This window comes from Lacerta agilis, chromosome 3, assembly GCF_009819535.1.
Source record: "Lacerta agilis isolate rLacAgi1 chromosome 3, rLacAgi1.pri, whole genome shotgun sequence".
NCBI classification, from domain to species: Eukaryota; Metazoa; Chordata; class Lepidosauria; order Squamata; family Lacertidae; genus Lacerta; species Lacerta agilis.
Window position 1 is genome coordinate 8443977 of NC_046314.1, and position 60948 is coordinate 8504924.

The following is a 60948-nucleotide window of genomic DNA, read 5'->3' on the forward strand; positions in this document are numbered from 1 at the left end:
ACCTCATTCCTCATGTTTTTCCAAAGCCCTGGCTGAAGACTTAAAGGGTGAGCCACGTCATAGTTGCGTGAGCCGAGTATAAATAAAATATGTGTGCATTGAGTCCGGAAAGAATCTACACATGCAAGTGAACTGGTCAAAAAATGAATTGGTACTCTTCCAAGGCTGGTTGAACATTATTGCCACAGACTGAAAAAAGCTATACTCTTATTGTTTTGGCACAACATACCCTAGTATACTTAATACATGATACTCTGGGCAACATTTACTGCCCTGGGAACCTCTAGCTAGAATAACGAGTTGTAAATACAATAGATAATAATTAGAATAATTTGTAACAGAAGCTCCACCTGGCTTCTTCAAAGATTTACAGCTACTAACAAGGTATCCACTCAGCTTGCTGATTCGCAATTGCCTTTCTTCTCTCTCACCTCCATATTTTATTTTTTGGGTCTGCAGGTTTGTTAATTGGTTCTGGCTGTGCTCTTTATCCTCTGGGCTGGGACAGTGAAGAAGTCCGGCAGACCTGTGGTTACCTTTCCAACCAGTTTGAGCTGGGTAAGTAAGTGGCTGCCAATGGAGCAGGTTTAAATAAAGTTAACGGTTTTGGCTGAGTCTGCTAAAGCACTTTCCACGGTCTGCTTAAGCCTGTATTCCCTGAGCACTGAAATTCCGCTGCCACCAAAGTTAGGACACTTGCCACCAGCCCTCCTGTTACAGAGTAAAAGGTCTGCTTGCTGCCTATTCGCTCGACCACCTGCCCACTCAACACAGCCACAGCCAATTGCATGCACGCCTCCCCACTGACATAAATCAGCCGCCCAGTTGTCAGCAGGCCTGGCCACAGCAACCAATCGCCACTGACAATCTCCTGCTGGCTACTGCCACCAATCCCCCGGCCTCCCTCTGCTTTCCTTTTATAAGACGACACACAATTTTTTGCCTATTATTTCTAAGGAATGCCGCATTTTTCGCTCCATAGGGCGCACCGGACCATAGGGCGCACCGGACCATAGGGCGCACCTCGTTTTTAGAGGAGGAAACAAGAAAAAAAAATATTTTTCTGGTTTTCCTCCTCTAAAAGCCCTGTTTTTTTGAGAATCAGCTAAAAGTTTTGCAGCTTTTTTTGCAAAGGGGGAAAAGCAAAGAGGAAAAGCCCCATTTTTATGGGGTTCAACTCACATTTCTGCAGCTTCTAAAGGAAAGGGATCCTTTTCTAGTTTCCAGACAGATAATCTAATCAGCCAGTCACATGTCGCTGGGGAAACAAACAAGCTCCCTCTGCAGCACATTCAACAAAGGAGGGCGTGGTAAGAGGGCGCGGCTGAAAGGGAGCCGGGGACTCTTATCTCTCTCCCAATCTCTTGCTGATCAGCTGCTGAGCGGGGTCCTTTCAGCACCCCTTTTTCTCTTTGTAAAATAAAAAGCATGATCCTCTTTTGGCCCCTGGGCAATTCAGCTCCAGGGACCACCATTCACTCCATAAGACGCACAGATATTTCCCCTTACTTTTTAGGAGGAAAAAAGTGCGTCTTATGGAGCGAAAAATACGGTACATATCGTCTTATCCCTAAAACTAGCATTCAGCATCTGGCGATTCGAGCTTTTGGGTCACCCCTAGTGCCAGGACTCCAACTTGTACACAATGGGGACATTGCAGCCCAAGTGAGTCCCCCAAGTCCCCCACATTGAAATGGGAAGTTGTGCATAATTCTCCGTCTTGACGTTATTGGGATAGAAAAGTCCCGTTTTAATATTCGCGCACCCAGAATAATTACATGCCTCGTAAAAAAAAATGCACCTCTTTGTTCTTTGCAGTGTTTCCTTGGATTGATTTCAGTTTGCATTTTTAAATTAAAAGAAAAATAATAATAATGGTGAAACCCATCCAATATTGTCCTTTGTGTTTTGTTTACCTGTAGGCACCTGTGAAATTGGCTGGGCTTACTATTGTACTGGAGGAGGAGCTGCCGCTGCGATGTTGATCTGCACTTGGCTGGCCTGCTTCTCTGGCAAGAAGCAGAAACAGTACCCTTACTGAGGCTAGAAAGACCCAGCACAACGATTTGGAGTGTGGGGGGTGGGGAGAGAGAAAGGAAAATAAATGTGCATGTAAGCCTTTCTTGGAAAGGTGCATCTCTTCTTCACTGTAGCCAGATCAATACAAACGAGTCAGTGACCAATGACGTTTGACACTGAACGAACAGGGGGGTTCTCTGCAATTTAGGGGTATAAGCCAGGAATTTCATGGAGCTTATGCTCTTAACCACTTTATTCCTAGCCTATTGTGGTGTGGTAGAAAATGCAGGAAGTATTCACTTTCTTGTGTGTAGGGAGAAGGAAATTAAGGGTTTTAAAGCAGTGCTTCAGTTGAAAGGGTTAAAAAAAACCCAACATGCTGGAAGACAAGGATGTAGCCTTATAAAATATTATTTAACACGACAGGGGATTGGACATAAAGGGGGCATTTCTTCACGGTTTTGTTACTCTCACGGTGTGAGTAACCAGATTTCTCTGACGTGATCAGCTGCGTCGGCTCACAGCTACAGCACCTGCCTTTGTGTGTATGTGTGTGTGGATGGCATCTATTTTGAGGCCTTAAAAGTACTAGCCAATCTGATGCGGAGTTTAATTTTGTGAACTTAACTATGTTCTTGTTACGTGACTCCTGTAAAGCACATCTGCCTACTTTTGCACAGACACTTTTTCCTTCACACGGCACCTAGCTGCAGATTATGTGGAGTCTTTTTTTTTTTTTTTTACAATGTACCAGGCTCCAACCAATTGGACTCGTTTGCCTGTCTGCGTACCATTAAGCAATTTGTAGTACTGTAGTAGCTCACTGTGGAAGGCTCTGATACTCAGGCAAAGCAGCCAAGGGGTTTTTCATCGTTATATAAAAGCACAGAGATCCACATCAAATCATTTCTCTCCTTTCACAAATGCACATGCTAACTCGCTCCTTGACTTTCACATAACCTGCAGAAATATGGCCAAAGTACACATTGCATACGTTTTTACAGCTATCTGTGTTATGAGAATCTTTTTTGGGTGGGGAGAACTGAGCATAGTTCCATCCCACCATCACAATTCCACGATGCAGAAGAAGGGCGTTACTCTTGTTATTGCAGACATTTTATAAAGTGTACATTTGGCGTGCGCTTTCTTCACACACAGTATCACACCTATGCAACATAGGTTTCTCTTCATTCACAGATGGAAATGCTCACAGATTGCCTGTTCAGATCCCCCCCTTCCTCCATTTTAATTCATGCACACATACCTCAAAGCACAGCACATAAACATCCGCAGACCCCATTTATATACGCTTCCTCTCCAGGCATGCTTTTTTACGCTCTCGTCCTCTTGATTCATTACTTTCACTCCATAGAGAAGCGACGAAGACCGGTATGTCCGCTCCTGCTTCTTGTTTCCTTCTTCCGCTGCGTGGCTTCAGATGTTCACCAAAAGTAGCAACAAAGGAAATGCAAGCGACTTGCTTCCGCTCTAGTAGTTTTCATGTGAAAGGGAGATGCGGGCATTGCCTGCTGCAAGGTCTGCATTCTCCTTGGCACAGAGTGCGCAGCTCGATGTCGCACAAGACCAAGAAATAGCAACAGAGGACAAGTCCTTCTTTGTTTACTTAAGATAGTTTTTATTTGTTTCGAGACCACTACTTTCATTACCGCTTCGGGCGGTGAGCCGCTCACACAAAATCACTGTGGAGCAGAGCAATTGCGATTAATACTCCTTGCACTTCTGTTTTGTTTTGCTCTGCTCTAGATCGTATGAATTTCAGTATTATACCATGTTTTAAACTAAAACAAAAACCCTAATGGACTAAAGGGCCATTTTTTCAGTATTTTATATAATCTGTGTACACGTGTTCTCATGTTTTATTAATGGCCTTTTCAGACCTATATACATTTTATTAACCTCAATGTTTTTCAAGTTTCTTACCAAAATGCAATATTTTACTCAGCGTATGTAGCCTTTTAGATAGGGACGTTCTATGAAGGGCAGGAAGGAGACAGTTCTGTCCAATGAGAATTGTGGGTGTGGCACAGTAGAAGAATATTATGACTTATGCAAGAGCAATGACAAACATCTTCCAACTTTTGTTACTAATAGCTAGGTACTTATTGATGTATTGTGCTGTATTGTTTATTTTAATATTCATCTTTGTAATATAATATAAAATGTACGATATCGTTTGTATTTTAGAATCTGTAAATAAATGTCTTCTCTATGATACTTCAGCCGTCTGGTTGTTTCCCTCCCTCCTTTATTTTTTATTATTACTTACTTACTAAATTTATATACAGTACTCCTCTTAATCTATCTTTCATAGCTGTGGCTTTACAGGATGAATGTAAATGTCAGTCTGTACCTTCAAAGTAGGATATCCATTTGCAAAGGCTGCCAGACCAAACGGGGTAGGACTGACATGGACCAACATTCTTTTTACTGGAAAAGTGGTGTGCTCAAAGAACTCCCACAAGGCTCCATATATAAGAGGTTTGCCATGTTCATTCTGATCTGTGGCTGCCTGAAACCCTGGCAGCAAAGGAGAGGATGCATTCTGCTCAAGGACTTGTATTCCTGTCGGTGGTGAAGTCGACCAGGAGCCGGGGGCTCTCTCCATCAATGAGGAATGCTGCATCTTTCACACAGATAAAATGACCTGACTCCAGCTTTCTCTCCTTCCACTGTTCCTAGGACATAGTTGTTCCGAGTTTCTGCCCTCGTCCCAGACACTTCGGGGAAAAGAAGTGGCATGTAAGCAGGACCTCAAGCACATTCTATCTATCGCAACAGGACTTGTCCAGTCATTAAAACAAGAGTTCCTGTTTGTCTCCTTCAAACCAGGTGCACGTGGCCAGCAGGTTTCCAGAGCCACTATCAGTCACTGGGTATGGGAATGTGCAGTCAAGAGCTTATAGAGGCAAGGCTAGAGTTCCCCTAAGGAGTATCACTGCCCACTCCATCAAGGAGGCAGCCACCATACTGCGGTCCACAGAAGTGCATCCCTAGAGAAGGATTCCCTTCCACGTTGACACTCAAGATGAGCAAATATGCCTTTGCCAATGCAGCCTTTGGATGGAGTAGCCTAAGTCCGTACCCACTTGGGATGAACGGGGTAGTGTAGCAAGCAGCTCCACCCGGATCAGACCTGAGGCTCCTTGGGTCTCGTTCCTCCGATGAGTCTAGAACAGGAACTCCCAGAAACCTCCCTCACTCTCCTGATTACATTAAGGACCTCAATGTCTGGGGCCAGTCCAGTCCTACTGTAAAGGAACAGTTCTCAGTATTGTTATTACTGGGTGTTGGATTGGTTGCAAGAAAGTTCTTTCCCCTTCCTGCTGCTCAGCATCACCCAATAATGTCAATCAGTGCTAACTCCTCCTTCCACCAGGAGGAGTTAACTTTTTCCTGTATGCTCCACTCTCCGCTGACCAGAAGAACACTTCGCGGTAAGTCCAACTTGCTCTGTTAAATGTAGGATCTCAAAGGTGGGGCAACATTACCCAATAGGGTTGAGGGCAGTCCACAGTCTCAGGCAACCTATGCAGAGGTTAAACTGAAATTCCATGTACAGTGGTGCCCCGCTAGACGAAAATAATTCGTTCTGCGAAAATTTTCGTCTAGCGAAGCGGCAATGACAGCCGCGCTTCCGCTAGATGGGGAAAAAAAAGACGAAAAATTTTTGTCTTGCGAGGCAGCCCCATAGACTTTCGTCTAGCGTGGCAGCCTCCCGCTAGACGAATGCCTTCGTCTAGCGAGTTTTTCGTCTAGCGAGGCACCACTGTACACACTTGCTACCAAGCCCACTTTTTCTGCCATATAATTGAAGTGGGCCTAAGGCAGCAAAGGGTGTGTGTGTGAGGAAACAAGGTGGTGCGGTCAAATCTCTGTCTCCAGTTGATACATGCATTCACATAACCCTTTGAGGAATAGCCTTTAGGTGGACACCAAAGGCTTTGAATAGAGGGTGAAGCAGCCTTAAAACAGAGGGGCCTCTTCAAATGTTTACAGCACCAGTCTGAACTGGGTGCTTTACTAATAAAAAACAATTCCAGGAAAATGGAAGAAAGGTATTTTTAGATTCTGCAAATTTCGTAAGTAATAATAATAATAATAATAATTTTTTATTTATACCCCACCCTCCCCAGCCAAAACCAGGCTCACACAACAAAGCATACAAGCAAAACTGGGAATGTAAATAATAACCCAAACAATAAGAGTAGTTGCAACATGAAAGTTTGCTTTAGGAGTAAACAAACTTGAATTTCTTGGTCATTCACAAAGGTTCAGAAGTCTCAAGAGAGTTTTAAAAGATACCACTCTGGTGGAAAGCTAATTGAGGCTCCCTAGAGAAGAGCATTGCTAAAAGACCTTGCATTTTCAAACTTGGAGGAGACATTTCCAGAGATAAGCATAGCCAAGACTGTTTTGCAGCACAGTCGTCATGTAGGATCTTCCCATACAGACCAGACCAGCCTCTCTTCCTCCATTCACAGGAAAGAAGCAATCAGGCTCCTTAGCTGAGATGCTACAAATAAATGGAAAATTCTGACTCCATGAAGAAGTAATTTCCCTCTATCACGGAATGACTCATGTAAGCTGCATTAAACTAGTATTTCTAGCAGTTTGTGTGGTGGTAAATTTGTATGATTGAAAATTAGCAATGCTGGTGACACTGACTTAAAAAACAAAACAAACAAACAAGTCTATACAAAACAGCTAACACAAAAATTGCCACCACTTAAAATCCCTGAGATAGGCACAGAAAGTGAAACAAATGTGCACTTCAAATGAACAAAGTTAATCCAAAAGTTCTTGTGTTACACAGCCAACAGCAATCCAACAGAGGAAATATTCTGGAAGTCCCTAGTGCCGTGTGAAAGATGCTGTCAGTATAAAGGCACATACTTCTGTACTTGCTGGGCTCCAATTTCTGCTACATAAATTGCTCCAGTTTTCTTGCTGACATCCACAAGATGGGGCTTAACTTCGTTTGCAAGCTGAATTGTGTCCATCACAACACAGTCCTCAATTGATCCTACTGGTGGGGCAGCCAAGATTGACACCCTGTCAATATTTATATGTGCGACGATCATATACCTTTGATCTGGAGTTAATCTACAGGAGGAAGGGGGGAGAAGGAGAGGGGGGAGAGAGAGACTATTTAAAGAGAATCCTTCAAATCCTATTTAAAATCCTGCAGTATGAACATAATGCACTTTTGGTCACATTTTTTTTGGGGGGGGGGTTACCTTCTGTTTTCACATCCCTCATGCCACCTGAAAAGTTGATCTGGGGTCCCCTGATAATCCCAAATTCATCCTACTGGTGTCATCTGGAGGATTTTGTGACCCTTCTGAGCCAGTTTTTGGCCAGGGAAGCAGGGTTCAGACAGAATGGGAAACTGTAGTTTGGGAAGTGCATCAGCATATTTTATTCAGCAGATAACTTACTTCTTCTGCTTATCTATTTCCTTATTCTTGAAAACCTATTAAGACTTATCTAAAAAAAGGGGGGGGGGGAATGTCATAATCCCACCCTCCATGAATGGCAGCCCCTTCCACTCACCAGGTTCTTTGGCACTAAACTCAAATCTCAACATTCTTAGTTAACCACAAAAAATGTTTTTGCACAACCTGCAGGATAAGACTTTTACACGAGAGACTAGATGGGCACAATCCACCATTAATCGGAATTCATTAGACCCGCAGTCATTTCTATGAACACATATCCCAATGAATGAAAAGAAAAGACCACACTTATGTGAGAGCCTCGTTCCTATATTTCCAAAGCAGCATGGAAATACCCCATGGGGAAGCAGCTTCCACACAGCTGCGAGTGCAAGTGAACAGAACCAATATTATGCTTGTGTGGGGTAAAATTTGAACAGCTGCAGACCGTTCAAATATGGTGGAAATGCCCAATGAACAGGATCTAAAGGTGCCCTTCTTTTCACAGAAGGAGTCCTTCAGTTTGCAGAAAGGCCTTTGAGCAAGTGGAGACACTTGCAAACAGAACTGTGGGGGTGAGGAGGCCATTCCTCTTCTCATAAGCCTTAATCACTCTATGGCCTTTTAAACTGGGGGGGGGGGGCATTGTTTTCATTCGTCACTATGGTATGTATTTTTGTGGTTTTTATATTGTAAACTGCCCAGTGATCCTTGGGTGAAGGGTGGTACAGAAATTTAATAACTGGTAATAATAATTTTTCACGTATTCCTCATCTTGTACGTAGCTACCCCCCTGCACAAATGCCAGCACCCACTCCTCTGCAGAGTAATTTCCAGGGGGCACTGTGAAAATCAATTTTCCTCTTCAATTTGCAGATGCCGGGAGCTTCTTTTTCTTGAGCAGAATTCCACTTACAGAATTGCTGGATCCGATCCAAATAGAAGTCAGGCACCCATTAGAAAGCCTAATTTACGGCTTTGGCAGCCGAATCAAGCTTTTGCATGCCATAACCCTTCCAATAATAAAAGGGCCGCAAAAAAAGGCAACATCTACCATCTGTCTGGCATCTGATATTCGTACAAAGTTATGGAAATACAACATGCAAAATTATTTGGATGGATGCACTAATGAGCCACCTCTTCTCTTTCGAGCCAGATGGATACATTAAGGAAAGCCAGTGTAAAACTTATATGGCACCACCAAACACACTGGCATTTTCACCTCACTGTTAGGCAGAGATACATCTCCAGTGAACACAGTAGCTCAAACACTGGTACGCCCACAGTGCCACATAAAATGTAAAATGGCTCTAACACTGGCACTGGAGTCACCTTACAAACAAAGGAGTTATCCATAATCAACATGAGCCCTGCTCAGTTGAAAAGTCTCCCCTTCCACCCACCGCACAGATTTGCATGCAAGCTACAGATACTATACCTGACAGAAGAAGGGCCATCTTGTGTAAAGCAGCTATTCCAACAGCCCAACCATTCCCCGGTGGTTTTCTGAAAAGCCTGGATTCTCCAGTTGGCTCTGTCAGCAACCCATACCTACTGAAAATACAAAATCTGTTCATAGCCATTTTTAAACACCACCTCAGTGATCCTGCATGCGCTCCATGATGTATAATAATATCACATGAAATGGGGATCTACATGTTGCAATTCTGAGCAGGCTGGTATAGGATCTCGCCAACATCACTGAACTCTCTTTAGGGAAGAATCCATACCTGCAGCACAGCACATGATCTTTAATCCTAGCTTCCTGCTAAACATACCTATATGACACGAGTGTTAAGGCAAGAAGAGCGGCTTCTAATCGTGGTTGGAAGAAGAGCAGAAACCACCAACGTGGGTCTGCAGGTAATATTAAGCCAAGCCTCCTGGTCTGTTTCTCCTAGAGGCAGGCAGAGCTTGTTCATAGTAAGCCAACGTTTGTTTCAGATTATTATTTGTTTTATATGCCTGTTGTCTTTGTCCATGGAGTTTTCTTGGCAGGGATACTGGAGTGGCTTGCCAGTTCCTACTCCAGGTGGATCACGTCCCATCACCTCCTGGCAAATAGAAGGGGAAGAAATGGAGGCAGTGAGAGATTTCACTTTCTTGGGTTCCATGATCACTGCAGATGGTGACAGCAGTCACGAAATTAGAAGACGCCTGCTTCTTGGGAGAAAAGCAATGACAAACCTAGACAGCATCTTAAAAAGCAAAGACATCACCTTGCCGACAAAGGTCCGTATAGTTAAAGCTATGGTTTTCCCAGTAGTAATGTATGGAAGTGAGAGCTGGACCATCAAGAAGGCTGATCGCCAAAGAATTGATGCTTTTGAATTATGGTGCTGGAGGAGACTCTTGAGAGTCCCATGGACTGCAAGAAGATCAAACCTATCCATTCTCAAAGAAATCAGCCCTGAGTGCTCACTAGAAGGACAGATCCTGAAGTTGAGGCTCCAGTACTTTGGCCACCTCATGAGAAGAGAAGACTCCCTAGAAAAGACCCTGATGTTGGGAAAGATGGAGGGCACAAGGAGAAGGGGACGACAGAGGATGAGATGGTTGGACAGTGTTCTCAAAGCTACTAACATGAGTTTGGCCAAACTACGAGAGGCAGTGAAGGATAGGCGTGCCTGGCGTGCTCTGGTCCATGGGGTCACGAAGAGTCGGACACGACTGAACGACTGAACAACAACAATTATTTGTTTTTAAGTTTAGAAAACAAAGGAAAATCATAGATGCGTTTTCCTTCTATATGAAAAATGCAAGTTTTTCAGATAAAACGTTGGTCCAGTACATCTCTACAACACTAATATGGAATCACTCGTTTCTTGGTTTAATTAAAACTCTTTGATGAAAAATAGCATGGGATGTTTCATTCACAGGCAAGGAAGGGGCAGGGGAGAGAAACGTGCCATAAAAGATTGGAGAAAGCCCAAAAACCTTAAAGCACCAGTCCTCAACGCTTCCTTGAAAGCTGCAAGTAAATTACTGGAAGTTTAAATTCAAGCGAGAAAATCTCAAGCCCTGGTTATGATGACAATTTATAAAACTATATTACAGCGATCACAGCTACTTTACCCGTCCGAAAGCATCCACCGTTACACTGTGTGGGATCTTGAACTGTGCAGTGCCAGAACCATTTTCTCCATGCAGCCACAGAGTCTTAAAGTCTGCAGGTAGAAAGGAAGCAGCATATATTGCTGTGCATTTTATAATAAAACATCTGCATTACATCTAAATAAATAAATAAATAATACCCTGCCCTTCCCGGTTTAAAAACCAGGCTCAAGGCGGCTAAAAGCAAATATAAAACATTGATTAAAATGCAACTTAAAAACAGCATAAAACAGCATAGAATACAACATAAAATGCAGCATCCATATCAATAAAATTCAAAAATGCAGGGGTCATTTTTTTGGGGTGGGGGGTGGGGGAAACCCCGGTCAAGTAAACATTGAATGATTACCAGGGCTAACTGGTCAAGTTGGTCCTACTAGAGCCAGCAAGGAGGTGTGTGAATCAGAATTTAAATGTGGAGTCCCAGAAAGGGTTTCTTCATAGAAGAGGAAATTCAAATTGAAGGCCAGGTGGAATAGCTCTGTCTTACAGGCCCAGCGGAAGGAGATCAAGTCCTGCAGGGCCCTAGTCTCATGGGACTGAGCATTCCACCAGGTCAGAGCCGTCACTGAAAAAGCCCTGGCCCTGGTGGAGGAAAGTCTGGCTTCCTTAGGGCCCGGGACCTTTAAGCTATTATTATTCATGGACCTTGGGGTCCTCTACGGGACATACCAGGAGAGGCGGTCCCATAAGTACGAGGGTCCTAGGACTTTAAAGGCCAGCTGAAAGCTTTCTAATTCTTTAGTGATTTCAAAAACAGGGTAACTTTCTGTCCTCTTCCTAAAAACAGAGTGGGGGAACATATTCTAAATATTGTAAAACTGAAAACTATCCAGTAAGGATTTGGGCATTCCCCTACATTTAAACAACAACAACACACATTTCCTTCTATCATAGTCTGACTGTTGAAGTTCTACGGAAGTTTCAAATGCTGCAATTAACAGAGCCCTTAAAGTGTAAACCCATATGGGAGAGACAAAAGACCTTAAGAAATACAGAAATGATAGTCAATTAAGTTAGGAGAACACAGCAAAAACAGAAACAAACCACTAGTGCAGGCATTGGGGAATTCCCCACCCCCTGGAGGCTATTTTGACATGTGGGTGGAGACACCTACTTGTCTAGTATGTCATTATGATACCAGCTCACAATTTCAAACAGGCTGCCCAGCTGACTGGCATTGATGGCAGGCCTTGCTTGGCCCATCTGCAGGCACTGTACCTGCAGGTATTTCCCCTCTGCATACTAGCTTTGTAGGCCCACAGAGGAAAATATGTCAATTTGCAGGTGTGGTTTGGATCCAAACCACACCTGCAAAGGGACTTCAAAGGAACTTGCTATTCAGAAGCCCCACTTGCCAAGGAACAATTGGGAGAGCATTTTAAACTCCCAATTGTTCCTTGGCACCTGTGTCTTTTATGTGCCGCACACCTGACATCACATGTGATGGCAGGTGGGGAGAGCTTGTGGAAAACGGGCTTGGGGGGCCAAACAAGCTGGGGTTGATTAGGCCTGGTGGCTGGAGGTTCCCGATTGCTGTACTAGTGCATCAAAGCAATTCTGAATGTTGCACGTATAGACCATTCACGTTCATTCACTTACCTGGCGTCAATTTGACCAAGCGATTGTTCAATCCTCCATCACCATCTACAATGTAGATGTCCCCGCTTTCTTCCACAAAAATCTCTGCTGGCTGGTCAAACTGCAAGGGATTTGTACCAGAACCTGATCTACCTGCAGTACCTATGACTTGAAGAAGTTTGCCTGAAGGACTATACTGTTTAATTGTGTGTCCATATTTGCCTATATGAAGAAGGAAATAGACATTTTTCAGTAAGATCACACCATTTTCTCTGTGAACACCATAATTTTAAAAGGAGTGAGGTTGTGAAGAACTGGGCAAAAACTGGAGGGGTCATTAATTGGATTTACTGTTCTCAAGTGTGAAACCTCTGTGCTGTGTGCACTGCCCTTGGTCTTCCACCATGAACCTGTTCTTGTTCCTCAGCCTACTGAACGCCCAGGAAGAAATATCTTCCTCCCATTTTTAATCAGCTGAACTTGTACAAACTGCAAGATTTGCACAGATGCAGAGCTGTATCTTTTAGGATGATGCCCTGGTGGTACTGGGTGCTTTGTGTGGGCTGTACTGTAGTTAAATTGAACACTCAGTTGGATATCAGGTCCAAGAACATACAAGAGCAAGCAGCTGAAGGAAGGAACTGCAAGGAAAAGCACATGAATGGTTTGGTTATTTCAATCTGTCTTGCTTCACCTTTGTGTCTTAGAATGGACTGTTGTGTTATTTTTTTCATGTTTTATACCATGAGGCAGCATGGAGACAAGTTCTTTCGTGCAAAGGCAGCCTCTAAAATTAACGTCTAACTTAAAACATCACACTGTTTTCCCCCACTCTGGTGTTATTTAGTAATAATCATTCCACATACCAGTTCCAACATCTGTGATCCACACTGAAGTTCCATTGAGTGTGTTCAGCACAAAGATACCATGAGGCATTTCAATGGAAGTATTCCATGCTTGTAAGAAATAGCCATCCTCAGTATAAACTACAACCTTAGGCACATTTTCATCACCTCTCTGTAAATGTGTACAAAGATAACAGAGAACCAATCAGATATTGCAGAAGGAAATTCCAGAATGTTTTCATAACATTTCCTTATTGCATATGCATACATACATTCTCACAACTCTTATTACCTCCGCCAAGTATTGTTATGTCTGTCTCACATGCAAGGAAAAAGCTGATCACTGGCTTCCTTTCACTGAATCTTAATGCAGAGGTACAAAAGGATAGTGGATTTTTGTCCTCAGCGTTTGCACTTTGATATATACTGCAACCAAACAGCTGCCTTTGGCCCCCTCTCAACTGTCACCAAGCAGCAGCCATTCTATCAGGATGCAGAATACAGAGAAAGAGAAACAGAGAAACTTCACAGCTTTTGCTGAGAAACCAGCCACCTTTTGACTCTTCCTCAACTGTCACCTAGTAAAAGGCATTAGTCCATCAGGCTATGTGAATTGCCTCTGTCCCAAATATCATTATAAGATCTGATGCCTGAACGTGATTTCCCTCCTCTCCCTCCCCATTTCTTTTTCCTTGTATGCCATGTATTGTAGATTATAAGCCTAAAGGTCTTTGTAAAGCCACTCTGATAACCTTTTTGACTAAAGAATGGAGTAAAAGTGTTTAACCTAGATGGTCATGGCACAACACAAAAGTGGACAGAGTACAATCACAGTGAAGCTTTCCTCATAATTGTACTTCCATATGAGAAAAGGCATAACCTGTTGAAATTCTGCCTGGAAAATAAGACACAAGAAAGAAAAGTGCATTAAAGACAAGGGGAAACAGAAGTTCTTTAGGACCCTATTGCCTGCCCATCAAACAACTCACTCATCAGTTGCAGCTCTGACTTCACTTATTGGCTAAAACCACTGACAGGTAGGAGCAGCCGGGCTTGGTTATTTCACAGAAATCACTTAGACAGTTATCTTCCCATTTTGCTTCATAGTTATCTTTTTAAGAGGGCAAGAAACTTACTTTTTAAAAAAGAAAGCTCAGAGTCTGGGGCCCCTCCCTGGGGGCACCAATGAAGGCTTTTTCAGGCTCATTGGGTTGACAATCCCTGATCTAAGATACTGATGAGGAAAAGATGCTGCGAGTTATTTTATTTTTTTAAAAGCAAAGTAAAGAGACAGGATATGCAGGCTAGAAGAGGAGGTTTCTAGGAAGATCAGGGATACAAGAGATCAAGCAGCGACTGGGTGTAAGAAACTGAACAAAGAACTGGCAGAAAGGCAGAGGGAAGGGTCTGACAGAAAGCAGCCACCTGATGGAATGAAACTAATGTGCAGCAGATAGGCAGGGCAAGTATAGAGGAACTGTGGCACATTTGAAAGAACAGACAAGCCTCCTTTCTTGATCTTGCAGTCAGATCTACAGAAAAAGGAAAGCTGAACTCTCGGCCTCTGAATCCATTTAGACAACCAAGCTTTGGGAAACATAATGCCATGAGAATAAAAGCACAATTCCTACACTGGAAAGAAAATTGTCATTAAATGGAGATGTCCTAGTGACTTGCTGATGTCATCTACTTAAAATAATTGTGGCTTTCTTCACTGGCACTGTTATAATGAACAATTAGTCAACCATAAAGGCTGAAAAGTGGAGTGTAAAGGGGAAATGTAGGAGAGGAATGACAATTGGCTCCCTATTCTAGCATTAGGCTTCTAAGCTCCGGAGTAAACATGATATGAATATTAAAACAGCACGCCAAGTTATGGAACTTTCTGAAGAAAAGACGGTATTTTATAGCGAAAGAAGCAACAGCATTCATTTACTCCTTTAGGCAGCTCTTGCCAGTTCTCCTTTTTTGGCTTTTTTTTCAGTATGGAAAAAGTGCACCCACATTGGAAAAAAGTCATGTGAATGTCTGCTCCTCACAAAGCTCTCCTCAACACCGGAAAGCATGTCTGCTTCCTTACAGGTCCACATGCATTCAGCAAGGGAAAATGTAATGAGAAATGTGAACTTTACTGACATTGAAGGATGAGCCTCCACCCAGTATTCTATGCAAGAGTTCCTGCTGTAAAAAACAGGAACTGCTAACAATCAAAGCTACACACTGGACAAGTTTGCTGGTCAGAAGAATGTCTTTTCTTACCTGTCCCACGTATACTAATCCATTGACGTCATCCACAGCAACACAAAATGTCTGACCAGCAAAAGGAATCAAAGGCCAGTTTACATCAAGCTTGTAGAGTGGCTTCTCTCTTCTCCAGAGAGGGAAGAAAGTCAACTCACTTAACATCTTAAAAATAAATGGCAAAAGAATTACTGTTAAACGAGCCATCTCCAGAGAGCAGTATTTAACGTTTATCTATCACATTTTTATCTCACCCATGTTCTAAGCACTGCATGCCTGAGGTTTTCCCATTTTTGTTCTCATCGCAACCCTGTGAGGTAGGCTAGGCTGACAAACAGCGATCAGAGGCACCATGTCTCTGAGCATCAGCCCCTGGAGAGTGAGACTGCCCTCATGTCTTGCTTGTATGTAGACTTTTCACAGGCTACGGTTGGCCACTGTGGAAAATAGGATGGACTAAACAGGGCACTTGCGTTCTTTGGAGTATGGATAATCATGTCCAGGCTATTGTGGTTCAGGAATGGGTTGCAGCTGGCAAACCAGTCAAGCTGGTGAAATGTGCTTCAAGCTACAGAAACCATTTAGGCCTCCAAAGGTGAGGTCAGAAGTAAAACTGCAAACCTCATTGCCATGCATCAACAGAACCTCAATCTTGCCTGGATTGATCTTTAGTTTACTGGCCCTTACCCACTCCATTATTGATTCCAGACATTGGTTCCATAGCTTCATCTAGATTTAATGAAGAAGAGAAGCAAAACTGATCATCACCAATGTACTGATGATGACACCACATCCCAAATCCTTAAGATAATTTCATTTACAGGTTTTGTGTAGATGGCAATGCTCCCCAGCCACAAAAGAGAAGGAAAAGTTTCAGGAATGGGGTAGTGATAAAATACATATTTTTCTTCCCTCTACATCCAGCCCTCCTCTGATATACCATACTGCATTAGAGGGCTGCCAGTCCAAAACATGAATGTTTTAACAGCTAAGCTGTCAGGGACTTGAGTAGGTCAAACCCCTCTCTTCACCCTACCCTCCATTTTCCTTTCTAGATTTTTTTTGTTTTCAAGCAGCACTCCAAATTCCACCCTTCAACTGTTCTTAGCCATACAAACCTAATGGCTGGGGTGTGATACAATAAACAATCTCTGCTTCGTTTTCTCAGTTCAACTGCCATAAGTACCTTTCCATACCTCCAAAAAAACTCACCGGTTCTTGTTGGGCCCTTTTAGAGCTTTTTTTTTTAACCCTCAGTTTTGTTTTTATTTACAAATTCAGAAACTGCAAGTTTGTTTTGGTAGCCTCATTTCCTTTCCAAACCAACAGTCCATTCTCACAGTGCAGTTCTCATGTAATGTGAGGGGGGGAATGATATAAATACTAATACATATACTTAAGTATTACGTCCCAGATTTATCATTTCACAGCCAACTAAAAACACATTTTTTCAGTAATATGGGCTACTGTAGTCTGCAGGGCTGACCCACCCATGAAGCAAGGTGAGGTGACTGCCTTAGATGGCAGGATCCACAGGGAGAGATCCCAATGTAGATCTTTATGCCCCGCCCCTTGTTCCTGCACTCACCCCTTCTTCCCTAGTGGGGACTGGGATGCTATTTTTGTGGTTGTCTCAGGGTCGGTTCTGACAGAACAAATGTCCTCCGAACTTGGCTTGGTTTCCCATGGACTTGGGACACGATTTCACCCCACCAATAGTTTTCATCCAAGCTGCCTCCCCATTAAAGAAATCGTAATCCATTAGGTCACAGGGTTTCCCAAACTTGGGTCTCCTTCTGTTTTCGTACTACAACTCCCATCATCCCTAGCTAGCAGGACCAGTGCTCAGGGATGATGGGAATTGTAGTCCAAAACAACAACAGCAGCAGCAGCAGCTAGACACCCAAGTGGATTCTCACAGCACACAGCTATGAAGGGAAAGGGCCGCCCCCGGACCCTGGCTCGGGCCCAAAGCTCCCTGGGAGTCGCTCCCTCAGCCTGGCCCACCTCACAGGGCTGTTGTGACACATGGGATCCTGCTAAACGCGGCGCGTGAGCGGAGGGTGGGCCGTTATGTACCTGCGAACCCACCTGCACCTCAGACCCCGCCTTGTACAGGCTGATCAGCAGCACGAGCAAGACGGCCCCTCCGAGGCCCGCCAAAAGGCGACAGAGCCGGGAATAGCGGCGGGCGGCCATCGAGGAGGAGCCTCCGCGGGCGAGAGGTCGGGCACGAGCCGAGCCACCGCCCCCCGCCACGCGAACGAGGCGCGCATGCTCAGCTCGTTCGGGACGGAGCAAAGCTTCTTGGGAGGTGGAGTTCCCCCGGTCTCTCAGAGCAAGGCGAAGTACGCGGGGAAGGGACTACAATTCCCATGAAGCCCTACGGCGCCAGAGAAAGAGAGCGTGTGTGTGTGGAAAAGCAAACGGACCCTTGTCAAGAGAGGCAAGGCCAACTTTTTGAGGGGAGTTTGTTGTCGCCTGGCAGGGGCCCTGACCCACCCGCGGAGCTCAAAAAGGCAGCTGGGGAGGACGGTAAGTGCCTCCAGGGAAAGGATAACCCCTTCTTTTCCACACACCGCCTTTGCTTTCCCTGGTGCTGGTTTCACTTCCACAGGCAAGACGCAGCCTATGGCTGAGGCAGTTTGCAAAGCTTGTGTGTGTGTGTGTGTGTGTGTGTGTGTGTTGTGTGTCGGTCAGTTTGGGGGAATCAATAAAGGAACCAATTTGTCCACTGCTGGCCAGGCAAAATTTAGGTTTATTCCATTTACACTTCCCTTTATACTCAAGAGAATTGTAGTGTTAGAAGGGATCCCTAAGGGCCATCTAGTCCAGCCCCTTGCAAATGCAGGAATCTTTTGCCCACAGTTGTCCTCGGGGGGGTCTCGAACCACCAGACCTTTGGGTTTGTGGGAGTGGGGGGCGGTTATTAGTTCATTTCGGGTTTTCGTTCTTGTTTTTTATTACGTATTTTGTGCTTCTAATCTGTAATGTTACACCATGAACAGCCACGAAATCTTCGGATGAAGGGCAGTATGTTGTTGTTCAGTCGTTCAGTCGTGCCCGACTCTTCGTGACCCCATGGACCAGAGCACGCCAGGCACGCCTATCCTTCACTGCCTCTCGTAGTTTGGCCAAACTCATGTTAGTAGCTTAGGTAACACTGTCCAACCATCTCATCCTCTGTCGTCCCCTTCTCCTTGTGTCCTCCATCTTTCCCAACATCAGGGTCTTTTCCAGGGAGTCTTCTCTTCTCATGAGGTGGCCAAAGTACTGGAGCCTCAACTTCAGGATCTGTCCTTCTAGTGAGCACTCAGGGCTGATTTCTTTAACAATGGATAGGTTTGATCTTCTTGCAGTCCATGGGACTCTCAAGAGTCTCCTCCAGCACCATAATTCAAAAGCATCAATTCTTCGGCGATCAGCCTTCTTGATGGTCCAGTATACAAATGTGATAAATCAAATGTGATAAATACAAAGGGCAGTATACAAATGTGATAAATCAAATATAGCAGCCAGAAACATTGACTCGTTGCACCGTGCACATACACCCTGGGTCTTCCAACTAAACTTCAATAAGTTTCTGACAGTAAGAGCTGGATCCCCTCAGAAGGTGGTGGGTTCTCCTTCCTTGGAGGTTTTAAAGCAGAGGTTGGATAGCCATCTGTCATCATGGATGTTTTAGTTGAGATTCCTGCATGACCAGATGACCCTCGGGGTCCCTTCCAACTAGACAATTCTATGATTCCCACTGAATAAGAAGCCCTGAAAGGATTTACAACCAAAGTCAAAACAAAACAAAACCCACAGGCAATAAAAAAATCACAAACATTTTAAAATGCAGGTTTAACAGTACATTACTGTACCCAGTGCCCACTGCCAGGCTATGTTATGCCCTTGGCAAGGCTATCGATTTGCACGCACACCAAAAATTTCTCACTGCAATTTTCAAAAATGAACGTCTTGTAGAAATGATAAACAACTTCAAAATAAAAATAAAACATTGTCGGAAATTTATACGGTAATCTGTATAAAACTCTGCCCCTCAAAGGAGGTTTGCACCTTAGGTGGCTGTCTGGTTGGCCTAATGATAGCACTGACCATATGTGGCAATAAAAGGGCATGAAAGAGCACAAGCAGTAAAATGTTACCCTGCCCTCAAACAGCATGATTTCAACTCCCTGGCAGCAACTTCTCAAACAGATTTACTATAGCTCCTATCCTTGCAAAATCTTTTCCAATCTGACCAAAGGTTAATTGAATGATTTGATTTTGGCAGGCTCAGTTCCAGATCCCCTCCCATGCTAGGCACATGTGATATAATAGTAAAAGTTGAGTCCTATAATACATTCTCTTCAGTGGCACAGCCACCTCCAGCTGCACCTTGGATTAAGGAAGAAAGATCTCATTGGATCAAATTGACCACTGTCCTTGGACTGGGCATCACAGCAGTTTGGGAACCAAGAAAGGAAAGCCTGTTTTCTAGGCTCTGCCAACAGGCTTGTAAAATCAAGAAAACAAAGGCAAACTTGCCGAATACAGCACATAGTTATGTCTCAGTTTTCTGCCTTCTGAAATCTGAATCTTTATATTGAAGAATGTGTGTGTGTGTTGGTGTTGTGAATAACTAGGGATGAAGTGTGCATGCACACGAAAGCTCATACCAAGAACAAACTTAGTTGGTCTCTAAGGTGCTACTGGAAGGAATTCTTTATTTTTTATTTTGTTTTAAATAGGGACGATGGCATTGTGAAGAAAAATTGTAGGTTGGTAGGAAAAATCCTTTATCTGTTGAAGGAAGCTTTATGGTGCATTTACATGCATGCTTACCAGGGTGGATAAAAATCAATGATTTTTTCAAAAAAATATCAAAAAAATTGGATTTTTTTTATTTAAATTGGATTTTTTAAAATAAAATGCTTTTTGGGGAAAATATATTACCATCCAAAGGTTATTCATTCATGAAATAAAGATTAGTTTTTTAATTATGTAGAATAAGGCTGTACATGTTTAATTTTTTTTTTTGTAAATAAATGTCATTAATCCATTCACAATGTCATTTATGCTCTTCCAGAGGTTTTTGTATGGTTATTGGGAAGTTTCTCTGCCTACAAGATATTATCACAGATGCTTGGTTTACTTTTGCAGTTCTCAAAACTGAATTTGACTCAGCAGAGATCACATGCCTCTTCTTCACAGCAAAAATGTTATATAACATGAACAGAGTTGAGAAAAAGACCTTAATCCTATTGTTCTACAAACCTATGAATACAGAATCAACCCCTTCAGTGTTAAGTTTCAAGAAGTTCAGTGAATAGAATAGAAACAATATTTTTCTGATTGTTTGGAGTGGAATGGATCTAATAAATCTATTTAAATTGTTATTATTAAGGTAATGATTATTTTTCTCCTTCCTAAGTACAACAGAAAAGTTGTCCAAATATGAATGATTAACCTATTAATCTGGCGATAAAAAAAACTAATATGGAAAGTTGTTATTCTAAAAATCTTCATCTACTTGCATATTAAAGTTATACCAGCAAGAATTAGTCTTTATGTAGAAAACTGTGGTTTAAATCAAGCCTTACTGACTAGTGATTTAAATCAGTTTGATTTAAATCAAATCCATCCTGATGCTTACTCCTACATAAGCTCTCCTGAGTTTAATGCAACTTACTCCCAGGTAAGTATATATTTTCAGCTTGAATTATCTTCTTGTTATGAGGCTGCTGTAAATTCAGCTATGGAATTCAATATCATAAGATGTAGTGAAGCGTGTTTTACTAATTTAATAAATAAATGTAAATGCAACTCTAAAACCGTTTCCCTCCTTTGTTTCCAGCAGATATCATGGCCTTGAAAGAAATTTCTAGCAATAAATGCTTTGGTGGTTTTCAGAAAGTGTTTGAGCATGACAGGTAAATGTTTTATTCATGTACTTTTTTAAAAAAAGGATATTTTACAACCCTGGGGTTAGGGTTGTATTCAGCTAAGTCCTACTTAGTTGAGTAGACCCACTGAAATGAAAGAACCTAAGTTAGCCATGTCCATTAACTTGAATTGACCTATTCTTGAGTAGGACTACCATTGAATAGCACCTTTATGCTGTGGGCCTATACCCACTGGGCAGTATTCAGCTAAATAAAAATGCTAGTGCAAGGATTAGCACTAGTGCAAGGGGGTTTCCCCCCTCTCTTCCTGCACCTGCCCTGTGCCATAGCAGAAGCCTTTGGGTGAAACCTACCCACTATCTATAACCCATAGCCACCAAAGTTTAGAAAATTTGTCCCTATGTGCTTGGGGCTGGACAACAGCTAATTATTGAAGAAATGCATATTCATTTTTGCCCCTTCCTGGTGTTTTTTGGCAGACAGCAGTTTTGCATATAGCAGTTCTGTTGATATTTAGGCTTTGGTGTCATACCACAGTACTGAGAAAAACATCTTTTTGTTCTTCAGTGTTAATTATATTTTTAGTAGCTTAGCCATCACTACATCTTCCTTGCTTTTTCAGTGAAAGTCTAGTTGTCCATTGCAGGGGTGGGAAACCTGTCTCCCTCCAGATGCTGTTGAACTCCAGCTCCCATCAGCCCCAACCAGCATGGTCAATGGGAAGGGATGATGGGAGCTGTAGTCCAATATCTGGAGGGCCACAGATTAGCCACACCCAGCCCACTGTACTCCACGCTGTCCCTTCAGTCTCTATGCTTAGTCCCTTGTGTGTCTCCTTTTGCATTCTTGGATGCTCAGGTAGACCCTCTTTGATATTCTGCATCCTGTCCCTTCTTGTGGCAGCTCCAATTTTCTGCTGTCTCTACTTGCCTTGACTGAATTAGTTGCACTGATTTCCATGGGGGAACAAAAACACTCTTAAGTAGTTAAATAAAGCATGCGGCTTGAGTATTAGCCTCTGGCAACTCTGACTGGAGGTTGCGGTTTCTTATAAGCAACATTATTTTTGTCCAGTTTTTTAGTCCATGTTAACTGCATTTTGTTGTCAACAGTGTTGAGCTGAAATGCAAAATGAAGTTTGGGGTTTATCTGCCACCCAAAGCAGAAACTGAGAAATGCCCTATATTGTACTGGCTGTCGGGTGAGTAATCCAAAGTGGCCCTTGAAAAAGATATCGCCAAAGGTGGTTAAAATTAATTCAAACATGTTGTAGGTGTGATTTAAGTAGGATTCTTCTTATAGTTATTTCAGAGATTCATATACTACTTTTCATCAAAAAATTATCACAAAGTGGTTTCCAGGAAGAGATCGAACAACAAATAAAATAATAAAATATTTTTAAAAGAAATGAAAACATAAAACAGTGCAGCATCAAAACTCCATAAATCACAGCAAGCTAATTGGGCCCACCATAAGTCTGAAGCCTGGGGAAACAAAAATGTCTTGAGGTAGTGACAGAAGCTTACCAAAAATGTTGTCTGTGCCACTAGGAAAAGGGAGTTTTCATACCAAGGGAGCCTTATACAGTGGTACCTCGGGTTACATACGCTTCAGGTTACATATGCTTCAGGTTACATACGCCTCAGGTTACATACTCTGCTAATCCAGAAATAACGCTTCAGGTTAAGAACTTTGCTTCAGGATAAGAACAGAAATCGTGCTCTGGCGGCACAGCAGCAGCGGGAGGTCCCATTAGCTAAAGTGGTGCTTCAGGTTAAGAACGGACCTCCAGAATGAATTAAGTACTTAACCAGAGGTACCACTGTATTGCATCCCTACACAGGGAGCAGCACCTGCCAGGGAGACAGCAAGAAGGCCCCCCTCCACCAATCTTATAGCCCAGACTAGATTGCAAAGTGTTTTTGTAGATTATCATCTGATCAGGTTGGTCCAACTCGCAGCCCTCAGTGCCCTTTTTGGCAGCCCTCTGCACCATTTTATGCCCCCTCCAGCCCTTTTGCCTCCTTCCCAAAGCTGGGTAAGCAAGGCTCTGGGCTTTGGGAAGGAGGTGTGAGGGCTCTGAGAGGGTCATAGAGTCCTCCTGCCTCCTTCCCAAAACCTTGTTAGCACTTTCCCAGCTTTGGGAAGGAGGGGGGAGGGCTCTGGGACCCTGCCAGACACTCACACCTCCTTCCCAAAGCCCAACACCTAGCGGAGTGACAATTTTGACTTGCTCCCCATGCTCCATGTGGCAAAACAGTTTGCGGTCCACAGCTTCCATGTCTGAGTGCTATTGTGTTCCACTTGGTATGAAAAGCTGGACTGCCCTGATCTAGACACATGTGTGTTTAAGCCAGTGATAAAGCCAGACGTGGGTGGTGCTGTGGGTTAAACCACAGAGCCTAGGGCTTGCTGATCAGAAGGTCAGCGGTTCGAAACCCCGCGACGGGGTGAGCTCCCGTTGCTCGGTCCCTGCTGCTGCCAACCTAGCAGTTCGAAAGCACATCAAAGTGCAAGTAGATAAATAGGGACCGCTCCGGCGGGAAGGTAAACGGCGTTTCCATGCACTGCTCTGGTTCACCAGAAGTGGCTTAGTCATGCTGGCCACATGACCCGGAAGCTGTACGCCAGCTCCCTCGGCCAGTAACGCGAGATGAGCGCTGCAACCCCAGAGTCAGACACGACTGGACCTAATGGTCAGGGGTCCCTTTACCTTTTTAAAGTCAGACTGCCTTGCTTATACTGTTAGCTGAGCTTCAATAAAGGCTTATAGATAAGATAATTTGTGGCACATCTCTTTCTGCAAGATGCTGTTAGGTGCTGGACAAAATTTGACACCCTAAGAGACTCAGCTTTTGTGTTAAATTAGAAAGTTTCCTTACAACTGCTTCAGCCAGAATTTAGAGAATCAGTGTTGAAGTTCACACCCAGGTGGCATCTTGCTCCAGTGAGAACTGTGCTGTATGACTAATGAGGTGTCACATAGCCCTTTAAGGTATTTATACACCACATAATTCACACAGAATAGACGGTCCCTCGTCCATATGTGGTGGGATTGTGCATTAGTGCCAGATGTTTATTCTGTCTAAGATGTTTGACAGAATATTTGTAATAGTCCAATGGATCGCACACCCTGTTCCAACTTTGGCACTGCTCTCCCTAACCAGTGGCCCTCAGAGCATTATCTGTCATGTCCTACTTTTTGGTAGGAACTGTCCTTATGAAGATTGCTAAAAATTGGTAGGGTCTTTTCAAACCTACCACTCAAGGAAGACACTCCAAAAACTGGCAAACAGCACAGTCAGAAAAACTGGCAGTAAATTGGTCAGTGTGATTGCAAAGAAAGACCTTTTCATAAAAATCTGTTTTCCCTTCTTATATGTGCCTGTGGGAATTCTTAGCTTCTGGTATTATTAGGATTAATTTAAACACTGTAGCATTTAAGGTCTAGTGAAACTTTCTTTACTCTTCAGCAATGAATGAGACCTTATGTGTAATAAAAAAATTATTCACTGTCAACACAATGTCTTTTTTGTTTTCTTTGTCTACTGGTACGTTAATAAAAATGTAATGAAGAAAATGTTTACTAAACAACCCTGCAATTAAACAGTAATTGAATAACTTTTGCATGGTGGCAGAATTACAAGTATATTGTAAAAAAAAAAAGGATATTTTATTCCATCATATTCCACCGAAAGAACAGAAGAGGAAATAATCAAATGCTTTGAATATACCACTTTGTCACATGCATTTTATGTATCTGAGAGTCCAGATTATAAACAAACAAACAAACAAACAGGCTGATAGTGGCAAGTTATGGCACTTTATGGGGGGAAATTCGGGAAATTAAAGGGGAAAAGCTGTCATTAATTGGTTGTATAACAGCAATTACAACTATTGTTGTTCCTAGGTTTATTTATCTTTTCCAGTTCTTCCTAGGGGAGACATTTAGCTAGGGGAAGAGCTAAATGAGTGGCAAAAATGCTTGGAATCTTTCTGAAAGAGAAAACCTGGAACAACAACACAAAAGGCCCTTTTATATAAACATCTATCACTGGGAGGATGGGGGAATTCGTTTTTTTGAAGTTATATTTTGAGGCTAATCGATTTAGACACTTAGGCCCAATAATATCAAAGGATATAAACAATGGTTCAAAGTGGAAAGTACATCCTCTTACTTTTGGGCTAAAACACGCTCACTCGGATAGCTTCTCAGCCAGAACCCTATTGGCAGTGCTCTTACCATTACAATGCTCTTCTGTCTTTTCAGGATTAACATGCACAGAGCAAAATTTCATAACGAAAGCAGGTTTCCATCAAGTTGCAGCTGAACAAGGCCTTGTTGTGGTTGCCCCAGATACCAGCCCACGTAAGTGCTAAGCCAATGAACATCAAATTAATTGCTTTTAATTATTGCTCTTACGTAGCTGTGTGTATTACTAGTAAGTTAAGGCAAACTTTGTATACAAACCTAGAATATTGTCCATTTGTATCCATCTGATATTCTGATGTTTTCCTGTGCAGTTCTAGTAGTTTCCAGATCAGCACAGATACAGTATTGATAAGCAGATTTTCCTGTCAATGCATCTTCTTCCTGAGCACAGATACAGTATTGATAAGCAGATTTTCCTGTCAATGCATCTTCCTCCTGAGCACAGATACAGTATTGATAAGCAGATTTTCCTGTCAATGCATCTTCCTCCTGGGCAGTGGGGTGTGGGGTGGGGAACAGCACACACTTAAGATCTGCCTTTTATTTCCCCACAATTGGCTAGACAGTTGCGTGCGCTTTTAGTTCTTCATCTAGTAAAGTCCGTCTAAGTGTGCAAGGTTTTCCTCATTACCAGGTAGACTATTCTGCCTGCAAACCCTTTGCCAAGCAAAGAGAGGCATGGGCATAAAGCCCTTTGAACATAAAGGAAAAGTGCCACTCCTCTGCTGTGAATGTTGATTATCAGTGTAGACTTCCTTTCCATGGTAGGTGGATGCAGCATTAAAGGAGAAGATGAGAGTTGGGATTTTGGCACTGGAGCTGGTTTTTACGTGGATGCCACTGAAGATCCGTGGAAGACGAATTATCGCATGTACTCTTACATAAAGGATGAGGTGACTTTTGGCTTGGTTAATGTGCCTGTGTACAATTCTCTTGATGTAAATATAGAATGGGATGTAATACAAGGTGTGGGTTCCCCAACTTTTTCTCCCCCATCCTTCCACTGTAAGTCTGATGGTCAGATACATACGAGTATCCTTCTGGACACAGAGAGAAAAATCTGACACCCAACTGTGTCCATATTGGCAAGATCTGGCATTGGCACTTGCACTTTATCTCTGAGAAAATAAGGCACCTGTAAATTTGTCCTGCATTTCCTCTCACACATTTTCTCACCTGCACTCAAGCTCTGAGGGTCTAATGTTCTGCTCTGAGAAATTCTGTAATATGGTACCCTGTAATTCCTTATGAACTTTTGCCATCTTCCCTAACTTTGCCGAACATCACCAAAAGCAAGCGAAATGCCTGATGTCTCTTTAAGTGTGCAGGCAATGGCATTGCTTCTTTAAACTTGCTCTGCCTTCATATACTTGTAAGGACCCCTGAAACTGTTATAGTAAAATCTCCCCAAGTTTTCATGCTGTGCAGGTCAAAATGTTAATATACTCACATGTTTCCTTCCCATTGACATCTTCCAGTTACCTAATCTGATAAATGCCAACTTCCCAGTTGACTCTGGAAGGATTTCTATTTCCGGCCATTCAATGGGGGGTCATGGTGCTCTAATCCTGGCTCTGAAGAATCCCGGAAAATACAAAGTAAGATTCTGAACTCTTTAATGTATATCAAATAAAGTAAAGGAATTAGTTAATGATGCAAAGAGAGATAAAGTTAAGAAAATTTACCCTGAAAATGTAAGAAATGCAGTCACCTTTATCAGTGCGGTTTTTAAATCAATGGTCAAATTCAGTGCAGTTTTAAAAGGTTCAGTGCACCATCTTGATTCAAAATGCTGTCTGATTGTATCCAAACATAGACAAAAACCTGCTCCTTGATATCAGGAACCGTCATGTAAAATTTAGTTATGCTATTTTAAGAGATGTCCAAAACAACTTTCCAAAATACGTGGTACCTCAGTTTTCGAACGTAATCTGTTTCAGAAGACCATTCGACTTCCAAAACGTTTGAAAACCAAGGCACAAAGGGCGGTCTGCAATTTAAATGGGGGAAATTGGGGGGGGGGACCTCAGCAGAAGCTGTTCAACTTCCAAAAAGTGTTCGAAAACGGAAGCAATTACTTCCTGGTTTTCGGTGTTCAAAAACCAAAACGTTTGGCTTCCAATATGCTCAAAAACCGAGGTACTACTGTATATAGTAGATTGGCATTCTGGATGTTTACAATTAATAGGCGGTGCAAATTGAAGTATGGCACAAACCTATGAAGATACATTGATAAATGGGGACAGAAACAAATAAAGTAAATAAAAATTGTGTTATGTCTATACATGTCTGTATACCAGGACAAGATGGGTTTGCACTGTCTTTCCTACACATGACAAAAGGTGAAAATAAGCAGCTCTTTTCTAGAACTATGCTGTTTTCTTCAACTTTACAAATGCAGTTTTTAAAAATTCAGCATTGCTGGGGAAAATCTAGATTCATATATTAACACAGTCACTTCCCCCCCTTGAATCTTCCATTTCTGACTAGTCTGTTTCAGCCTTTGCGCCAATCTGCAACCCGATTCAGTGCCCGTGGGGGAAGAAAGCTTTTAGTGGATACCTGGGGTCGAATGTAACCGAATGGGAGGTATGTACTGGAAATATCAGCATGGTGTAGAATAGCCACAGAAGCACCATCAAACTGCTTCATCAATATTTTTTTTAAAAGGCAAGGCTGGTTGAGTGCTGTATAAAAAGGGGTACTGTATAAAATTATACAGTCATGGGAAAAAGAAATTGCACCCTCTTTGGATTCTGTGGTTTTACATATCAGGACATATTAACGATAGTCTGTTCCTTAGCAGGTCTTAAAATTAGGTAAATGCTGTGATTTATTTAACATGGTGCAGCTTGCGTGCGTGATGCGAGCATGTCGTACGGCATGTGCGAGTGAGGTGAGCACATTGTGTGGCATGTGTGCCTGGTCACCATGGAATTTTGAGATGGCCCAGCCCCCTCCTTATATATGGGGTGGCCTTAGGCCCCCCCCCCAACACCCCCTAGGTGGCGCCCTTGCTGGCATTGCTTACTCCTGTACATTTCATTCTTGTGGTTGTAACACTGTAAAGCCTTCTGGAGTGCAGGAGGAATGGTGGTTCTTGGCAGAAATGTTTCCAGCATTCTCCCATGTTGGAGTTGAAAAATAAGAAAATGGGGTGGCTCATAAAGAACAGGCAAGCCAGAATTGTGGTCCTTTCCTTGGCAACTCCCAATCTCTGGTCCAGAAAATTTTTCTAGACAGGCTAGCTAGGAAATAGTGGCAGAGTTAAGTTTTCACGGGGAAGGGCAAATGAGCTTCTGAACACATTCACTCTACAGCAAATCTGCCTCTTTTGCTGCTGCTGTTACACTTAAAAGTCCACTTCCTTGCTCACAGTGATGTCATTGTTACCAGTCAACTAAGGAGTGCCCAAAACTCCATCCATCAGCATAAATGATTTTATCTGCTGTTGACTTTCTATTCCTTATGTCCACTGCAAAATAAATCTGTGTGTAATAAGAATACTGAATGTGAGCCTGGTCAGTGTTGCATTTTAATTTGGAATTGACTGTAAATTGGATAGGAATTGTGACTCTTTCTGTTGGTCATTGTTTTTCCAGTATTGTGAGATTTTAGGCTTATCCACACTTACCTTTTGCCCTGCTGTTTTCAGGCACAGGCTCATGCTTTAAAGCTTCGTGTCCAAGCACCACACCGCCCCCCCCCTTTCCCTGCAAACACCCACTCCTTAAAGCTGAAGTGCAATTAATGGCAATTCAAATTTTCTGTTGATTGCCCTTTGCTCTGCTTTAGCTTTGAAGAACGGTTTTTGCAGGGAAAGCTCTGAAGCCTACAAAGAGCAATCAGACACAGAGCTTTAAAGTGCAGATTATGCCTGGAAAGTGTGGAGGAAAGGTCAATATGGGTAACCTCTTGTCTGGATGCTGCAATTTTTAGAAGTGAATGTATCTTTATCTGTTGCAGGCTTACGATGCTACACATATTGTGAAGTCCTACCAAGGCCCCTCTTTGGACATTCTGATTGATCAAGGCAAAGACGACCAGTTCCTTACAGCAGGGCAATTGCTGCCTGATAATTTCATTGCTGCCTGCACAGAGCGCAAAATCCCAGTGGTCTTCAGAATGCAGCAGGTAATGTCCTAAATGTTTTGTGTTAAATTTTCAGTAGTAAAGGTCGATGATGCTTCTCTTTGCCTCCTGAGGCAGCATTATTATCATTTTCAGGTTTATTTAGATATTGCCTGCGCTCCTCTCTCATTCACTCACACACATCTCAAAAAAACCCACCACTATACCAATTTAAAGAATAATACATTCTTTTAAAGAATTAAAAATAAATCAGCAAAACAACCCAAAACACTTTCAAATAAATAAAGAGCAAACAGTAAACAAACAAACAAATGCTACTTGTTAATTCCTGACGGCTTGACAAAATAAAAACAGCTTTTCCTCATGGAAGAGGATCCATGAACAGTAGTTGAAAAGGCCCCCATTAGAACCTGTAGGGAACCTGCATAGGCCTTGTGTAATAGAAAAGTTTTCAGCAGGCATTTACTAGTTGGCTAAGAAGGTGCCTGCTAAATCTCTCTTGAGTGGGTGTTCATAGGTAAAAAAGGTAAAGGACCCCTGGACAGTTAAGTCCAGTCAAAGGCGACTATGGGGTTGCGGCGCTCATCTCGCTTTCAGGCCGAGGAAGCCGGCGTTTGTCCACAGACAGCTTTCTGGGTCATGTGGCCAGCATGACTAAACCGCTTCTGGCACAACGGGACACCGTGACAGAAACCAGAGCACATGGAAACGCTGTTTACCTTTCCGCCGCAGCAGTACCTATTTATCTACTTGCACTGGTGTGCTTTCGAACTGCTAGGTTGGCAGAAGCTGGGACAGAGCAATGGGAGCTCACCCCGTCGAGCGGATTCAAACCACTGACCTTCCAATCAGCAAGCCCAAGAGGCTCAGTGGTTTAGGCTACAGTGCCACCCACTCCCCTCTGGGTTGATGGCACTAAAGGCTCAGTTTTTCACTGTCATCCAATGAGCCTCACCAGCTTGGGAAATGAGTAACAGTGCTCCTGACTGAGCTGAGGTACAAGGTTTCAGCCAGTCTCTGGGGTACCCTGGACCTAAGTTGCTCAGGGCTTTGTAAATTAATACAAGAACCTTGAAACTGGCATGATCCTGTTTCTGAAACCCCGGAGAGCTGCTGCCAGCCATTGTAAATGGGCCAGTGATGTAACTCAGGATAAGGCAGCTTACTGAGTTCCTTTGTTCTGCTCTGCATGCAGAAGGTCCCATTTTCAATCCCTGGCTTCTCCAGGTAGGGTTAGGAACCTTCCATTACCTGAAGCCCTGGAGAGCCACAGCCAGCCAGTGTAGACATTACTGAACAAGATGAACCCCTTTTCTTGAATTGTGTTGAAGTAACGTACAGTGGTACCCCGCAAGACGAATGCCTCGCACAACGAAAAACTCGCAAAACGAAAGGGTTTTGCGAGTTTTTAGTTGACTCGCGAGACGAATTCGCCTATGCCTGTTTTTCGCAAGACGAATTCGTCTGGCGAGGTACCACTGTAAGCCGGCTTACCTTTTCGCTCCGGTCGGGAGGGGTGTTGTCCGCGTCCGCCATTTTGGATCGACTGTGCATGTCTGCGCATGTCCAGACATGCGCAGTCGATCCAAAATGGCAGACGCGGACAACATCCCTCCCGACCGCAGCGAAAAGGCAAGCCCTCCTGGAGCCGCGCGGCGCCGCGTTGCCGGTCGGGAGGGGGCCGTAGGATCGTGCCCAATGTCGGGCATGATCCCACGGCCCCCTCCCTCCCTCCTGGAGCCGCGCCGCCGCGCTTTAAGACTGCAACGATCACTGCAGTCTTAAAACGCGGCGGCGCGGAGCTCCGATGCCGGTCGGGAGGGGGCCGTGGGATCATGCCCGATGTCGGGCATGATCCCACGGCCCCCTCCCTCCCTCCCGGAGCCGCGCCGCCGCGTTTTAAGATTGCAACGATCACTGCAGTCTTAAAACGCGGCGGCGCGGAGCTCCGATGCCGGTCGGGAGGGGGCCGTGGGATCGTGCCCGATGTCGGGCATGATCCCACGGCCCCCTCCCTCCCTCCCGGAGCCGCGCCATCGCGTTTTAAGACTGCAACGATCACTGCAGTCTTAAAACGCGGCGGCGCGGAGCTCCGATGCCGGTCGGGAGGGGGCCGTGGGATCGTGCCCGATGTCGGGCATGATCCCACGGCCCCCTCCCTCCCTCCCGGAGCCGCGCCGCCGCGTTTTAAGACTGAAGCGAGCGAACAGCAGCGCAGCTGTTCGCTCACTGTAGTCTTAAAACGCGGCTTGTCTTGGCTCCGGTGCCGGTCGGGAGGGGCCCCCGGACTTTCCCCCCATAGGAACGCATTAATTAAATTTTAATGCGTTCCTATGGGAAAAGGTGCCTCGCAAGACGAAATTTCCGCAAGACGAAAAGTCTTGCGGAATGAATTAATTTCGTCTTGCGGGGTACCACTGTACCAAAGGATTGCAATACTGTGCAATATGTACACTTATATCCCTCTGTCAGTCTATAAGGGCACATCTTAAGTTGTTATGGCAAGTTTCCTTTAAAGGTAGATGATACCTTCCTCTGTCAACAGAGAAAGATGATGGTTAGATAATTTATTACACTGAATGTGTACGCTGAACTTAAGGCGAATTTTCCAGCTACTTCGTTCTTGAGTATTGCTGTCTCTTAATAGCACTTTAAAAAACAAATGTTGGCTACAGATTTGGCCTTTGAAACCATTTGATTTCTTTTTCCCCTCCCCAGGGCTATGATCACAGTTACTACTTTATAGCAACATTCATTAATGACCATATCAGGCACCACGCAAAATACCTCAATGCTTGACTCGAGTATCTCCTGACAGTACAAAACAATTGGAAGATAATCAGTGGAAATTAACAACGAAAAAGTACGTGAATAATCAGTGTATTGAAATGAAGTTCTGATTTTATGCCTCAGAATAAACACTTGGAATATGCCTTGTCTGATGTGAATTAATTTAATCACATTTGGGAATATCACTGTAAAGTTACCATTCTAAGCTGAACGCATTTCTAGTTATATTATAGCTACACTGCTTTATCCAAACTTTAGAACTGGCAAACATCTTCCCCTGTTTGTGTGGGGGTTGCTCATGGTTGTGGGTGTCAATGCAAGCCTGCTTGTAACAGGGGGAAAGGATATTTTGAAAGTGGTATTTTGGATCCTGCATTCAAAACTAGAATTTAGGCTGCCTGGTAGAACACACAGAATCATAGCCCCCCCCCCTCGTTTTTTAGCTTGAAAAGTATCTGAGAGGCTGAGTGAATACAGTAGTAAGGGACAGGAGTGCCTTAACCTCCCCCCTCCCAATTCTACCCTCCCTTTCTCCCCACTGCCGTTTCAAATATGTGGTTGCCCCAGCAGCAGTAATGTCTTCATCCTGGGCTGCATATACATGATGTCCTATCATAGTCATCCTACAATGAGTAATCTTCAATATGCCCACTGACAGCACACAAACACCTATGCCCTGGCACAGTAGGGGTGCTGGGGAAGCCCTGTGAGGGTGGCTGTGGTTTAACATACATGAATATGTATGTATGTTAAATACATTATGGATATGTATTTAACATACATTCACTACAACAGTTACAGGTAGGTAGCCGTGTTGGTCTGCCATAGTCAAAACAAAATGAAAAATAAAAAAATTCCTTCCAGTTCTTGGTATGAGCTTTCGTGTGCATGCACACTTCTTTCTGAAGAAGTGTGCATGCACACGAAAGCTCATACCAAGAACAAACTTAGTTGGTCTCTAAGGTGCTACTGGAAGGTTTTTTGTTTTTTTTCATTTTGTATTTACTACAACAGTAAAACTGCTAGCGCATTTGCAAAGCTAAGCAGGTGCGGTATGGTTTCCAACTGGATGGGGGACTGCGTGTTGAGATTTGTGCATTGCAGGGCATTGGAGCATTTGACCCTTGAGGTCCCTTCCAACTCTATGGTTCCATGTATGAGAGAGCTGCTGGCTGCCCATAGTTTAGTTTGTTTTAAAGTAGCTGCAAGATAATGCCATTGAACAATAATTTGAATACATGTCACTCAGTTTTATTGTGCACCATTCAACTTTATTCATTTTTATTTACACATGTCCTTCCACTAAACTGAGCTTATGTTAGACACATAATGTAAGCTTATTAGCCTTTTTTCACTTGTTAAAAACGTAGATATGGTGTCCCTCATTAATGATGGGAGCATGGATTCTCCTAAGGTTAAAATCATACACTGTTGCTCTGTGTGGTTCAGTTGCATTTGCAGTTTTTATGTGGTCAATGCAAACTGCAAAGCACTCTGTATCCAGTGTAAATATTTATCGGGATTATGAAGCAAAATATGGCGGATAACAAACCCTGACTACTACAGTCCTCAGTTTTTACTGGAAACATTAGTGCAGAAAGATATAGTACGGGCTATTCTGTAACTAATTTTTGCATTCAAAGCAGCTACATTGGAATCATCAGGCCAGTTCAGAAATGGAAGGATCCTCAATACACATGTGGTGGCATCGCAAAAGGGCAAAAAATTACTGGGAGATGATATATGAAGAACTTAAGAAAATGTTTAAATTTACACTTCCCAAAACCCCCGAAGCATTTTTATTGGCTATTATAGGTGAGGAGTTACCAAAGGAGACTCACAATCTGTTTTTATATGTAACAGCAACCGCAGGAATAGATTACGCAAAAAATGGAAAGAAGAGGTCATCCCAACAAAAGATACAAGTTGATAGAATTTTCAGAGCTTGCGACTGTGGCAGCTAAAATAAGAAATTTGGAGAGGAAAATAAAGGGTGAGTGGGGAATATCTTAGTGAGTATTTAAAAAAGATGTGACATTAAAACTGCTTTGTAAGTAGGGATGACTTTTTAAACAACAGTTAACAAAAAAAGAAAAAGAAGAAGAAATGATAGGATTATTGTAGGGAGGAACTAAATGAGTTGCAGACAAATCTTGAAGGCCTAGAATGCTGGTAAGGGATAAGTTGGGAAGCCTATACTGTATGGGAAAATGTGAGACAAAAAAAAAGTATAAAGTGGAAATGGAAATGGAAAACTGTATAAAAAATTATATAAAAAAGGAATCATCAGGCCAGAACATGGACCTGTGCACAGTGCAGTGCTTGGCACTTTATTTGACAGACTGCCAGTTCAGCTTCAGTCAGTTGAAATATCTATCACGTTGAGGCTGCAGCATCTGTAGCTGCAGCAGCAGCTTCAGCTTCAGCAGCAGCTGCAGCAACATAATTCGAATAGCAGGTTGGCGAGCAGGCACTAAAAAGATAAGGAAGCCTAAGCCCATAGTCGTTCCTAAAAATGCGAGGGAACTGAAGGCCTTTTCCATACAAGGGTCCCGTGCAGCAATCACAGATTTTAAAGCTAAAATGTGGAGAGAGAGAGAGAAATGTTATGCATTCTTTACACTTAACCTACTGAGAAAAGAATGTACAGCAGGGCTGGCCAATGTGGGGCTACAACCCTAGCACCTCTAGCCAGCATGGCAAATTGTCAAGGGTGATGGGAGTTGTAGTCCAAAACATCTGGCAGGCACCATGTTGTCTACCTATAGAGCAGAGCTTGCGCTTGAAACCCATTAGAAATATTCTACTTTTATTAATAAGTAGCATTTAGATGGTTCCTGTGGTCTAGAACATTCAGAAACACTGAGTCGCACCCAACAAGCATGCATGCACGATGACTGTGGCTTTGGGAGAGTCTGGCTAGGCCTCCTCCCAATGCGGCATTTGCCCACTAGGCCCCACTGGTCCCCGTGGAGTCTTCTGACTCTGCACTGCCCAGGGTGACATTCTGCTAGGTCTCCTGCCTCCTCAAGATTTGGGGGAACTGAGCCCCATCCCGGCAAACATTGTGGGGGGCTGTAGAGGCCTCATCCCCATGGAGTTGGCGCACCTGTTCATGACATTGCATGTACCTTACCCCCACTTATCTTTATACAGGGGATGCCAACCTTTTTGGACCAGTGGCTGCTATTCCAGCACAGGGCTGTGGGAATCCCTAAGGAAACCTTTTTGGTCACATAGTTATTGGAGAGGGTGGGGACTGACCGCTATTGCATCTAAAGCAGGGGTCAACAAACTTTTTCAACAGGGGGCTGGTCCACTATCCCTCAGACCTTGTGGGGGGCCGGACTATATTTTTTGGGGGGAATGAACGAATTCCTATGGCCCACAAATAACCCAGAGATGCATTTTAAATAAAAGGACACATTCTACTCATGTAAAAACACACTGATTCCCGGACCGTACGCAGGCCGGATTTAGAAGATGATTGGGCCGGATCCGGTCCCTGGGCCTTAGTTTGCCTACCCATGATCTAAAGTTTCCCTTAAAACCTGTGGTTCTGATGGAGGTCCCCGCCTTACTTACTTGAGCAATATCTCATGAATGTCCCTTGGGATCTTGCGATACACTCTCCAAAGGTTGTGTTTGGCAAAACAAAAGGCAGCCATGTCAGTGAGTCGTTGTGGCTCAAGATGGCAGATTTCATCCCAGAAGTAGGCGTGCAAGAAGTTGTTTTCCACCTTAAGGCAGCTCAGCCTGAGCTTCAGCAACCCGCAAGGCAAGACGTACAGTAGATTCCCTTCTACGTTCAGAAATGTTAGGTTTCTAAACAATCACAGACCAAAAGACATCCCATGGGTCACTTATATATGTTTCATCAACTTTACCAAGCAGTTGGCATCCCCAGTTGGTTCCTCCCAACATTCCTCTGAGTCCAACCAGTCCCTGACAATGGGTGTGTGAGTGAGGGTAAAACTAGCCTACTGTACGAAGGTAAAAGTCACATTTGTTGCTCTACCCACTTTTGATTCTGGCTCTGCTCACCACAGAAATGTGGTCCCCAGAGCTTTGCCCAGAATGGAACGTGGCCCACTGCAATAAAAGCTGGTACAATAAATTGTGGTTTGAAAGTCTGATCAGGAAACCCCAGACAGTTGACACTAAAACAGTAGAAATCAGTTGGAGACTGAAATATATACCTGAGTTTTCCAATTTCATTAGGGATGAATTCAAGTTCATTGTAGGAAACATCGAGGCCCTGCAGATTGGGCAATGAAAATAGCCTATAGAAAGAAAGCAAATATACACCATATCAAAGGTATATCAAACCCAGCACATCACTCACCTATTCAGCTGCTAATGCATGCTGAGTAATTCAGGAGGCCTAAAATTGCCACAGAGAGCCTCACTAAACCAAGAAACTACTTTGTGTGTGCTCCAATTTGTCACTATTGAAAAGATGGATTGTTTTGCACACAAAAAATGTGATAAAGATTATAGTTTCTAGGAATGGGCAGGGCTATTTTTTTTTTAAGTGGGGGAGATGTAAATAAAAGCAAAGAGACTGTTGGCATCTCAAATAATTTTGTTATGGCAAAAGCTTTTGTGGACCATAGTCTACTTCATCAGGTGCAAATAGACTCTGATGCAAGTGGTTACATGTGAAGAAGTAGACTTTAGTGTGGGGAATTTGCAGTCAAATGCGAGTTAGTATGTGAAGGGGTTAAGGACCATAGAGTTCTAAAATTACTGGGGTAGTCTCTGTGATGTCACAGAGTGCCCTAAGTGTGCTGGTGTTTATGAATCACACTGCTGTATTTTTCAGGTGATTTTTGTGCTTTTGTGATATTAAAAGCACTACTACTGTACCCAGCTGGAAGAGTAGTCAGCAAATTGAAGGACATAACCAATAATTTAAGATTCTTCATTCGGCAGATATCGTCTGGGATGAATTTGATGGGGTTGTTTCGCAGCTTTAGCACTTCTAATTGTTTAAGATAAAATACCTGTGGGATCAAAAAGAAAATTGAATGGGCAAATGTAATAAAATGAAGAAAACTGGGGACAAGCCAAGACTGGGTGCTTGATCTTCTAAGTGGAGGGCAAAGGTGTTGAGAGACTTGGAGAGTGACTGGGGAACGGACAGCTCAGGAGGAAAGATAAGTAACCTTGGGTTGCATGTCACAAATAAACTATGGTTCTTTGTGATTGCTCAGTATGCTGGTGCATGTTGATAAAACTGCAGGTGCATAGCTTCTCTCCTATTGCTGCCAGAAAATGAGCCAAGATGGGATTAGAACCCTCTCAGATAGCTGCCATCTCCCGTCAAACCCCCACATAATGCATGGAGCCTTGTTGTTGTTGTTCAGTCGTTCAGTCGTGTCCGACTCTTCGTGACCCCATGGACCAGAGCACGCCTATCTTTCACTGCCTCCCGCAGTTTGGCCAAACTCATGCTAGTCACTTCAAGAACACCGTCCAACCATCTCGACCTCTGCTGTCCCCTTCTCCTTGTGCCCTCCATCTTTCCCAACATCAGGGTCTTTTCTAGGGAGTCTTCTCTTCTCATGAGGTGGCCAAAGTACTGGAGCCTCAACTTCAGGATCTGTCCTTCCAGTGAGCACTCAGGGCTGATTTCTTTAAGGATGGATAAGTTTGATCTTTTTGCAGTCCATGGGACTCTCAAGAGTCTCCTCCAGCACCATAAACCTCCTTCATGGATCACTGCCTTGTTGTGGCAAAGGGGCTTGAATAACTCAGGGAAGCTATGAGCTATGCCATGCAGGGCCACCCAAGATGGACAGGTTATAGCAGAGAGTTTAGACTAAATGTGATCCACCTGGAGAAGGAACTGGCAAGCCACTCCAGTATCCCTGCCAAGAAAACTCCATGGACAAAGACAACAGGCATGTCTTCCCTACTACTTGCATAAAAACAAGGCAGGATTTTGTTTGTTTGTTATGTCCCACAGTCACACTTACCTCTGTAGGAAAGAAGTACAAGTAGTTAAATGACAGGTTAAGGTACAGTAAAAAGCCGGCCAAAGGTGAGAGGTCTGGAAGTTGAAACAGAAAAAATGCCTATGGAGAAAACATAGAAGGGGGGGACACTCACATGAGATTTATATTTTCTATAAATAATCTGCTGTAAGAAAGAACTGCTTTCTTACAGCAGCTTACAGCAGCAACAGGGAACAGGCTCATAATACATGACTATTTACATCCCTGGAAACCGCTCCATACATTGGATGAAACAGTTTTGGAGGTATCTGCAGCATATTCGATTCGAAATAACATATACCTATGCTTCAAAAGATATGATGGAATGCAGCCTGTGGATGTACTACCTACCAGGGATTAGACCTTCCTGATCTGTGGGAAACCATGTTCAAACTGATCATGCACATTTGACTACTCATATAGGGCCAACCCTGTTACTGAATGTAAAACGTTGATCTGAAGTGGTTTCAGAGATAAGACAGGCATCCGTAGTCTTGCACACACTACTTAACACAGCTTCTACGATAGGGATGGGGACCATTTAGCCCTCCAGATGTTGCTGGACTACAGCTCCCTTCTTCCCTGAGCACTGGTCTTTTTGGCAGGACTGATGGGATCTGGAGTTCGGCAACATCTGGATGGCACCAGGTCCTCCCCTCCCCCCGCTCCACAGACTTGGGAGTTCTGCGTGAACAGCATTTTTACTCTCAGTCTTTCTATAAAGAACAGGGTAAAGAAGTCTAGCAAATCACTCTGTAGCTCTGTGTAAGTCTATAAGAGAACTATGGTGGTTTGTGGTTGATTGGGAAGACTTAGACTCAAATCCTCAGTGTACCATAGAGCTCCCAAGGTAACCTTTGGCTTAACTTCTCTTGTACTGTTATGGTGATAAAATAATCCCACTGGAGGCTCCAGTAAACCCCTCAGAGAAAAGACTGTCAAAGGCAACACAGCCACACTTTTAGGAAAATTACCTTAAGACTAAGCCCAGTTCTTCTATGCATTAGGCAAGAAAGTACTGCCATATAAGCTGCTGACATTGATTCAGTCTCCTCCTCTTCTAGATTTAATTTAGGCTCGCTTCCCATACCGGAGATAAGTGAGTCATCATAATCCAGCTCGGCTTCATAATCCAGCTCAGATTCTAGACCAATAATAATAATAATAATAATAATAATTTATACCCCGCCCATCTGACTGGGTTTCCCAGGCCACTCTGGGCAGCTTCCAGCAGAATGTTAAAATACAATAATCTATTAAACATTAAAAGCTTCCCTAAACAGGGCTGCTTCCAGATGTCTCCTAAAAGTCTGGTAGTTGGTTTTCTCTTTGACATCTGGTGGGAGGGTGTTCCACAGGGCGGGTGCCAATAAATCTCGATCCTGCATATGTGGTGGGAATGCAAAATGGTTAACCAATTTTGGTCCTGGATGTTTAATATCAAATATCACTGGATAAAAAGGGACACGGGTGGCACTGTGGTCTAAACCACTGAGCCTCTTGGGCTTGCCGATCAGAAGGTCGGCGGTTCGAATCCCCGCGACGGGTTGAGCTCCTGTTGCTCGGTCCCAGCTCCAGCCAACCTAGCAGTTCGAAAGCACTCCCAAAAGTGCAAGTAGATAAATAGGTACCGCTCCTCCGGGAAGGTAAACAGCATTTCCATGCGCTGCTCTGGTTTCACCAGAAGCGGCTTAGTCATGCTGGCCACATGACCCAGAAAAACTGTTGGCGGACAAACGCCAGCTCCCTCAGCCAGTAAAGCGAGATGAGTGCTGCAAGCCCAGAGTCGTCTGCGACTGGACTTAACTGTCAGGGGTCCTTTATCTTTTTATCACTGGACAAAACATGTTTCTGGCTCGTCTTTGGCTCGTCTCTCTTTAGATAACGATGTCAACCCCTCCGCCATGTGTAAAAATATAGCCTTAATGCAGGGGTAGGCAACCTAAGGCCTGTGGGCCGGATGCGGCCCAATCGCCTTCTCAATCTGGTCCATGTTTTTACATGAGTAGAATGTGTTCTTTTATTTAAAATGCATCTCTGGGTTATGTGGGGCATAGGAATTCGTTCATTCCCTCCCCCCCAAAATAAAATATAGTCCAGCCCACCACATGGTCTGAGGGACGGTGGCCTAAGCCATGGCTGAAAAAGTTTGCTGACCCCTGCCTTAATGTTACTAGTGGTTGCCAGATTAGTTATTGCCCGTTATTGAAAGTCTCATTGCTGACCCCTGCCTTAATGTTACTAGTGGCTGCCAGATTAGTTATTGTCCATTATATATTGAAAGTCTCATTACACTTTAATGTGTGAGACATGGTTCAGTAATGTCTGAAACACCGCTTTGTCAAAACACTTGACCAGACACAGACACGTGGTCTAAGGAAAGGTTAAATCTCAAAATCCTGATGCAGATTTGTTTACCTTCTTTGAGCATATTGACAGGGAGGGATCTTCCCATAACCCTCTAGCTCAGGGGTCAGCAAGGTTTATCTTGCCTGGGCTGGATCGGTCCCGCGGAGATCCCTCTGTGGGCCAGATGGTGTGCCCGCCCACGATTTTTGGCGTCTGCATCTGCGAAGACGCAATTTTGGGTGCTGCAGAAGTGAGTTCCCACGCCGCGCTGCGCTGGTTTAGCGTAGTCGCAAGCGGGCAACTCGGTTTGGGGGCAGCTTGGGGGCTGGTCAAACGACCTCCGTGGGCCACTTCTGGTCCATGGGCCTTAGGTTGGTGACCCCTGATCTAGCTTCTAAATCTTCATTATGGTTGGGGACTTGGGGTATTTAAATATCATCTGATATTCTGTGAATCAAGATTGTAATTTGGTATACAAATTCAAGTGAAAAAAAAAGAATGCGATAAACATTGTGCAGGTTGTTAAGTGAGAAGGACAGTAGCATCTCTTTAAAGCAGCTGTTCTGGTAGGAGTACACATCCCACCAGCATCAGGCAGCATGGCCAATTGTCTAGGATGACTAGAATTGCACCCTAATAATAACATCTGGCTTCTGCTGCTTTAAGGTACCCACAAGGACAACAATTAAAATATAAATTGTGAACACTGTAACAGGCATTAGATAGCGTAAGAGATAACAAATCCTCCCCCAAACATTTCACATTATGTCATTTGCTCCTCCAGCTTTCAGTCATAGCATGTTACAGTCCTATATATAGCACAGATGGGTGATATTCAACACTAGCCCTGCTGAGAGCAGATTCACTGAAGTTAATGGACATGTCTAACCTCCACAGTTTACCAATGCCTGGGTCGGCCAAAAAGTTGTGCCTTGCGACTTGCTGACTGGGCTGACCAGCATAAGTGACATTTGGTACTAATCAGCTGTGAAGAAATGTATGTGCTAACACCCCATTCATGAGATGTAGAAGTATGTACAGCATTTACTGTACAACAGTAAGGCATGTTTTGGGGTTCAGTCTCATCACGATTAGACTTGTGCACCTACTCCATCATGTCCTCAATGCTTGGTTCTGCCACTGTCAGTCTATTGGTGTGAAGGATCTGAAGCAGGGAGCCTGCTCTACATATGAGACTCCCTGCAGGATTTATAGCAGATCTTCCAACAAGTGGGGCACAGCAGCACCAGGCAAGGGAAAAGTGGCCAAGGTGTGATTTCCTAATCATGTGAGAGACTGCATTAGAGATGCACAAATTCTGGGCATTTTGAAGCCATTGTTCTCACCCTGGGTTTCCCCTCAGGGGAAAAACATGTGGAAATTTGGAAAGGAACTGAAATATATGGAAAACTTACTTTCTCACCAAACCTCATTATTTTACTGCTTTAGCGACATAAAGCTCATGATTTATTTCATTAATACAATTGTGTATGCTACGTTTAATGAAATAAATACAATATGCAGAACGTAAGGCAACGAGTATGGTTGTGGATGCCTGGACTTAGTAGGAAAAAAGTATTGTATCTTTATAGACGGCTTGTGATGGAAAGTTTACTTCCCTACTAATTGGATTGCCCAGAATATTCACCCCTAAATTAAAGATTTGCATCTCACATTACTGAAGCATATATTTGAAAGTATCTTATTTGCTAGATGGCATATAACTCTGTCTTGTTTGCAGCAGCTGCCACCACCTTTACTAAAATGCTTGTACAGTCTGAACTAGTGAATGCTTAAAATGTGATTAAGGCAGCTCACTGATCATTTCTATCATTGACTGTTTCCAGTAAACCTTATTCTATATCTCTGTGTGTGCTGCATCAAGGCTTTTAGATGAATAACAGTAACTGTTCCTTTTTAAAGGAGACACACACAGGGAGAGTATATATAAATGGTTTCTACCTGCATAAGTCCCTCTCTTCTTTTCTCTCTCTTTTAGCTCCTCAATGAGCATTTTTTTTTGTTCTGCAGAGAGAGACAGTATCTCTGCCAGTCTCTCTGCCAGTCTCTCATCCAGGAACCTGTCTGAAAAACATCATGAGTCAAGTTAGGAGTGGATTCTGTTTATATGGAGATACCGGTAAGTATTTTCAGATCTTCCCTTGCAAAACAACAATGTCTCTTGGGATGTGTGTGGTGGTTGTTGTTTAGGCCTTTAAAACATTTGGGGGTGGACTTCAGTGTTGCGCTATTACAAATGTTCTGTCTGGTTCCCACATGGAATGATCCCCCCTACCACATGCTGTTCTGGGGTTTATCTTTAGGAAGCTTGGGTGGGGAGCAAAGTCCATTATGGCACAAGTGGAAGCCCTTGTCCAAGGTTTCTGCTAATGGGACTTCCTAAGCTGAATCCCATATCCTCCAACATTCCTCCACTGAAAATAGGGACATCCTATTCCATTATTATTATTATTATTATTATTATTATTATTATTATTATTATTATGCCACCCATTAAACCAGAGGTCGGCAAACTAAGCTTAAGCAGCCTCCAAGCTGCCCCTGAACCCTGCTGCCTGCTCGGCAAGTCCCCGTGCGCTGTGCTAAACCGGCGCGGCTTGGGGACTCATGTCTGTGGCACTGGCGGGGCTTCCTATTGGCTGGAGAAAGTTCTTGCAGCCAATAGAAAGCTGCAGACACCTCCTCCGCTCCAGAAACAGGGTTTGCACATGCGTGTGCACACATAGACGCCTCCTCCGCGTTGAAAATAGCATCTGCCAACGCACGTCTGCGAACTCAGGGGGAGTGGACCGGCCCACAATCCGTAAGCTTTGCCGACCCTTGCATTAAACACTTAAAAACATCCCTATACAGGGCTGCCTTCAGATGTCTTCTAAAGGTTGTATAGTTGTTGTTGTTGTTGTTGTTGTTGTTGTTGTTGTTGTTGTTGTTATTACCCCGCCCATGTCATCAGAGCTTATCTATTATTATTATTGGTATTATTATTAATTAGATTTATATACTGCCAATCATCATAAGAGCTCAGAGCGGTTCACAGAATAAAATACAGGATAAAAAGAAGTAACTAAGTAAATCAAACCAGCAAAACAATAACCCCCCTCCCTTCATCCTGATTCCTACCCCTACTTTCCTTACATCCTTCTGTTCCACCAAACTCTTGATACAGACTTGCTACTAGGTCTCCCCACCACCACAAACTCTGATTTCAATGTCTCTAATTTTATTTCTTCCTGTAGCACCTTAGAGACCAACTCAGTTTGTTATTGGTATGAGCTTTCGTGTGCATGCATACATATCTGAAGAAGTGTGCATGCACACGAAAGCTCATACCAATAACAAACTTAGTTGGTCTCTAATATGCTACAGGAAGGATTTTTTTTATTATTTTGTTTCGACTACAGCAGATCAACACGGCTACCTACCTGTGTCTAATTTTTTTGTTCCTTTCCTATTTGCTATAAGTGTGAGCCCCCCTTCTTTTGATGCTACCTTAAAGGGCAGTTCCTGCCCACCTAGCAGTTCGAAAGCATGTCAAAGTGCAAGTAGATAAATTGGTACCGCTCCAGTGGGATAGTAAACGGCGCTTCCGTGCGCTGCTCTGGTTTGCCGGAAGCGGCGTAGTCATGCTGGCCACATGACCCAGAAAAACTGTCTGCGGACAAACGTTGGCTCCCTCGCCCAGTAAAGCGAGATGAGCGCTGCAACCCCAGTGTCGTCTGCGACTGGACTTAACTGTCAGGGGTCCTTTACCTTTTTATCACTGGACACAACATGTTTCTGGCTCGTCTTTGGCTCTTCTCTCTTTAGATAACGATGTCAACCCCTCCGCCATGTGCAAAAACATAGCCTTAATTGTTACTAGTGGCTGCCAGGTTAGTTATTGCCCGTTATTGAAAGTCTCATTACACTTTAATGTGTGAGACATGGTTCAGCAATGTCTGAAACACCGCTTTGTCAAAACACTTGACGGGACACAAAAGCGTGGTCTGAAAGGCTAAATCTCAAAATCCTGATGCAGATTGGTTTACCTTCTTTGAGCATATTGACAGGGAGGGATCTTCCCATAACCCTCTAGCTCAGGGGTCAGCAAGATTTATCTTGCCTGGGCTGGATCGGTCCCGCAGAGATCCCTCCGTGGGCCAGATCTCTGTGCCCGCCCGCGATTTTCGGCGTCTGCATCCGTGCAGACGCGATTTTCCGTGCTACAGAAGTGATTTCCCACGCCACGCTGCGCTGGTTTAGCGGGCAACTTGGTTTGGGGGCAGCTCGGGGGCTGATCAAACGACTTCTGTGGGCCACTTCTGGTCCATGGGCCTTAGGTTGGTGACCCCTGCTCTAGTTTCTCAAGCTTCATTATGGTTGGGGTATTTAAATATCATCTGATATTCAGTGAATCAAGATTGTAATTTGGTACAGTATACAGCTGTTCTGGTAGGAGTGCACATCCCACCAGCATCAGGAAGCATGGCCAATTGTCCAGGATGACTAGAATTGCACCCTAATAACATCTGGCTTCTGCTGCTTTAAGGTACCAACAAGGACAACAATTAAAATACAAATTGTGAACAATGTAACATGCATTAGATAGCATAAGAGATAACAAATGCTCCCCCAAACATTTCACGTTATGTCATTTGTTCCTCCAGCTTTCAGTCATAGCTCCTCAATGAGCAATTTTTTTTTCTTCTGCAGAGAGAGACAGTCTCTCTGCCAACCTTATTTTATTTATCTGTGTGTGCTGCATCAAGGCTTTTAGATGAATAACAGTAACTGTTCTTTTTAACGGAGAAACAAACAGAGAAAGTATATTTGAATGGTTTCTACCTGCAGAAGTCCCTCTCTTCTTTTCTCTCTCTCTTAGCTCCTCAATGAGCAATTTTTTTTCTTCTGCAGAGAGAGACAGCATCTCTGCCAGTCTCTCTGCCATTCTCTCATCCTCTAACCTGTCTGAAAAACATCATGAGTCAAGTTAGAGTGGATTCTGTTTATATGGAGATACCAGTAAGTATGTTATGTCCGGTTCCCACATGGAATGATCCCCCCTACCACATGCTTTTCTGGGGTTTATCTTTAGGAAGCTTGGGGGGGGCAAAGTCCATTATGGCACAAGTGGAAGGCCTTGTCCAAGGTTTCTGCTAATGGGAGTTCCTAAGCTGAATCCCATATCCTCCAACATTCCTCCAATGAAAATAGGGACATCCTATTCCATTATTATTATTATTATTATTATTATTAATATTATTATTATTATTGACGCCTCCTCTGTGCTGAAAATAGCATCTGCGAACGCACGCATGCAAACTCCAGGGGGGGTGGACCGGCCCACGCTCCGTAAGCTTTGCCGACCCCTGCATTAAACATTTAAAAACATCCTTATACAGGGCTGCCTTCAGATGTCTTCTAAAGGTTGTACAGATTATTTATTTATTTATTTATTATTACCCTGTCCATCTGGCTGGGTGTCCCCAGCCACTCTGGGCAGCTTCCAACAGAATATTAAAAACTCGATAAAACAACAAACATTAAAAACTACCCTAAACATCTCCCTGTCTTGGGGGTCACATATCTCCAAACCCTTCAACATTTCTCCGATGAAAATAGGGACATTGTTATAAGAAATTTGGAAAGGAACTGAAATATATGGAAAACTTACTTTCTTACCAAACCTCATTATTTTACTGCTTTAGCGACATAAGGCTCATGATTTATTTCATTAATACAATTGTGTATGCTACATTTAATGAAATAAATACAGTATGCAGAACGTAAGGCGACAAGTATGGTTGTGGATGCCCGGACTTAGTAGAAAAAAAGTACTGTGCCTTTACAGACGGCTTGTGATGGAAAGTTTACTTCCCTACTAATTGGATTGCCCAGAATATTCACCCCGAAATTTTGCATCTCACATTACTGAAGCATATATTTGAAAGTATCTTATTTGCTAGATGGCATATAACTCTGTCTTGTTTGCCACAGCTGCCACCACCTTTACTAAAATGCTTGTAGAGTCTGAACCAGTGAATGCTTAAAATGTGATTAAGGCAGCTCACTGATCATTTCTATCATTGACTGTTTCCGGTAAACCTTATTCTATATCTCTGTGTGTGCTGCATCAAGGCTTTTAGATGAATAACAGTAACTGTTCTTTTTAAAGGAGACACACACAGGGAGACTATATATAAATGGTTTCTACCTGCATAAGTCACTCTCTTCTTTTTTTTCTCTTTTGCCTCCTCAATGAGTAATTTTTTTTCTTCTGGGGAGAGAGACAGTCTTTCTGCCAGTCTCTCTGCCAGTCTCTCATCCAGTAACCTTTCTGAAAAAACATCATGAGTAAAGTTAGAGTGGATTCTGTTTATATGGAGATACCAATAAATATTTTCAGATCTTCCCTTGCAAAACAACAATGTCTCTTGGGATGTTTGTGGTGGTTGTTGTTTAGGCTTTTAAAACATTTGGGGGTGGACTTCAGTGTTGCGCTATTACAAATGTTCTGTCTGGTTCCCACATGGAATGATCCCCCCTACCACATGCTTTTCTGGGGTTTATCTTTAGGAAGCTTGGGGGGGGGCAAAGTCAATTATGGCACTAGTGGAAGCCCTTGTCCAAGGTTTCTGCCAATGGGAGTTCCTAAGCTGAATCCCCATGGAACCCAAGCTGAATCCCCATGGAACCCTTGGGTTCCATGATCACTGCAGATGGTGACAGCAGTCATGAAATTAGAAGACACCTGCTTCTTGGGAGAAAAGCAATGACAAACCTAGACAAGATCTTAAAAAGCAAAGACATCACCTTGCCAACAAAGGTCCGTATAGTTAAAGCTATGGTTTTCCCAGTAGTGAGAGCTGGACCATAAAGAAGGCTGATCGCCAAAGAATTGATGCTTTTGAATTATGGTGCTGGAGGAGACTCTTGAGAGTCCCATGGACTGCAAGAAGATCAAACCTATCCATTCTCAAAGAAATCAGCCCTGAGTGCTCACTAGAAGGACTGATCCTGAAGTTGAGGCTCCAGTACTTTGGCCACCTCATGAGAAGAGAAGACTCCCTAGAAAAGACCCTGATGTTGGGAAAGATGGAGGGCACAAGGAGAAGTGGACGACAGAGGATGAGATGGTTGGACAGTGTTCTCGAAGCTACTAACATGAGTTTGGCTAAACTGCAAGAGGCAGTGAAGGATAGGCGTGCCTGGCGTGCTCTGGTCCATGGGGTCACGAAGAGTCGGACACGACTGAACGACTGAACAACAACAACAAGCTGAATCCCATATCCTCCAACATTCCTCCACTGAAATAGGGACATCCTGTTCCATTATTATTATTATGCCACCCATTAAACCAGAGGTTGGCAAACTAAGTTTAAAAACCGGTGCGGCTCAGGGACTCATGTCTGCTTTGCTGGCGGGGTTTCCTATTAGCTGCAGGAAGCTCCTGCAGCCAATAGGGAGCTGCAGGTGCCTCCTCCACTCCAGAAACAGCGTTTGCAAATGCGCGCACATGCGCAGGCGCCTCCTCAGTGCCGGAAATAGTGTCTGCATACGTATACGCCTCCTCTGCGCTGTAAACAGTGTCTGCGAAAGCACGTGCGATCCGGCTCTCAGAGAGATCTCCGGAGGAGTAGACCAGCCCAGGCTCCATAAGCTTTGCCAACCCCTGCATTAAAGACAAACACCCCTATACAGGGCTGCCTTCAGATGTCTTCTAAAGGTTTTGTTGTTGTTGTTGTTGTTGATGATGATGATGATGATTTCCCCAGCCACTCTGAGTGGCTTCCAACAGAATATTAAAAACACGATAAAACATCAAACATTTGGGGTCACATATCTCCATACCCTTCAACATTTCTCTGATGAAAATAGGAACATTGTTATAAGAAAAAACTGCTCCTTTATCCCTTATGGGGTATCCAAGAGCCCGTACAGAGTCCTTATGTATGTTTTCTATCGGTAGGAGAAAATAACAAGAGGCCAACAGAGAATATGGAGAAGCAAAGCAGCTAGTAAGCATGATCTTTATTAAACTATTGCAACAGGGTCCCCCGCTCACCCCACTGAAGGAGAGAGGAGAGGAACCCAGAACATTGGTGTGCAAGCTCTTATATAGACTTTTGAAACTGCCTACTTTGTAGCTCAAGACCATCCCCCAAAACATCATACATACATCACAGAAAGAGGTGGTCCCCAGCAGAAATTTGAGTGTGTTGCTTCTCTCCTGTCAGCCAGGATACCTGATAATGCCTTTTCTGGGTAGCCTGGCCAATCCTTTGAGGTGGTAAATACTTAGTTCCTGACTCTCTTATTGATAGTGTGCTCAGCTTAACAGATACTTGCCAGACTGTATTTACAGGGAGGTGTAAGCCCCTATAGTCCAAAGGCAATTTGAAAGCTATTCCCATTTCATTCATCTTTGCAGAAAAATGTTTGAGGTCAATTTGGGAGAGTCAAAAATGGCTTCAGGATTGTTCTCCTGTACATTTATGAACATTTATTTTTTATATAAAAAACATTAGAATTCCTATAACAGACATCTTATGGAAAAGCAGGACATTCTGGGATCAAATCAGAAACTGGTACAGCTTCTGTAAATCCGGGACTGTCCCTGGGAAACAGGGACACTTGGAAGGTCTGAAATCCTGCTCTCTGTGTACCAAACTGAATGTATGTACCCTTCTATATTCTGCTACAGGGCAGGTTAATTTAAATCATCAGGAAAGAAGATTGAGGACTCAGCTATACAGCTGCAAATACTGCAATTTAAGTGCATTATACAAATGTGACACTAGATGGCGCAGAGGAGCTAATGGCAAATTCCATATATATTTTACGTGGTTGTTTTTTAAAAAGCATTTTCACAGCATTTTTTACATCTGTGTAGATCCAGCCTAACATTATATTGACTGTTGGCAGGGAATCCTCAGATCACTAATACTTTCACTTCAGTGGAACAGTTGCTACAAGAGCTCAAACACCCTTTTCATCAGAGCTTATCCATTATTATTGGTATTATTATTAATTAGATTTATATACTGCCCATCATCATAAGAACTCAGGGCAGTTCCAGAAAAAAATACAGGATAAAAAGAAGTAAATAAGTAAATCAAACCAGCAAAACAATAACCCCCCTCCCTTCATCCTGATTCCCACCCCTCATACAAACTATGGTTACTTTAAAATGTTCGCTTTTACCATTCCAGAAAGTCCCATTTTTAACCTAAAGGGATTTACTTTCCAGCCTCCCTAGCATTGCACTGTAAGAAATCTCCACGTAGGAGATCTCTTACACACCTAATTGATTAGTTTTCATTAGATCTGTAGATGCTGAAAGTCCTGTTCAAATCCAACATAAGTGTGAAAATGTGCAGTTTTCCTTTTCACTTACAAACAAAGATCAATTCTGACATTCTCTTAGAGTAAAATTCAGTGTTGCCACTCAAATTTTCAGCTATGCAATGGAGAACCAAAACAGACCTTTGGGGATGGCATTAATTGAAAACAGCAGAGAAAGAATATGCAGAAACAGTGTGTGTAAAACAAGTTAGAATTCATAAAACTGCAGCATACAGTACTGTACCTAATTCCATTTGTCTCTCAGGTTTTCTTGGTGGTTCAGGAAAAGGAAGATCTGCATTTGTGAGCAGTATGTTATGGACTTCTCTTGGGCCTCTCCTTTGCCTAGCATTCAGCTCACTCGTGAGTACCTCATAGTTAAGACGAGAAATAATTGGTCTTCTAGTTTCAATGTCCAAGCATTTTAAATGAATAGTGGTGACTATAGCCAGACCTTTCAATATAAAATCTCTTCGTAAAAGCAGCCTGTAATCTCCTAGAAATGGCATTTGCATCCTTAAAGGTACCCGGCGTTTTTGCATTGGGAAGCTAGGAGGACCACTAGGGTGTGAAGGAATAATAAAGGTTCTCTCAATATTAGTTGGAACTTGGATTTCAGAACCAAAGTCTGGAAAACTCATACAAATTGCTTGGCTCTTCTCAGGTAAATGAAGCTGGCCATAATCAGCGCCATGTTTTCCTTTGAATTTTGTATCTTCCTCATGAGCACCTGTAATGAAACATGACATTTATGCACAAAAAAAGAAGAGTGAGGCTATTTAAAGTGCAAACTAATGTTTCCCAAACAGAAATAACTCAGCCTTGGTTGTGGAGAGGGAATTTTGCTTCCTTATTAAACACACAAGAGACAGTTACAGGTGGGTAGCCGTGTTGGTCTGCCATAGTCGAAACAAAATAGAAAATTCTTTCCAGTAGCACCTTAGAGACCAACTGAGTTTGTTCTTGGTATGAGCTTTCGTGTGCATGCACACTTCTTCAGATACACTGAAACAGAAGTCACCAGATCCTTAAATATAGTGAGGGAGTGGGGGGGGGGTATTACTCAGAAGGGTGGTGGGAATGGGTGATCAGCTGATAGGTGTGGAAAACCTGTTGACGACTCTTAACGGCCGCAATTAGTCTTGCAGGGAAAGGCAAGGGGTGAGATGGCTAAAGATAGCTTTGTTATGTATAATGAGATAAGAATCCAATGTCTTTGTTCAGACCAGGTTTCTCCATGGTTTTAAGTTTGGTGATTAGTTGCGATTCAGCCACTTCTCTTTCCAGTCTATTTCTGAAATTTCTTTGTATTAAGACAGCTACTTTGAGATCTTTTATAGAATGTCCTGGGAGATTGAAGTGTTCTCCTACTGGTTTCTCTGTCTTGTGATTCCTGATATCAGATTTATGTCCATTTATCCTTTGGCGTAGGGTTTGGCCTGTTTGTCCAATATAGAGAGCTGAAGGGCACTGATCACAGTTGGTCTCTAAGGTGCTACTGGAAAGAATTTTCTATTTTGTTTCGACAAAAGAGACAGTAATTGGCAATGCCCTTTGAAGAAGTGAAAAGCAGAGCTGGCCCAAGACATTTTGCTGCCTGACGCGAACCAGAAAATGGCACCCTCTGGGAAATTGCAGTTTGTTAAGAGTGCTGGGTTAAAGCATAGATAGGGAATATCAGGCTCAGGGACCAAATGCAACCCTCTAGGCCTCTGTCGGGGCTCAAGCCACTCCTTTCAGTCCTGCTTTTATACCCCCCAACATCCAGCTAATCCAAATTACGACACTTAATTTTTTTGGTCCTAAGCTGTCACGGGAGCTGGCAGGCTTGGGCCAGAGCATGAGACCAGAAAACAAACGTATTTTTTTTTGTCCAGTGCTGTGGCGCAAGATCAAAAAATGAGCACCTTTGGGTTCAGTGCTCTGGCACGAGCCTGCTAACTTGCACCAGAGTGCTGAACCCAAAAATGGGACATTCCAGGATTCAGTCAGAAGCAGGGATGGCTTCTGTAATTCCGGGATGTCCCACTTAAATCGGGACAGTTGAGCGGTATGTGCTTTGTGCCTTTCTTGAGTGTTTTTGGAGAGAAGGCACTATGGTGGTGGGAGAACTCTTTTCTCAGACACCCCTCCCTCCATACTAAGGAATAAGCCCCACTGATCACAATGGACTAATTATTGGCATAGATGCCTAGGAGAGCACTGCCAAAGTTTCAAGTCGTAAACCATTGACTGGACCATGGTTAATCAATGTTATGCCCAATCCCAGGTTACCCATTGTGCCACAATACCTTTATGGCCTTTTCCGCTTGGTCCAGCCCGTTCAGTCTTCCCCTTTGGGGACAAAGGTCTCCGAAGCAGCTTAGGTTCAGACATGGACCTGGATTTATAATCCTGTTGTAAAACTGTGTGAGAAACACGAGTGTACTTTCTTCTTAAGAATGAGAATGCAGAGACGCAGAAGCTTAGTTTTCTTCAAACATTCTGTACTCAGGACTGCCCCAAATTTTCTTCCTTATAGGACACATGCCCACAACTTTCAACCTAGCACCAAATTATTATTTATTTATTTTTTAAAAACCTTATCATCAACTATCTGCTATGTGGACACTCTTTGATGCAGCTGCACCCACATCCCTGCAGCGCTTAATATAGAAAAATTGGGGCGAAACTTTAGATTGGTTCAAAATAATTGATTTTCCATCCCTCTCTCTCTCTGTGAGAGAATGTAAAATCATCAAACATTATAGCTGGAAAGGATCCCGCCCACAGCCACCCCTAGGGGGACTCGAATCACCAATCTTCTGATTAGCAGCCAGATGTGCTGATCTCTTGTGCCACTGGTGTTTTCATTCCTCCACCCTGAACTGACAGGATATGTTCCTTAATTTCATTCCCCAAGTGTGAACAACCAGTCTATCCTTTAGAAGTAACTTCAGTGCATGCAGCATGGATGTTAGATAGAGAAATATATTGTTCAATGCTTTGAACTGCAGCTGCAAACTTGTTACCTTCTTTTTTGTAAAAAATAAATAAATCCCTGGAGCAGCTGCAAGTCTCATTGTAGGCGTGTGAGTTTACACAAATGGGAAGAGTTGGGGCCTGGTGAGCACTTAATGTTCCTAACTCCAATACCGGTAGTTATAATTTGTGAGTTGCCATCTGATTTTATTCTGATTTTAATTTGATTTTAAGCTGTATTTTACTCAATTGTTTGATTTTGTGTTTTTAATGTATTGTGTGTTTTAGCCGCCCTGAGCCTGGTCCTGGCCGGGGAGGGCGGGGTATAAATAAAAATTATTATCATTAGTAGTAGTAGTAGTTCTGTAGTGTCAGTATGAGGCAGTCAAATTCTTCCAGAGTAGAGGCTTAATTTCTACAGTCATACCTCGTGTTACGGCTGCTGCGGGTTGCGTTTGGCACGGGTTACGAATGCGCCGAACCTGGAAGTACCGGAACTGGTTACTTCCGGGTTTGGCGTTTGCAGATGTGCAGACGCGCAAAATGATGTCACACACATGTGTAGAAGTGCCGAATCACGTTGTGCAGATGCGACGCTTCATGTTGTGTTCTGCTCATGTTGCGAACGGGGCTCTGGAATGGATCCCATTCGCAACATGAGGTACCACTGTATTCATAAAAGGAGGGGAGGTCTACGGCCATACTACCCTGAACACGCCCGATCTTGTCTGATAAAAGGAGGGGAGGAGAGAGGGCGGGAGCTCTTCTGTCTGCCAACTACTGATATGTAGGGGCTCTCCACCCTGCACATTATATATCCTTAGCTCCCAGAGTTCAGGATTAATTAATGGACCAAAGGATGTAATTTGAAAATGAAATGGGCTGATTGTCACAGCTGATCCTTCTGTGGCTTGTGTTTGCAATGCAGGCTTTGCAGTGAGAAGATTGTAATGTTTGCATATGTTTAGAGATGACTCTAGATTCCCTATTGCTCAAGTTAGCAGCTCGTGACAGATGCCAAGTGCAGGTTAGCTTTTATATATCCATCTGTTTCAGAGCACATACCCCTCCAAAGAAAACCCATTCAAGTTTTGAAGCAGTTCTGCTGAGAAACACTTCTGTACATCTGTACATTTGGATGTGCCTAGTAGGTTCATTAGGTTTAGTGTGTCTCTGTAAAACAGCGATATGGAACCTGTGGTTCTCCAGCTGCCACTGGACTCCAACTCCCAGCAGCCTCAGCAAGCATGACCAGTGGCCAGAGATTATGGAGTCCAATGGCACCTGAAAGGCCATAAGTTCTCCATTCAGGCTCTGTAAAGGCTGCTTGGCAGGCTGATATTCTGAATAATCAATTCGGTTTCAAATTCTCATTTTTTAAAATTGTGCATGGTGGTCAACCAATGTGTCAGTCAACTCATAATAATTTGCCCTAAGTTGATACTGTGCATCAACCTACAGCTGGCAGAAAACTGCCTCATAATGCTACCTTGCCTTAGGAAGCCTGTACAACTAGTCTGTTTCAAGCTTTTCCAACTGTAAGATAGCAACTTACACAGCTGCTCGTGTAATTAATAACTTGTTAATGACCTCTCGGCTGCCATTTATGTTTTTCCTACCATGGCCAAGACATAGATGTTTTGCTGGACTCACTGGACGTGTCAGAGACACCACCTGAGGAAGGTCGCTTGGCATCCTTGGAGACGAGTCCTAACAAACATGGTGGGAGCTGCCTTCTGATTGGCTAGAGAATGACCATTCCATTCTACAAAGCACTACAAGGGGAGGGATCAATACGATTGACGGAGGAACCATCCTATGCTGAGGAATGGTTTGCCACTACATGTAAGAGATGGCACAGCTGGGGTTCAAGAGATCTGATGGGGCCGCTGGCTCAAACTCGGACAACCTGTGGTACAGAGAAGGCAAGGTACAGAGAATGTGCATGTGTATCAACACACACCAGGGACTGGGTAAGCAAAGCCAGCAGCCAGTACAGTACAATTTGTAGGAGCGACAAACTATGGCAGAGGGAAGCATGTTTCTCACAACAAGCCACAGCCTTCCATAGTAAACACAACTACCACTGGCCTTTAACAAAATAAATAAATGACCAACTGGTGTAGAAAACTGAACTTACATTCGGAAAAACAACGTTTTGGCAGGTTTGTTCAACCCTACTGGTGAAGGTGCAGTAGAGCTCAATTCTTCCTTTGTGTCTGGTATAGAAATGCAGTGGTTTACTGTAGGTGGGACAGAATTCTCTATCTCTCCTCTGCCAACCACTCCCACCGCTCCCAGGGTAGTAGTTTTTGTGGGTTCATTTACAAGGCTGGATGATAACATAGTTTTAAATATCACTTCTGAAAAACTTCAATCTGGTTCCCTTCTCATGAGTTTATTCTTTTAAGTATTTAAAGAAACTTGCATTTATTCCAACAAATTCGCCGGACTGAAAGCTCATTCCCGTTCCAGAGTGACAGCAGCCAACACAATAGCAGCTAGAGTGAACCTTTGGCTCCAAAGTTCCCTAACTCATATGCCTTAAACCTACATAACATTTGAACAAGGCTAATTGCATTTATTTATACCCAGCCTCTCCCACTCCCTGAGATCTATCTTCCTTCTTCATTTCAGTCTGGGAATGAATCATGCATGACAGGAGTTTGTGTGTGTGTAAATAAATGCACAGCCAAGTTTAGTAGTACAAATATTATGTTCCACGTGCAGTAAGGGGACTCAGGACAGTAGAGGGTGTGTATGAGCCAGATACTCAAACTACATGTTACTTTAAATGCATTTTAAAACTCCATTTTCCAAAAACCGTCAGAGCGGTCCTAATCCCAACACACAACTTTCCCTGCTGAAAATTAACACACACACGGGCGTAGCCCCGGGGGGGGGGCAGGGAGGGGCAGCCCCTAAAAATAAAAATCAATAAAAATGCATAGTTAACTGAGGTTCTGCCCCCACAAAAGAAGGTCTGCCCCCGCAACAAAAATCCCGGCTACACACAACACACACACACACTGTTTGCTGTTATTAGCATCTTTCGGAGCAAATAACTGGCTGCCATGATTTTCAGCTGGAGACCAGCCTGGTGCAAAAAGGTTAAACCTCTCCTCTGCCCTGCTTGATTTCACTGCATTTTGGGCAGGGTGTGGTGCACGGCTGCTTTTAGTTATACAAAAAAAGAAGAAGTGCGGAATCCTGAGCACACAACTGAAAGACGTATTTATAGTAAATGGGTGACTTGATCCTCCCTCCTGCTGCTTATTCCATGAATCTGATCTATCAAGGCCAGGAGCATCTGATCTTAGGATGGACATCAGCATAGGAGTGCAGGTTGTAAACCCAGCCCATCAGCAAGTACAACCCTTGTGCCAGATATGTGCAGTTTTGTTAATTCTGGCATAAGCGCAAAGTCTGCTGCTGTCATTTTCAGGTTTATTAGTGGTTGGGTCTTAAAGAGAAGCAGGCCCTCTTCTCAGCTCCACCGTGTATAACAAACAAACAAGGCCTGGGTTCTATGCACAGATTTCCCTTTCCCTCGTTCATACCTGTGAAAGAGCAACCAGGTCACATTAATTGACAGCCCACCCTCCAACATCCTCAGGTGAAAATAAGAACATCTCTCACTCCCCTGTAACTGACCCTTCTCAACCCCCCCCCATTTTTGTCTTTCAGGTTACTGTGGCTACAATGCCTATATATTTACTTACTTGGGAGAAAGTTCAATTGAACTTCTGAGTAGACATGTATAGGATTGTACTGCTGGTGTATTTGGGTAGAAAATACCGCACTTTTCCGTGTATAAGATTAGGGTTTTTTTCTTTTAAAATTAGCTTTAAAATTTGCCCTTGTCTTATACATGGGTAGTGCGGGGGGTTGGGGTTGGGCAGTTGGTTACAGCCACGAGCTGGAGATTTTCAGTGGCGACAGGGCAGGTGATTGGTGACTGTGTGTAAAGGGCTGTTTGCGATTGGCTGGCTCTGTGGCAATAGCGCAGTCGATTGACAGCCGCAGGTGAGCGATTTTCGACAATCCCCACCCCAAAAAAGCTCAAAAATTGTGGACCTCCAAAAAAAGCTCAACAACTCTTGGCCATCTCCCCTCATCTTCTTAAATCAGAGTACCCAAAAATAGGGGGCGTTTTATACATGGGGGCATCTTATAGACGGAAAACTACAGTTAATTTATTTTGACCTAATAATTAAAAGTGGTGAATGCTTGGCACAACCCTAAGTTCACATAGGCTCCAAGCATGATTTGTTTTGTCCATAGAAAACAGCTGAGTTGGTAGCCTAAAACAATATAAAGTCTTTATTGTCAGTCTACAGTCTCCATTCAAGCTTAAAAAATAGACTTTTCTGTTTTTATATAAAATACCTGCTTTACTTTGGGTCTTACGACCTTTATCAAGGACGAAGAAAAGATGTACAAACATAAGAAATCTTATAAACATTACATGTCACTACAATTATTATTATTATTATTATTATTATTATTATTATTATTATTATTATTATTGCATATCACAGACATGACAATCCTCCAAGCAAACACTGAGCTTGTTAATTATATCCCAACATTGTAAAACAACCTACTACTGTTCAACCATGCAGTAAAACACTTAAGAGGAAAAACTAATTCCATTAGATGCTATCCCCCCCAAAAAAACTATGAGGGCCTATCGTTTAAATACAGTACTACAAAATGATATGCTTTATTCACTTTCCTGTTCTTTACAGTCAGTATCCCGGCTCCACTCCCCCAAAGTACATGACCCCATTCAAAACCTACCAAAAATATCTGTAACAATTTTTAAAAAATGGTTTCTGCACCACAAACAAAATATGAATAAATACCTGTATGTTCAGTTAACACTTGAGAAAGTACAAATAAGACTCTTGTGGCATATGAAAGACTAATGGCCCAATCCTAACCATATCTACTTAGAAAAATAAATCCCATTGAATTAGGTGGGGCTTACTCACAGGTAAGTAGGGTTAGGACTGCAGCTTAATAGATTTCTTGCAGCAATGTATTAGCTTTTGTGGACTAGAGTCCATCGGATGCATGAAGTCTGTTCTTAGTTGGCAGAATTATACATGCATATGTATTTGTGTAGACACACAGAGCGATACAGAACAAATGTAAACAGCGATGCTAAAAGGCATTGAAATGCAAGAGATGCAGCCTGTAACATTTGAGAAACTTGAGCATGTTCCATTCAGTGTTTAGCTAAACTAGTGGTTGGGGGCTTAAGGAAGCCCATAGTAAAGTAAAAATTACATTCAAAACATATCTCAACTGTACTGAGAATGCACAGCTAATAACAGACCCTCCAAGTGTCCATATTTTCCAGGGACAGTCCAGGATTTACAGAAGCCGTCCCAGTTTCTGATTTGATCCCAGAATGTCCTGCTTTGCCTTAGGATGTCCCTGTTTTCATCGGAGAAATGTTGGTGGGTATGGAGTTACCTGACCCCCAAGCCATCTGAAGGCAGCCCTGTACAGGGAAGTTTTTAAATGTTTATTTTTTAAAATGTTTTTTATATATGTTGGAACCTGCCCAGAGTGGCTGGGGCCACCTAGTGAAATGGGAGGGTATAGATAGTAAAATGATGGTGATGGAATAGGACGTTGCTCTTTTTATTGGGAAATGTTGGTGGGTATGTAAGAATGATTATAGAAAGTTTAAACTAGAAGATCAGGGCTAGGTTTCCTTACTCCCTCTTATACTCCACATATATTAGCATCTTGGCAAAGCTCAACTTCCAGGACACAGCATGAGAGACAGTGCAGTTAGTTGTTGGGACCCTGGAAAATGAGTTGCACTGCTCTCTTTTCTCGGACTATAACAGCAGCCAGACCTATCTGCTGGATTATTCCTGGAGTTGCTCTCGTGACGCCTCCCACCCCCAATTTATGGGCTCCCTTTGCCTAACTTAATCTTTGCTTTTGGTTTGTTCCTGCATATTTTCTATTACTGTCTTAGTCCATGAAAGAATTGAGAAAAATTCGTCCAGTTATCTTGGATAAGGGATTGTATCAGCATTTTTATTGGTTGTTCTATATAATTTTATGCTCATGCCTTATACTGCTCTGCTTACTTTTAGCAGAAAAACAGGACAACAATTAATTGTTTATTAGTATGCCTCAATCTTGCTACAGGTGATTTATCTGCAGGAGAGTGTCTGCTGTTGCATACCCTCGACATTCATCAGATGAAAATAGGGACATTTCTCCCTCCCCACCAACTGACCCTCCTCGACCCTCCAGTAAATTTTTTTTAGAAAGGGGCAAGATTAGGGGCAGATGCACAAAGTTTAAAAAAAATAATTCAACACTCTTTGTGCTCTGCTCTCCCTTTCTTCCCACCCAGGGGGGCCCTGCCCTCGGCTTGCCCCTCAGAGTTGGTGCATCACATGGGGCTGGGCAGCCCTCCTCTTCCTTGCCCACTTGCCAGCAGCCACTACAAGCTGCCAAAGGGAGGAGGCCAACAGTAGCGGCCATGGAGAGGCAACGGGATGCTCCCTTGCCAACACTGCTTGGGACAAGTGTCAGCTCCTCCTGCTCTTGGAGCTTGGCGGCAGCAGCATTGGCAGAGGAAATCGGGACATTCCCGGATCAAATCAGAAGCTGGGACGGCTTTTGTAATTCCTGGAATGTCCGTGAAAAATTGGGACATTTGGAGGGTATGCTGTTGCATCCCATCCCCTTGCACAGTAATCCCCCCTCCAACCCCCCCCCAGCCTTTCCTTAAAATGCAAGTTTTTCCCTACCCCAGGAAGAAAATCCAGCCAGCAACTTGTTTCAAAGCAAAACATGTCCTACAATCCTTCCACTTAAAAGAATGCATTTATTAAGCTTTTGCAGTGATCAGGGGAAAGCCCCCTTTGCCGTGACACCCAAATTGTGGAATATTTCCCCCCAAGGAGACAGGAACCTATTCTGATGTCCTTTTGGGGTCAAGTGAAAACCTGTATATTCATCCAGACTGTCATGTTACATTTTAGATGATGGAGTTTTAGCCTATACATGCTGACGTGGGAAGAGAGGGGGACCAGATGTAAAACACAGCTGGGCTGCCGTTGTTTAAAAGAGGTAATTTCAGAAGAACGCACTGAAATCCCCTCTCCTATACCATTATTAAAGGATCTGTCCTTTTTTGCATCTCCTCCCTACACCCTCCGCTGCTGTTTTGTTTTCTAAAAACCATAAGCTGCTCTGGAAGTCCTGGGGACTGAAGAGCAGGTTGCAAGTATTTCTCATCATTAAGCAACCATCCAACACACAGCCTGCAGTGGGAAGCCCCCCCCCCCCGTGCCACGCACCCTCATGCTGTTTTCGGGTGCATGCTGACAGCACAATGCAAAGGACTTTGTGAATGCCTCCAGAGCTCTAAAGCACCCCATTGACTTAACAGGTTCCGTGCCGAAGCTTAAAGAACACGAAGTTCCCAGAGATTCTGCTGCTTGTTCTAAAGCGCGTTGAACGGACTGTGCCTCCTACCTAGGGGCTGCCAGCTTCCAGCTGGTCTGGAAAAATAAAAACAAGGAAACAAAACCTAGCCTGGCTTGCTCTTCTGCCTTTTTCAGCCAACTGATATGCAGGCCTTGGCAGGTTTCCCCCAGCCTCCTGGAGAATAACATTAGTCCCTCTCAGTCCTTCCAGTATCCATAGATACATCTCTGACCTACTCTCTGTGGAAGGTTCCTCCCTGCAGCATGCAAGCATACAAACAAAGGGGTTTTGCACACACAACTGCCAATACATGAAGGCAAGGTTCCTCATCATGTTGTGCACTGAGCATCCCATGCACAAAGCTGTATGCACTTGGGGTCCTTTGCAGACTTTCCAAGGAACTTGTGTAGATGGCTGGGGCAGCACCAGATTTTGGGGGGTGCGGGCAATTCCCCTGCACAGGGTGATGAGCCAAGGGGGTGAATAATAATAATAATAATAATAATAATACCTATATTTATATGGGTACCTACTGAGAATATTGTATCCATAAAAAGCAACTATACCAAAAGGAATTATTGT

The 60948-nt window shown here is 43.4% G+C and overlaps 4 protein-coding genes across 10 annotated transcripts in view; 2 read left to right on the forward strand and 2 right to left on the reverse strand.

Annotated features, from left to right (window-relative positions):
• LHFPL6 (LHFPL tetraspan subfamily member 6) overlaps window positions 1–2752 on the forward strand; it is a 19416-nt gene extending 16664 nt beyond the window's left edge. Inside the window, exons 2-3 of the mRNA XM_033142772.1 lie at window positions 460–558; window positions 1923–2752. Of these exons, the coding sequence (XP_032998663.1) occupies window positions 460–558; window positions 1923–2041 (218 nt within the window). The 3' untranslated portion in view covers window positions 2042–2752. The remainder of the gene's footprint in view (window positions 1–459; window positions 559–1922) is intronic.
• A 3954-nt stretch (window positions 2753–6706) lies between these two features.
• Window positions 6707–17492, reverse strand: NHLRC3 (NHL repeat containing 3). Of its 5 annotated transcripts, none has more exons than XM_033142775.1 (7): window positions 17348–17492; window positions 15275–15421; window positions 13037–13187; window positions 12192–12392; window positions 10551–10642; window positions 8914–9026; window positions 6707–7143 (listed from the first exon to the last, which is right to left on the reverse strand). In XM_033142775.1, the coding sequence occupies exons 1-7, from the start codon at window positions 17453–17455 to the stop codon at window positions 6915–6917; spliced, it is 1041 nt and encodes a 346-aa protein (XP_032998666.1). In that variant the 5' UTR covers window positions 17456–17492; the 3' UTR covers window positions 6707–6914. The 5 variants fall into 5 exon arrangements, with proteins under 5 accessions (XP_032998666.1, XP_032998665.1, XP_032998668.1 ...); XM_033142774.1 differs by having other exon boundaries at window positions 17336–17492; XM_033142777.1 differs by lacking the exon at window positions 17348–17492 and adding an exon at window positions 15944–15967.
• A 182-nt stretch (window positions 17493–17674) lies between these two features.
• ESD (esterase D) lies at window positions 17675–32384 on the forward strand. Of its 3 annotated transcripts, none has more exons than XM_033142779.1 (9): window positions 17675–17791; window positions 21099–21174; window positions 22260–22348; window positions 25418–25516; window positions 26129–26253; window positions 26839–26958; window positions 27851–27949; window positions 29327–29494; window positions 32171–32384. In XM_033142779.1, the coding sequence occupies exons 2-9, from the start codon at window positions 21107–21109 to the stop codon at window positions 32249–32251; spliced, it is 849 nt and encodes a 282-aa protein (XP_032998670.1). In that variant the 5' UTR covers window positions 17675–17791; window positions 21099–21106; the 3' UTR covers window positions 32252–32384. The 3 variants fall into 3 exon arrangements, with proteins under 3 accessions (XP_032998670.1, XP_032998671.1, XP_032998672.1); XM_033142780.1 differs by having other exon boundaries at window positions 17684–17791; window positions 21102–21174; XM_033142781.1 differs by lacking the exon at window positions 22260–22348 and having other exon boundaries at window positions 17770–17791; window positions 21102–21174.
• A 2219-nt stretch (window positions 32385–34603) lies between these two features.
• On the reverse strand, window positions 34604–54819 carry LRRC63 (leucine rich repeat containing 63). Its single transcript, XM_033145359.1, has 11 exons — window positions 54516–54819; window positions 52195–52340; window positions 51878–51890; window positions 50180–50665; window positions 46805–46927; window positions 39216–39388; window positions 38224–38322; window positions 37112–37248; window positions 36442–36525; window positions 35828–36067; window positions 34604–34820 (listed from the first exon to the last, which is right to left on the reverse strand). The coding sequence occupies exons 1-11, from the start codon at window positions 54589–54591 to the stop codon at window positions 34619–34621; spliced, it is 1779 nt and encodes a 592-aa protein (XP_033001250.1). The 5' UTR covers window positions 54592–54819; the 3' UTR covers window positions 34604–34618.
• Between the last annotated feature and the right edge of the window lie 6129 nt (window positions 54820–60948).

Bases quoted from the DNA above. Each gene is read 5' to 3' on its own strand.
- NHLRC3 (XM_033142774.1), bottom strand. From the start codon at position 17,455: ATGGCCGCCCGCCGCTATTCCCGGCTCTGTCGCCTTTTGGCGGGCCTC. The intron at 13,188-15,274 runs GTAAGAAAAGAC...ACACATTTACAG, and splicing joins GATTAGTATACGTGGGACAG to AGAGGTGATGAAAATGTGCC. The intron at 12,393-13,036 runs GTATGTGGAATG...TTCTTCATATAG, and splicing joins GATCACAGATGTTGGAACTG to GCAAATATGGACACACAATT.
- ESD (XM_033142779.1), top strand. From the start codon at position 21,107: ATGGCCTTGAAAGAAATTTCTAGCAATAAATGCTTTGGTGGTTTTCAG. The intron at 22,349-25,417 runs GTGAGTAATCCA...CTGTCTTTTCAG, and splicing joins TATATTGTACTGGCTGTCGG to GATTAACATGCACAGAGCAA. The intron at 29,495-32,170 runs GTAATGTCCTAA...TCCCCTCCCCAG, and splicing joins TGGTCTTCAGAATGCAGCAG to GGCTATGATCACAGTTACTA.
- LRRC63 (XM_033145359.1), bottom strand. From the start codon at position 54,591: ATGCCAAGCGACCTTCCTCAGGTGGTGTCTCTGACACGTCCAGTGAGT. The intron at 52,341-54,515 runs GTAGGAAAAACA...TTTCTCACACAG, and splicing joins ACATCTATGTCTTGGCCATG to TTTTACAACAGGATTATAAA. The intron at 34,821-35,827 runs GTAAGTAAGGCG...TCCACATTTTAG, and splicing joins ATTCATGAGATATTGCTCAA to CTTTAAAATCTGTGATTGCT.